Consider the following 72,089-nt stretch of genomic DNA (forward strand, 5'->3'; position numbering starts at 1 on the left):
TATGCTCATCAATTGCAAAAGTACACATAGTCATAAAACATAGAAAAAAGTAAAAGGAAATACCAAACAAAAGCTGAACAAATTCCAAATCGTCGGCAGTCGGTTAAATAGTAGTTGCATCATGTTGTGAGGTTGAGGATGATGGCGGTTTGGTCGTTGATCGTACTGCAATTGCAATATTGTGGAGGGTGGAAGAAAGGGTGCATTTTTCGGTAACAACGAATGGTGGATGGGGCGTGGTTTATGTTCTAACAAGAAAATGATACTTCCTTTCTTAGCTTGGACGTTTGTCAGCTACCCTAAAGACAAAACTGAAACATATGCATTTTTATTCTTTTAGTTACTTTTCTTTCCTTACGTGTTTGAGATTAAGAGAGATATATGTTGTTGAAAGTGTAAGGTTTATGAACAGTGACTTTGTGAATATGGAGAAATATGTGTTTCGCATGGTAGTGAAATTAATGGGTGATTTGAAGATGTAATGGAGGTTTGCAGTATGGTGTTTGTGTATGAGAGAAAAGAGAGGGTAGTATTTTTACATGTACTAGTTATGTCGTGGTATTAAGTTATTGTATGCATGAAGAAGAATGGATGAAAAGTGTGTTTTTTGGTGAGATCTCAATAGATTCAACTATGAGCCCTTCTAGTTTAATATAAGGATTATGTCTAAGAATATTTGAAATTCTTTTGCCAGCCAATTAGTCTTTGCATTCCTGTTATGTGAAGTTTTGTGGCATGTATGATCGTCAACAAAGCTGACTATTTGCCAATATTGTTGCCTATAACACCCTAAACCCGAAACTTATAAATAAAGGATTACTCGATAGTTTAATGTGTCACCCAGGACAATCCTTCAATAACCCATAAACATTTTTAAAACACGCATTGGAAATATAAGCAACATAGAACACCTGTCATCGCATGCTCACCTTCACTTAGGGTATCATCGCAGTGGAATCATATAAACCACAGTAATAATACATTTAACTTCAATTTTTGTCTTGTAAAGACTCAACTTTCACAAAATAACTCAAAAAGGAAATTCAATATCTAACTTTCGACAACTTCAAACACATATCAACATAACATTTGTTAAACATCGAAAAAATAAGCACATCAACATCAAACATAATAAATGAAAACATCATTCTCCCCCTAGTGTTACAGAATCAGAGCATGGCAACTAATAATAAAAGTGATAACTAATGAAAATAACTCCAAGAGCTATTTCCCACTCATAACAACAATTATACTTCTGAGTATCTGCAAGATGTCCATGGTGGACAATATCAAAGCAAAGAGGGTGAGAATTCACATCCATAAATTACCGGTATAAACTACAAAGTAGAATTCAAACATCTTCTCATACAACAATAATCACACAACATCATTCTCACACCCAATCCATCAACATACATAAGCAATCACATATTCATCATTTAAATTACGCAATGAGACTTATAACCTCAATTGGACTCATATGCATGTGGTACCATATCATTATCAATTGGTTCACTCAAGAACTAGGTTCACCCTACTTGAACCTCGAATCCACCCTGCTCGGATTCGGGACAAGTCACCAATCCACCCTGCTCGGATTACAACTTGCCTCTTTCATCAACAACAACGATATAATGAATGCATGTCACAACACGTCCATGCAATAACGACATAATGTTTAAAATCCTCTCCCGACAATAAACAAAACATGCATTAAACAAACGATAATAATTCCCCTCTTGAACTATCATCCACAATAACAAACTCACAATTTAACAACATAATTCATGCTCATACAATAGCATATCATCATCACAATTTACTGTATTCATCACAACATCATCATCATGTATACACATCTTCATCATTCATCAATTGATTCACAAATTTGATTAAATTCAAGTTTCACCGCTAAGTCATACCAACAATCATTTAAAACAACAACTAACATAATATAATATTGCCTAAAATATCTACATAATTCAAAAAATCAAAATTTGCATTTTTATATCAATAACACAAGTATTTGTGCCTACTGCAGACGCATGACGAGTTACTAGTCACAGTAGTGACACAAGTCACCGACCCCAAACATCCAGACTGTCACTCAAGTGGCGACCGACTTGAAAACATAAGCTTGGGCAGCATGATAGGTTACCCATCACGGTGGTCATCTCACTCATACGAATTCAACCCAAAACAGCATATACATGTTATATAATCATCAATCACACCCAATTTCATCAAACCAATACATTTAGTTCATGTTTTCATAAATTCATGATGTTCCCAAACCTTCAAAAACACAATAATGATGGACTTTCATCCACAACTCAAAACAAAAATTCATATATAACACCACGCACGAATTTAATGTCAATAACAACATAAACATCAATTCAATCATCACAAAATCATAATTTTATTCAAAACTCAATAATGGAGGTTAAGGATTCTGCCATTGTACCCCTCAAGCATATACCCATTACTGAATCAATTCTTCCCCTTACCTGGTTTCCCTAGCAGCAATAGCAAAATTATGGTCTTTGATTATTCTTCCCCTCTCTCCAAAGCTCTAACCTTATATCTCCCTTGTGCCTCTAATCATGTTTTCACATACTGATAGAAAATCCCCTAAACCTAGGTTACCTCTTAACCTTATATAATTAGGGTAATCTAGTCATAATTATAATTCTCTCCCTTACTAACATTTACTATTACTCATTCCTCCCCTTTATTTCTCTTAATTTACAAATTGAACCCAAACTCTTTAAATTCTTATTTTTAATTAATTAAACCCACTAAAATAGTATTATTTTAATTATTAAAAAATTCCAATTACTCTAAAATAAATTTCAATAACATCTACCTCAAGGACACACACCTCCATCTTCCAAATTAATTCAATTATCTCATATAATAATTAAATTAAAATACAAATAAATCAATTAAAATAATAACTCAAAAATTGGGGTGTTACATTGCACATTCCTTTTACTAAGCTTCACATAGAACTTACAACCAGTCATACATTGAATCATCATCCTTTTGGAACTATTCTTCTTAATGAACACATTTTTTTCATTCCATAATCCTTGATAACATACTTTATCATCTCCTTGTTGGTAAACATCATCCCTAAATGAAAATTCACTCCATCACTATAAGTTGGAAAGTTAACTACCTCTTCATCAACATTACTCCTAATATGGGTGTATATATGATCAGAATCTTCATATGCTTCATGTTCCATATCAACTTGTACTTGTTCTTTGTTGCCACTAGAAACCTCGCGTAAAGTCTCATGAGGTAGTACTTTGGTCTAGTCAATATCCTCAAATTCTTCACTAAAGGGAAGCTCAATATCCTAAAAAATATCCTCACTTGCAACATAATCCTCATCAACATTACCATTATCACACATTTCTTCAACATTTTCATCATTAACTTCAATATTATGATCATCAACAACATTACCATCACCATTCATTTCTTCAACATTTTCATCATTAACTTCAACATTATGATCCTCGTCAACATTACCATCACCACTCATTTCTTCAACATGTTCATCGTCATCAATTTTAGTACCTAACTCACTAGCATCCATAATCTCAGGATTATCTATAATGTGATCCACATATACATCTATTACCTCAAATCCAATGACATCTTTGGCAAACTGCATAACATCATTATCATTATTCAAGGGTCTAAGACCACAAGAAAAGCTAAACTTAGGGTTCCATACCACATACACCTTATGTCTTCATAACTCTCACTTTTACTCAAACTCTTCAAATTCATGTATGACATGTAATCCATATCCCACTTTCAATTCATCTCATATACATTTCCATCAACAAACCACTTAAGAGGTTCAATAACTAATCCCACCTATGGTGTATTCTTAACTTAACCTTATGACTCTTAGTTGACCTAAGAATTAATCGAAAAATAATCGAATAAATTAACATACAATGGGACCACAATTTAACATTAAATAAACATGGTGTACCACAACATCCGAATAAAACAAGAAAATAGTTGGAACCACAAGTTAACATAGAAAAATCATGGTGGACCACAAATTAACATACAAATGACACAACAAAAAAGTGGGACGTGGTGACACTCCAAAGGGGACAAGAAAACATAACTTAATCATAACTTGACTTCTTAATTGCCATCGAAACATCCCTTGCTCATCTTCGCGGACTTCAATTCTCATAAAACAAATGTTGCAAATACATGCTTGAGAGATTGTGCTTGAGCAACAGCATTGAATAATGGTGAACTTAGATTCAAATGAGCAACAATGGTGCTTGAGAGATTGTGCTTTAGCAACAATAATGAACAATGGTGAATTTAGATTCAAATTAGCAACAATGGTGTTTGAGCAATAACAGCGAACAATGACAAACTTAAATTCAAATGACCATCAATGATGCTTGAGAGATTATACTTGAACAACAATGGTGAACTAAAGAGAAATGGATTGAGGTTATGAGAGATTAGGAAAATGATGTTATTTTGCAAATTAAAATTACTATAATATTTTATTAAATTAGAATACGAAGCGTTATACTAATTTACAAAATAAAATTTTTTAGAGAGAGACAACTAAATTTCAAGGTAAAGTTAAAGAACTAATTTTTAAATATATAAATATATATATATATATATATATATATATATATATATATATATATATATATATATATATATATATATATATATATATATATAAGTGAAGAGATTCGTACTAGTAAATTCCGCATTTTTTCTGTTGGATCTATCTCTCATACATAGAGATTAAACTTCGCGTAGATATTTAAATAAAATATAACTTCATTTAAGCATTGGAATTGTCTTTGACTATTGATTTTTTTATTTTTTTGTTCTCAATTGGTTTTTAAGAGCATCAAGCCATCAAGAATTGTGGTTCTTTTTACTTAAGTGCCTAAATAAATCTCACTGTTATACATCTTTCACTCAAAAAAATTTAATATCTTGATAGATACTCACTAACCTAAAACTTCGACAAAAAAAAACTAAATAGATTTTACAAAAAAAACTTTATATTATTACATTTAATAAAATTCCTTTATTTTATACTAATTTATTAAGTGTAACCCATAAAAAAAAAGAGAAGGAGCATCTTCATGTATCCCCCTCTTAATAGTCCCCATAATTTTTCTTCTCTAAATATGTACTAGTAAATAGTGTTCCTAAATAGATAAAAAAGAACTGTCTCAATAAAAGATGAAGATCTAACATTTTTTTATTATTTGTACTCTCGTACCTTAATATATATTAATATATTTAAGATGTTACCAAAAAAATAAACTACTAGTTCATATCATGATTTGGAAAATATATTAATTTATTTACATTATTTAGCTAATTTAAAGTGGTTGGTTACAAAGATATTACTACTACATTTTCTTTCCTAAAAACGAAAGTGAAAATTATTCTCGAGCTGTGAACAGCTCCACAATGTAATGCAAATCTGAATATTTTTCCCCTTTTTCCTACAAATTCCTTTCTTCTTCTTCTCCCACACAATCTCACTCTTCAACGCTGCACTTTGCTCCTTTTTTTTCTCTATCCATTTTTCCTGGTACTGTATATCTTCAATTCTTTTCTATTCAATATTCATTGCCGACAACAATGCCTTTCACTTTGTGATTCACGTCTTGTTCGCGTAATCCACCTGTTTCAGATCTTGGATTTCACGTTCAATTTTAAGTAAATTGATATTCATTTGCAATTTGCAATGATATAATCGATTTTTTTTGTTAGATTTTCTGTTTTCATCCGAAAATGGAGATTTCCAGTGGAGGTTGTTCTCCTAGGCTTAGGTCAGATCATTTGAAAAGAGAAGGATCAGATGAAACACGTTTACGTCAAGCTTTTGAATTGCAACTCTCTGATGATCACAGTTTTGGAATCAAATCAATGAACGCTTTGGATATTCTCAGAGAGACTATAAGGATTCTTAGGTTTAATTCATGGGGTTTCATGATAATCACTGTTTTGCTTATTTGTCCTGTTTCTGCTGTGCTTTTGTCTAATGTGTTAGTGGATGAATCCATTGTTAAGAATCTTACTATTAGGCTTATGTTGGTTGCTGAGACTAGTGGTCTTCCTTTGAGACCTATGATTAAACAATCTTGTCAGAGATTCGGCGAGACTGTTATCTCGTCTGCGATGTGTTTTCCTTTGTATGCCACTTTGTTGTTGATGTCGAAAACTGCGGTGGTGTATTCTGTTGATTGTAGTAATTCCAAAAAGAAGTTTGATTCTTCTAAGTTTTGTGTGATTGTTGCTAAGTTTTGGAGGAAGATACTTTCGACTTATATGTGGGCTTGTACAATTATAGTTGGTTGTGTCACTATGTTCTGTGTTTTCCTTGTTGCGTTCTGCAGTGCGTTGGCTGTTCTTGGGTTTTCTTCTAATGTTGTTGTGTATGCTGCGTTGATGGTTGGGCTAGTTTTCTCTGTTCTCTTTGCCAATGCCATAATCATTTGCAACATTGCGTTGGTGATCTCGGTGCTTGATGATGTTTCGGGGGCGCAGGCGATGCTGCGGTCTAGTATTTTAATCAAGGGTCAGACTCAGGTGGGTCTGCTAATATATCTTGGATCAACAATAGGGATGGCCTTTGTGGAGGGGCTTTTTGAGCATAGAGTAAAGACACTGAGTTATGGGGATGGATCTTCAAGAATGTGGGAAGGGCCGCTCTTGGTGATAATGTATTCGTTTGTGGTGCTTGTAGATTCTATGATGACTGCAGTTTTCTATTTCAGTTGTAGATCTTCTAGCATGGAGAACTCAAACGGTGAAGGTGTCTCAATTTTAGAAACTATGGCCATTTCTGCTGAAACAATAGGCATGCAATGATAATTCCCAGTGTGATATTGAGTATATCAATTGAATTAATAAGAAGAAGCAGAAGTGGTATGGATTGTTCCCAGCAAATTGTGTTGCCATTGAGGAACCTTGGATCAATACTTCTTTAGAACATTGGATATGATAGCTATATAGAGTGGACGACTTTAAATAGCTTTCACCTTGATGAGATAGCTCTCAGCACATGGATAAGGCTTCATTTAGTTACTTTACAAACACAGAGAAACCTAAAATCAGGGTAATTGATGTTTTTAGTTTCTTGTTATGTCAGTGGCCAAGGTAATACTTTTGTAAACAAACGGAAGGAATTAATTCGAATCAAAGCATACATTTTTTTTTCTAGGTGAGATATATTACAGTTACTTCCAGTGTTTTTGAATCTTCTATCATAATGTTGTGTTGGGGAACCAGTGGAGATTATTGATTGTTAATTTCAAACATTAATGAGCTTCTGTTAAATTTTTAGACTAACACATTCATTACTAATACTGGACTAATTGAGAGAGGTGTTAGAGGTTAGTATATTAACTTCCTAACAGAACTCGTTTTGTTTTTTTATCATAGGTTCGGGTATACATTAGGAGCAAACTTGAATGAGTGCATATCAAAGTCTATTGCCTATTTACAAGACTGAAAATTTGTGACATTGTTGATTTTTTTAACAGTATGTTTAACAAAAGTTGCTTTACCCAACTCTTTTTTTTCCAAAACTGAAGACCAGAGTGTAGGTTGGACTAGCAACCTTTTGTATTTCAGGAGTGTTTGGAACTGCACATTTGGACTTTTATAAAATAAAAATTGTGTAATTATTAGGAAGAGTTCCTAAAAATAGTTTATGAATTGCTTATAAGTTTTTTTTGACGTATTTTCATACGCTCTTTAGGATAGCTTGTACAAAAAACTTAGCAGAATTTACCCATATCCCTTCTTCGATTGTTAACTCAGTTTATAAAAGTTCTTACATGATAAAAGTGTATAAGATAAATATTTAATGAAATTGTATATCCAAATGTCTCCATGATGAACTTTGATTCAGATTGGACTTGTTCATCAGCAATTGAATTGTTTGCTCCTATACCCTACTGGTTGAGTAATAAAATCGGGTAGAAAACTGTTGTACTGTAACTGGAATGGATCACCCTTCAAGCCTTGCCCGTTAGGCTCGGAGGAGGTAAGGCTATGTACCTTCTGTGGGTAATTATTAGAATTATTATATTATTAATTAAGAGTGTTTAGGTTTAGAATAAATAGGGGAAGGCATTGAGGGAGTTGATCATCTTGGAATTGGATAGGAAAAGGGGCCATTTTGGCATTGGGAGGTGCAGGCCCTCGAAGTTCTGCAGTACTATTGCGTAATTCAAAGGGATTTTCCCTATATTCTTTTATATATCAGTTGGTTTCATCTATCAAATTGGTCTAAATATTTGATGGTATTGGGCATATATTATATGCACTTAGACTTTGTTCTGTGGCAGTAGAAGACCCACTATCTTATATTTTTCTCACTTTTTACTCATAGAGATGCTTATTTTTCAGGGAGTTCATATAGAATAGAACATTTTGTTTTCACTTTTCTTCAGGCAAAATACTAGTCAAGATTCTTGTGATTGATATGGAATTTTGAGTTATTTCCAAATATTACAGAAAAGTAACATCTAGAGGGAAGGGTTTAAGAATTTATAGGATAGAAAGCTAATGTTCATGTATATGTAGAGATACCATATTAGCTTTATATATATTGAAATTTCAGAATATGGGATAACATGCAATCCTTAATTTATAAAGAATAACCTATGCTATTTCAATTTTGTTTTCTGACTTCGCAGAATAAATATCATGAATAGAGCTCCAAATGAGAATAAATATCATGAATAGAGCTCCAAATGAATGGACGCTGACACCCCAATTAGTATGTCTAAACCTTTCCATTTATATACTATTGTGCTTCTTCATTTTATTCCTATTCTGTGGTATTGTTACTCTGGTAATTGCCAGTTCATTGTCCCCATCCTCAAAAACATTATATTTCATTTCCATTTTCTTCTCCAACTTGTAGTCTCAAACACTCAGACACCCCAATTAAGGTGTAAAGGCAAGCTGAGAATTTACGTTCATACTTCATTCTAAAAGTCTCTCTAAGTAACAGTGAATCATCCACATCAAATTTCTCGTCTGCCATTGGCCCCACCATCTCCTCTGCTATCTCAAATGGAGAAGAGTAAGGGTGGCTTAATGATCCAACAGTATCCAGAAACTGGAAGTCAATGACGCCAGCATCAGAGTCTTCCAATTCTTCATTACACCCCACAATCTGGTTGTTTCCACCATCATCAACACTGTTAGCATAATGATACCCCGATCTGAAATCCTCTTGGCCACCCTCTTGGTTAAAATCTTCTTCACTAGTCCCACTGCCACAGTCGATAGTAGTTATGTCAGAAGAACCATAACAAGCACCATTGTAACTTTCTAGAAAGTTTTCTTCTATTTGGTGAAAAAAACGTGGTTCAGGTGCTGCGTTGGTTTCTTGCTCATCATAGTGGTTAGTAGGAAAAAAAGTAGTATTACTCGTAGGAACACAAGAAGAGGCAATGTTTCTGGCTTTGAGCCTAAGAAGCAGGAGTTTGACAATCTTTGGGGGAAGAGCAGGAACATAATGAGAAGATTGACAAAGAAAGAAATTTGTGCGGGTGTTTGCACCACGAAGCAAACGCGCAGCCTCATCATAAGCTCTGGCAGCTTCTTCACCAGTATTGTAAGTCCCCAACCATAATCTTATGTTCTGTATGGTGTCTTTGATCTCAGCCACCCATCTTCCTGAAGGTCTTTGCCTCACCCCAATGAAACGGTTTCTCGCTCTTCGAACTCTTAGGAGAGCAGCGGCTACTGATGCTGCCTCCTCTCTTATCTGTATCGATTCAGTATTTTCTTCTTCAATGTTCTCTTCCCTTCCTTCACACTCTCTTACTTTTCTCTTGTTCACCATTTTTCAGTTCATAATGTGTGATTTTTTGCTTTTGGTATAGTGCATTGCATAATGGGAGAGCTTATACATTTATATGATTGCAGAATGCTCTGTAGTTCTGAGAGTGAGATCTTAAGGGGCATCTAATGCTTGTATTGTAGCTACCCTTTTCTTCTGCGTTGGATTCGGGTTTCCTCTGTTTTATTTTTTTCCTGATAAACAACTTCAGAACTGTCCAGAACTTCCTTTTCATTATAGTGGAGAAATCGAGGTGGAAACGTCTTTTATTATGTTGTATTGCTCTTGCATTACTGGTGCACTGCAAGTCATTGATTTCATTCAACGGTTAAGATTATCGTCGCAGTGATGCACCACTAAAATACAGGTACATGGTAAGTGTTCCCTTATGTTTGTACAAGCATTATAGATGGGCATAGATTGCCTGAGGTTGCGATCCTCTATGGTCATGCAGTCAGGTGAATCACTATCATTTTTACAATACTGGAAGACCCAATAATGCGATCCTCTGCGGCCACGCAGTCAGGTCAATCTACAGTTACTTTTTGACGGCACATAATCCATTTCTGATCGAAGATCTTGTCCACTTTCTCCACTCATTCTTCCCATAATATCTGCCAATAATTTGGAGTTTTGTTCTTGTAGCATAGTTTTGTTTTGACTGGATTTGGATAGTAAATAAATTTAGATTAATGTCCGGCAAATGAAAACCATTTGTCAAAGTGTCACAAACCTTGTAGAAATCACCCTTATCAGTATTCTTTTACCGTTATGCTTTTATAATAAGAACCACTGAACTCTGGTGAGAGCATTGTTTATGTACAACCAAATATTTCTACATATCTTAACCTTGGTTGTTATATGTTGAGTTTTTCTTTTCTTATCCTTTAAATTCTGTCAGAAATTTTAGAAATTGAGTAAAAATGTTCTATAGATTCTTGAATATGGAGAGTGTTTATGAGGCACCCGGATTCTAGAATGTAAAATTAATAAATCGGTGAACGAAAACGTAATGAATCAAAATACTCCATTAAATCATATGAAATTTCACATGTTGTATGTCAAACACCAACAATAAGTTAAGTTGCAGATAATTAAAAACATCTATTAAATACAAACAAAATCATAGATCAGACAAACTAGTTATTCTTCGTCGACTCAACTATGCATATTGTGATCTCATCAAAAGTCTTGGGACATATAAGACTTGAACAAATCATATAAACAAATATAAATAAAATAGCATCTAAATCAATCGGTTCTTGATATGACTAAGGTGACATCTAACTCAATTGATTTTGAATCTACATGTTCCTCTTTCTTGAGTTTTGTATCATCCTTGAAGGTAATACTCCTTTTGTTTTTGGAGAGCTCTAAAAGAATGATCGGTGAAATTGTTGCATGTGTGCAGAGCGTCAAAAGCGTGATTGGTGAAACTGTTACGTGCGTCTTCACGTCTGAAGCTCATAAACACATCATATTTCCATGTCATCCTAGGTGAATTGATACTTGGGATGTTATTATACTAAGGGGTCCTCCTTGGTGCCTCTGTTGTCTCCCACGATGGCTCCATCGACAGACACTTTTCCTAGGTCCAACTCCAACCGAGGAACCACAATACCCAGACAAAATAGCTCCACCCGATAAGCCGCATCCTCAAAAGAACTGGAGTCAACCTTAAGACCTCCATTCATAGCTTCATTGACTTTCTTCTGCACCGCCGTCAACTTTTCAGTATAAGTCTTTCGCTCCTTTGCATAAGAGTTATTCTTCTTCTTCAAGGCGTCTTCAACTACGGTCAGTTGGGAGGTCAAGGTCTCCAAAGAAGCCTTCGCCTCCTCTAGGGCCTTGTCTTTGGCCTTTAGCGATGACCATAACTCAGATAACCGAGCAACCAAAATAAAGGGTGAGTTGTGGGTATCCACCTCTTTTTAAAGGTCAGAGAACATAATCATCTCTTCATAGAGGCCAAACAATTTTCTTGGAGACGCAATCGGTCATGGGTAGCCACGTCATATTTCCTCTTCTAGATATATTGCTCCTTAGAGGGATTACATGGGGTGAGGACACCCCATCGACCCACAATCGCCATGGACATCAAAGAGGTGCTACATAACATATGAAAGGCGACCTCCAAAATCAGCTCCATCTTCTCTGCATCAAGAAGATTCTAGAGGAAAGCATGGTCCTGCTTGGGCAGACAAGCCCGCGCCTCATGCAAATTGCAGGGTATTGGAGATTGGAGGACATCAGGAAACTTGAAGAGAGTGGACAAAGTCCCAGAGACACGAATAGTGAGTCCCGTGGGAGAAGAACTTGATAGCTTGAGCCTCTTACTCAAACTTTCCCCCTAGGAAACATCTGAATCTCAACCTCTTTTAACATCATCAGCAGGAGCCAAAGCTCGATCGACTGACCCCTTATCCAGCCTAACAGAGGAAGTTTGGCCCTGAACAAAAAGAGTCGGAGAAGATTGAGTCTCAGACGTGACCCTCAGCATTGCCTAAAAGTTTTTACGATCCTTCACCCATATGAGTAGTAGCAAAAGAAACTGAAGGAGAGGAAGCAATCATCTTGTCCTTCTGCAGAGCTTTCTGCCTATCTAAAAGATTTTTCACTACAACCATACCTATTGAAGCCATTGTATATGCAAAAAGGAATCTAAGAGATTAGTACTTATCAAACATACAGAAGGCAAGTAGTGCATTAAATTGGTTTTCACTCCTCACCGAAATTATTTCTCCTTTCTAGAGTGTCAACAACATTTATTATGGTCTGCGTATCAATAAACAACTTCTTCTGCATTAAGGGCCCTACTTCTTTCTCGTAGCCTAGGCTCTCTAAGAAAGTCTCTAAAGTTTTCTATCATTAACATCTCATATGGGGTGAGAGATTCTAGAGGAACGACGTAGGTATGGGAGCCTCGGTCAAATTGGGACCAAGCCTAGATTTTTTGAATTTGGTCGCCTCAAGTAACTTTCCCCGTCCAAGAGAAATCGGGCATCACAGACTCATCACTGAGGACCTTACGGAAGATGGGGTGAGCCTATAGAGTCTCAGAAAGGCACAAAAAAGAACTGATTCTTGAAATCCTTCCAATTCTCGGAAAGGTCTCTAAAAAGCTTTACCTTTTGCTGCAACGAAACCAATCCCTAAATTTGAAGCTTATCTAGGAAAGTGCGTTCCATGACCAAAAGGTGGAAGAAAAGGTTCAAGGATGGTTTCTTGCCTGTTACTCACACCAAAACTCGAACACCTTCACAAAAGCCCAAGATTTAGGATGCAATAGGGAAGGTGCGATCTTCAAATGCTTCAACACTCTCGCTTCAATTTTGCTAAAGGGTAACATGAAGTTCAATTGAGTGAATAGGCACTCATAAAAGGGGTTGGAACACTTGTCAAAACTACTACAATTCCTCTTATCAAGATCCACGGGGACGACCTCCCAGTCAAGCGACGAACCTACTTCTACAAGGCCATTCTCCACTTTAGCCACACTATAGAAAATAGACACAATTCTAAGCAATCCGCAATCCACCCAGTGATATCTATTCACACAAGTTGGCTATCGAACTGAATGAGCGATAAGAGCCTCAGTTAGCAGACAACGTTAACCAATCGTGCTCGACGCTTTGAAAAACTCCATGTGACGCCTAATCTCGACCTCACTAGGATCACAACCTTGTGTAATTCTATGTATATTTATAAAGCGTTGAAGTATTTACTTATTCATACAATATTCTCAATAGAAGGTAGATAACCAACAGATGGGACGAAATTACCGGTAACCCCTAGGGGAGTAGAAGTAACAATATCTAATAAAAAATTATCAGCATAGTTCCCAACACTTTAATCGAAAAAAGGGCTAGAACATTCATCAAAATACCTCTCCAAAAATAATTCTAATGGAAACACCATTCAATTCAGAACTATCAGAAATAATCATTATGTCAAAATTAAGGCAAACATGGGCCAAAGGGGAATTATTTGGGTCATTTGGGATGTCTGACCCCATTGATGATGATAAATCGCGATCGAAGGAGTTACTTCTCGAGTTACCAAATGGGTCATTCACATTCGCTATAGAAAAAATAAAGGAGTGAAATTACCCAATAAAGGGGACACTATAACCAGATGTTGCAAAAATGAAAAAAGGAACATATAGTTTTTCAAAAGACAAATTATAATTTAATTAGCAGTAAGAGCAAAAAAACCATTAAGAAGCCATGTGACCCTTATATAGGGAAAAACGATTCAAGTAAGAAACAACTTAGATTAAAAGGAAATTAGGTGACAAAAAGCAACAACCAAATCTCGCCTAGGAAATACCGTAACACTCAAGTGTGTTCAAGCACCCTAAGGGAGAGTGTCACACCTTAACTTTCCAGCCTATGGGCACATGTTTAAAAGTTCGAACAAAGCGCCTCAATGATAGAAAATGTATTTAATGCATTTGTTCGCCACTCTCATCAATCTGACATATCAAGTATCGCTTACTGATAACTTGTCAACATTTGGCCGACACGGATCCTTGAAGACTTATCGTTCAACACTTCACGACAAGTCTTGGTGGAAATTGTTCTGACTTGGTCAAAAGCCCAGTAAAGAGATACCCATTTATTACTCTGAAAAGGCCCAACAAATACTAGGTCTAAATGGTATAAATATTTCTATATTTGTTAGACCTAAGGTAGGCATATACTTTTCACACTTCACCCTATCCATTTTTAGACTCATTAGTTGACTTCGACATTGAAGTGCTAACCTTGTAGGTCCATCAACATGATCCACCGTATCAGAGACTTGTAGCACCAAATCAGGAGTCCAACATCATAATTCAAGTATAAATCTAATTCTGATATGAAACAATTAACTACAAAATAAATTGTTTGATGAAAAATATGTAAAGATATATGTAAATGATTTTTAAACTTTGAGAATGTATGACTCTGATGAGTTCTCAAAAGTTAATTTATTAATGTAACCAAAATAAAATAAAATACATTGCTTAAAAGTTTAGGGTGGAGGGGAGAATTAAATATTTTAAGAAGGAAAGGACTTTGAAGAATTTTTCACACATCAAAATTTTTAATAGTATGTGAATTTCAAATCATTATTAATACTTCGCCTATATATTAAAAAAAATCAATTTAAATTTGACTTGACTTCAATTTAATATTTCTTTTATAATTATTAATATTTCAAATAATTATTAATATTTTGTTTATAAATTAAAAAAATATAAACATCATTACAATGTCAAATTTTAAAACATAAAACAAATCTCACAAAGTACTAACACAACTTGTTTTTGAAGTAACAAAAACTCTAAATTAATTGGGAATTTTGGATACCATAATTCAACACCCTTCGTGTTTGGAGTCACTTATCCAACAAGTGGTATCAAAGCCTAAATCCTATTAAAGACTAATCGTCCTGGGAGCCACACACACACACACACACACACACACACACACAAATGCACATGCACACACATACATAAACACACATGCACACACACACACACACACACACACAAACACACACACATTCACACATTTTAGTAAATTGGAGCAACATGAGATGGAGTTAAAGAGACTTGCTGATGATGAAGACAATGAAAAGAAGAAGAGGAAAACTATAGAACTAAAGGTTACTAACATCAAAGATATGGAATCAGAAGATGAAGACCGTCAAAGTAAGATTAACAAATACATGAAACCCGTGTTTCAAAAACTCAAGGAGTTCCTAAGACACGAAAAAAAAATTATAGTTTCTAAGAGCAAAATAAAGAAAGATACTCCTTCATTTCCACATGTCACCAATTCGGAAAGGAATGATACATGCGATCAAACTTCCCTCAAAATCAGAGAAGATCCAAGAAACCGTGAAAATATGTTAAGAGAGCCTACATATCTTGGGATGACAATCATGTGGAATCCTCTGACGAGGAAGAAGAAACCATGTGTCTCATGGAAAATCATGAAGAAGATGATGCAAGCTCTTAGCTTTTATTATAAAAACTTGTCTCACATATGTGAAAAGCTAACTAAAGAAACAAGTAAATTAGAACAAACCATCTCTACCTCCAAAGATATTATTTCTTCCCTCGAATTGAAAAATAAAAACTTATTGGAAGAAATAGAAAGACTTAAACAAAGATAAGACGATCTAATTCAAAACTCCTCATATTCTCACAAAGTCTTCGACGAATCTATCAAGTGTGATCAATGTAACATTTTGAAAAATAAAATTTATGATCTTCTAAACACACTTGATAAATTCACTAAAGCAATAGATAACTTGAATTTTTTTTTAAGTAACTAAATGGCGTCTTAAAATAAGGCTGGTCTTGGTTATTAACCTAAGAACAATAGCAAAAGCTTTAGAAATATTTGGAATGCCCGATCAACATCTTAATGCAAAAACCTAAAGTGCAATTACTGTAATAAAGACAAAGAATCATGAATGCAAACAAAGATATCCTCCCTTGAATTTTTATAAAGAGCATTGTGAACATAAAAAAAAGAAAGATGTATGCTCATAATATGTATTCTACTATCATAAAAGGATCCTCTAAAGAATATTGTTATATCAAAGATGGCTGACTAAACTCATGTGAAAGTAGGAAAGTAACTACTAAGATACTAAGGCAACACACACAGACATGCACACACACACACACGTACACCACACACACACACACACACACACACACACACAACACACAAAACACACACACATGCACGCACACACGCATACACACACGCACACACAAAGACACACACACACACACCCAGATAGATAGAGAGAGAGAGAGAGAGAGAGAGATTTAAGGCCCCTATTTACTCAATTAAATCACCTAAAAATATTCTCAAGGTCTGGCCAATTTATTAGGGGTCTGTCTGTTTGATTAGGACGATTTTTTCAAGTATCTAATCGATTAGATTCTGAACTTAATTGATTGGATGATGCTTAATTGAGTCTATAATCAATTATGATAGTATCTTAATGATTGGTAATGACTCTCTATCCAAACCTTCTACATTGAGCAAAAATAATCGATTATTTGAAGTACCTAATTGATTATACTTAGGACCTAATCAATTAGGTGAGTTAATTGGCCCATGGATCGTTTCCTTTTTTAGCCAAATTTTATCCTATATAAAGGATGCGCCTCCTCACTTCATTTTACACCAGAATTTAGGATTTCTCTAATTATTTGCAATTTATCTCTCTCTCTCTCTCTCTCTCTCACACACACACACACACACACACATACACACACACACACATACACACACACACACATAAATATTTTCTTTTCACCAAAGTTGCTTTAGTGCCTTGTGAGTGAAAATTGCTTGTGAGGAAAGAGTTGTACTAGTGTTTTGCCATAATTTTTATTTTCAAGAAGGGGATACTCTTAAAGAATTGAATTTGTTTCATGAGATTAACTAGCCTTAAAATCTTTGTTTGGTTCTAAAACTTTGCCTGGAAAAGTTTTGTTTGGTTATTGAGATTAGCCTGTAAAACCTCTAATTAGTGCATTAGATTGTAAAAACTTTCTTATGGTTAGGGATAAGTCAATGTAAAATCTCTAGTTTTGCTTGTATTAAAGGTTCATAATCATTACCTGTAAAAGCTCAATATTATAGTCAAATATCAAGAAGAAATTTTGGGGACAAAAGTAGGCCAACGTTCGGTTGAACCTAGATAATTATCTAGTGTCATCTCTCTAACTTTTATCTTTTATTTTTTTCTATTTACTTTACTGTTTTTACTTTACGCTGTTTTTTTATTTCGATTTTAAAAAATGCTAACACAACATGTTTTAAAGTAACAAAAACTCTAAATTAATTGCGAATTTTGAATACCATAATTCAACCTCCTTTAATGCACGGATTCACTTGTCTAACAAGATGGGGTTCCCATCCCAGCCCTCGGGTTTTCATCCAGGTTCGAGGTGGACATCTCCTGGGTTCCACCGCCTATGCTCTCAGAGTTGCTAGCTCCTTAGAGAGGGTGTGCCAATTGCATCTTATCGTGCTTTGTCTCGTAGGACCCTGTTTCACAAAGAGAATATATGACACATCATCAAGAAGTTTAATATTGCATTGGAGGTATTATTTTAGACAAGAGATTCATGTATTCGATTTCGAAGAATCTCAAAAAATATTTATCTTGCGTTTTGTTAGGATCCGTACGCGCCCCCTTATTAGTCGGCTTGGCATTTGATATGGGCCATGATAGTGAACTTTAGGAGCATGGTTTCAGGGCCACCTGAATAGTAGTTTTCACTTCTTTAGGGATTGCTTACTTCTCCATGAATCCAGGGGTTTTGACTTGTAAAGGCCCTTGTGCTCGGTATTTTTCCAAAATAGAGATCTTATAATTTCTTTCTAGATTTCGCTCTTCCCAACCACCAGGGTGGATCACCTAAACTATTTTCTGACTGCTCCCAATATACCTTTGGTTGTAGGCATGTCTCGACTTTGTTATCAAGTTGATGTATGTTTTAATGGTTCGACTTGACAGTTACCTACTTTATTGTCCGCCTCCAAACATTATTTCCCTGGGAGGTCTAAGGACGTCTCCCTCATTATCTACAATAGAAACAAATCCAACTGGTATGGCCTCTTTCATAGAATGTTGGAGAATATGTTGGATGCATGAAGTTTTCTATTATCACCTATTTTGGTCGGTGCACTCGAAACATACCTCTACATTCATTTCGAGTTGCATTTTAATCATTCAAGTTCTCACTGCAATTTGAGTTACCTAAAGTATCGCGATATGCTACGATGATAGGGATGTATTTCAAATTTTACGTCAGAGGTTCCCTTTCTCTATAGCGATAACACCTGCTCATAAATTCTTTCGGTTTATATTTTCGATAGGGTGAGATCTGACAGTAGAAGATTGCTAGTGTTGTAGTGTTTCCTCCCCGACCTCCTTAATTCTAGTAATCAGAATCAATGTTGGATCGGAAGGTGTTAAGTAGTTCCTTGGAGCGAGTTTGAGGGTGAAGTCCTCTTTCCTATTGGGATTCCATCGTGATTTAGATATGAATCAAATGAGATTTGATTGTGGAATCTCGTGGGACTCAAAGGTTGATTCCCATAGACGTCTCCATTGTTCCGTACCAGAACCAAAATTGTGATTGATTTATGATGATAGACTCTTGTTTCGGTGGTGTAGAATTTCAATGCGGTTGCACAGGGGTGGACTTGCAAGGTTAACACTCTAATGCTCAAGTCAGTTAAGAGTCGAAAGTGAGTAAAGGTGTCAATCTGAGATGAGAGAATGTACCTTATGTCTGACGTGTGTCAAATACATATGACGTATAATTTTAATGGGCCATGTGTCGTTGGGCTTAAAACTTGGGTCTGTATTAGGCCTTTGGCTAGCTCATAACACAAATCCTCTAGCAACCCCTCTAATACCCAACCAAGTGGGGCCAAACTCTCTAATTACAACAGTTTCCACTTACGAGTTTCTTTCTTCTAATGGCTATACAGCTAGGTTTATAACTTCTTAGTTTATTACTTCCGCAATGGTTGAAAGTCAAGGAAAATAAAAAAAACCACAACCAATTATCAGGATACGCCTTCAATCTTCTAGCAATACTAAAGTGCATTCAAGTGTCTTAAGTGCATCATTCCCTTACCCTAGGCATATGAGGACCTATGGTGTCCTTGCCCAAAACAACACTACAATGACACAATGAACATTAAATGCATGTATTACCAAAACTACCTACTTCCCTCAAAATCACGATAAAGTCTCATCCTTTTCCTTGAGTGATCCTCTCTACGGGCTTATCTCCTCAACGAAACTCATGTTCGGACGAGTCTTATAAATTTTAGCATCAACATTTTTCACTATATTATTGATAGTAGAGACTTATGGAAACTATTATGGACTGGTCAAAGAACCAATTATGCGGTCCAATTCAAATAAATTATTATTATGGGTGACCGATAAATTTACCTTCATTAGAGCACTACATTAAAGCTCGGCATTGCTTTCATCTTTAACGTTGATATGCATCCAACAATCTCCCACGATCCATGTCAGATTACTCAATAATGGTTATAACTATTCACCTTAAACAAGTGTGACTTATAATCACGCCTAAATAATACTCTCATTTCCACACTTATATAGTTTCACCTCCTCAAACCCTGAATAAAATATTAAACTACTAATCTTATAGATACCTCCATCTCTGATCACCAAAATCTTCTACCACTGTATTAGAAACTCTTATACTTTAACCTACCATCCATTTTTTGTTCTATAACATTCATAAAATAAAACAAGATAACTTATATACATTCTTTTACATTTTAAATTTGCACAATATTATAAATTCACTAAAATGTACCATTTTCTTGTTTCTTTCTTCCTATTTTTTAGAAATAAAAATCAAATCATCTAAAACTATTTTAATGTTTTTAAAAAAATTACAAAATTAAATCAAACATTTCCTTAAATTTTAGATTATATATATATATATATATATATATATATATATATATATATATATATATATATATATATATATATATATATAATATATATATATATATATATATATATATATATATATATATATATATATATATATATATATATATATATATTTTAATATAGAAGTATGTTTGAAAAGTTCAACTTGAAGGAAAAGAAAATCACCAGTAAACAGATTGGTATAGAAGAATCTCCTAGATCATTACAGAAGCCACGTATCGTCCATAGGAAAACCAAACTTGTCCTATTTAGCCAGCTTAACATTACACGTGGCAAAACTATATTGGTGGGTCAAAGAACATTTTTGTCATTGAGTCGGCACAACCTATATATAAAGGGACTCCTCCCAATCGAATCCTTCATTCACTTTTCATAGTTTCGCTACACGATAAAATTCTCAACACTTTTCTTCTTCGAAAAATCTTCTACGATTCAAGGTATGTTACTGTTTTCTATCTGTTCCTCTTCAAATTAAGAGTTGCTAATTGAACATGCTTAGGTTTTCGATTGTATTAATACCTGTGCGACTCAATATTTTGATCAATTCGGTTTATCACATGGTCGTGTTTCGGATTTGCGATCTGTCACATATGTGAAGCTCTTCCCCTAATTTCTAAATTAATTTTCTGTTTTCTGTAGTACTAATTTGTACTATAATTGATTGATTAGGGTTGTGTTGTGATTTGTTCTAATTTCGGTTGATGAGGGTCTGTGTTGTGATTTGTTTTAATTTCTCGGTTGATTAGGGTTTGTGTTTGTTGTTTATGATGTTTACTATGTCAACTTGTACAGATGCAAATCTTTGTGAAAACATTGACCGGAAAAACTATCACCCTTGAGGTGGAGAGTTCTGATACCATAGACAACGTGAAAGCTAAGATTCAAGATAAGGAAGGGATTCCACCTGATCAGCAAAGGCTTATCTTTGCAGGGAAACAATTGGAAGATGGTCGCACCCTTGCTGATTACAACATCCAGAAGGAATCTACTCTTCACCTTGTGCTTCGATTGAGAGGTGGAATGCAGATCTTTGTTAAGACTTTGACAGGGAAGACCATCACCCTTGAGGTTGAATCGTCGGATACAATTGATAATGTCAAGGCTAAGATTCAGGATAAGGAAGGTATCCCTCCTGATCAGCAGAGGCTTATCTTTGCAGGGAAACAACTTGAGGATGGAAGAACACTAGCTGATTACAACATACAGAAGGAATCTACCCTTCATTTGGTGCTTAGATTGAGAGGTGGAATGCAAATATTTGTCAAGACTTTGACAGGAAAAACTATTACTTTGGAGGTTGAGAGTTCAGATACTATTGATAATGTGAAAACTAAGATCCAGGATAAGGAGGGTATCCCACCAGATCAACAAAGGCTTATATTTGCAGGGAAACAACTTGAAGATGGAAGGACCCTTGCTGATTATAACATCCAGAAGGAATCTACTCTCCATTTGGTTTTGAGACTTCGTGGGGGTATGCAAATATTTGTTAAGACACTCACTGGAAAGACCATAACTTTGGAGGTTGAAAGTTCGGATACAATTGATAATGTGAAGACCAAAATTCAGGACAAAGAGGGAATTCCTCCAGACCAACAGAGGCTAATTTTTGCTGGTAAGCAATTGGAGGATGGTCGTACTTTGGCTGATTATAATATCCAGAAGGAATCTACTCTACACTTGGTTTTGAGGCTTCGTGGTGGGATGCAAATATTTGTGAAGACACTTACTGGGAAGACTATTACCTTGGAGGTGGAAAGCTCTGACACTATTGATAATGTGAAAACAAAAATACAGGATAAGGAGGGTATTCCACCTGACCAGCAGAGGCTTATTTTTGCAGGCAAGCAGTTGGAGGATGGTCGTACCTTGGCAGATTACAATATTCAGAAAGAATCTACCCTGCACCTTGTTCTCCGTCTCCGTGGTGGATTCTAAGTGTGTCCTAGTATATTTGTTTGCGTTTGTGTTGTCCCTGTAGTATGTTTGTTTGCATTTGTGTTGTCCTGTAGTATGTTTGTTTGCGCTTCTGTGTCCCTTCTGTATCTATTGTGTTTAAAATTGGCGTATGTTCGAAACAATTCCGATGTATCAAGTCTTTTATTTTCTCATCAGTTTGATCATCATATATGAAAGTGCTTTTGCCATTTTAAAATAATTACAATTTTGCCATGGTAATCTGTTTTAGATTGTTTATGATATGACTAATTCGCCAATGATGGGAATGTTTAATCCTACTTTCATGTCATCTAAATATTCAATGGTTTAGGCCCCTGGATTTGAAATTTAAAGAATTAAAACGAAGTACTAATAAATAATAAAGAATAGGATGGAAAAATAAAAGAATACTTCACAAAATGATTTAATATTAAGTTGAGAAGAGATATGTCAGTTTTGAAAATATTTAGTTTGCTTTAGTTATATAGATTTTTTCTTCATATTTTCAAAAGGAATTTAAAAAAAAAAGTTTTGAAAAATTCTTTAAATTAAATTAGAGATAGATAGTGAGATGTAATTTTAAATTAAATTACTTGATTAGCAAGTTGATTAGTTTGTTATGATAGTTATTTGGATTTTTCATCAAATAACTGAAGAGGATTCCTAACTTTTAAAAGAAATTATGTATTTTAGATTAATTAGCTTGTGCTTAACAATTTGAATTATAAATATGTTATGATAATTCAAATTAGTTAATTACTTGATTAATAATCCAAATTAGTTAATTACTTGATTAATAAATTGATTAGTTTGTTATGCTAACTACTTATAAATAGTCTATTCTATAAGTAAATGTATAGTATAATTCAGTTTGACCAATCAATATAATTACTTTTCCCTCTATCTCTCCTTCCTTTCCTATCCAAAGTGTTTCTGCATTAAGAGTTTATATGTTGGTAATATTTCTATGTATTTCTTAGAATACAAGTTTGATTATTATAAAACATTTCAATATTTATTTCTTGGTTAACAAGAATTACAAAATAAAAAACAAATTAAAAAAAATGTTTTTTTAAGTCTGAGAAGTACAAAGAAAAGAAAAAAAGCTAAGCTCTCTTTTGAGCGATCCAAATGGCATCTGAAAACACCAAATGACTGATATATGAATATGACAATGACCAGAAACTAGAACAACCATGGGTATTGAGAAGCTCTAAATTAGAATTTGGCTTCTGCTTATTACTTTTGACATAAAATTATAGTCGGTAATTAGAAAATAAAAAAGTCAAATTAAATAGTTTTATATTTTATTGAATACATACATGCATATAACTATAGATTCATTTTCAATAACATACATTGTAGTAAACATGACCTCTGAATTCTAGTTACAATATCACACAATGAATAAAATCATTGTCTTGTCTGCTTTCCTATACCAAAATTGTTTGCCACTTTCAGTTTCTACCATTACAATTTACAAGCAATTTGTTGCATATTTTAACTAAACATGGCAATTAAGCCCTCTAATCTCTATGGCTACTATACTCTCACTCATCACACTCAAAATATACAGAAATATGAATCTTACATCACAAAGAATATTATGATCACTTGGTATTGAGCTTAAGATAAAAGTGGACTAACAAGACTATCACTACTTGATGAGTGTTGAATTGGAAACAAAGCAGGATCTTTATATACAGATAACAATTGCCTGTAAAATTCAGTCATTGCGCTATCGTTTTCGTCTTCCCTATCCTTCGTTATCAAACTCTACAAACACAAACAAGTCAAATCAGTGCTGAAGCAGATATTCAACAGCTTTAAGACAATCCTAGTTACTAGAGACTTTACCTCTGCTGAGTATGCAGTAAATATAGGCAAGAATCGTCTTCGGCAGTAATAATTAAAGGTAAGAGTGAGTACTGGTAGAGGAAGCGTCCAAGTCGAAGCTGGAGAAAGTTTTTTTAAAGCAAAACTTCCCACTGCAATGAGTTGCATAAGAACTAGAGAAAATATCATTGAATCGTGTACGATTGGCCAGAATCTCCCTCCCGTTTCATACTTTGCTGTATATACATTTATGAACTGCGTAGTACAAAAGCATCGCATCAGTGCAAGCCATCGATAAAATGACTCTGCGAGATAAGCATACAAAGAAATCTGACCTGGTTTCGGTAAATGATGTATGCAAGACAGAGATAGACCAGGAGGAACGGTAAAATTAGCGGGGCTAAGAAGAAATACGAAATGCCAAGAAGTCCAAAGAAAAGGATCCTTGGAAGATCTCTGTGGTAAGCCATAGACGGAGCTTCGAATTCACTTTCTTGTTTTGTGAAGGGTGTTTTTATCAAACTGACAATGAGAGGAATTATCTGAAATAGTTCCGATGAAACGCTTGTCCATCCTGTAGTCGCAACATAAGTAATGAAAAACGAAGCCTACAGTAAAATCAATATAAACTGCATTAAAAAGACATCGAAATAGAAGATTGTATCATAATTATTTGGTCATTTAGTATGCAGTTTTGGAATCGAATATCGTGTATACCTGTGCCGGGACTGCAACGGCTAGTTGTCCAGTAATTTCCTTCAGATCAAGGATGATATAGACCTGATGGAAAACCGAGCCAGAAAATACGGTTGCGAAAAAAACATTCCATACGGTGAACCATTGTACTTTTTTCGATGCGCTCATTTCTATATCGCTGTGAGAAATGTATCCTTGAATGGAGGAAAGAAACCCCATAACAGGAGGCACCAACTTCAAAGACATCTGAAGAATAAGACTCGGAAGGTATCCTGTAATCACTTGAGTAACAAATTTTCTGCAGAAAGATAGTTAGAAACATAGTATGAGTTTGACTAGACAGAGAAAATCACATAAGCAGATTAATTGATTCTACTGAAAGCGATTTTTACTTACACGGCTAGAATACTTTTCAGGAACGGAAACAAAACTTCGAGTTGTTTCAAGTTTGTAAGCCCTTGTACGATTACAACCGGTATAAGGAACAAGATTGTGAAAAGAATACACACAACTATAACCACCAACTTAGAAATCCATTGTTTCATGAAAGATTCCGAAAAGAACGGCCAGTAAACGTCATGAGGTTGTGGAGCTGGCTCAGTGATCCACTGAGTTGGATTGACTGATGGTTGCAAATGGAAAGCAGTTGCAGCAGCGTAACGCGACTTGAAGAACACAAACGCAGCTCGAGCCTCCTTCAACATTGAACAACAATCGACATTAACAAAACGTAACGCGTTTTATAGAATCTGTTCTTTTTGGTAAAAAATGTTGGAGAAATGAAAACATACTTCTGCTATCAATGACGCCTCTGCTTGCTTCAATCTCACATCCTCCTCAATGTCCTCCAACTTCTTTCCATAATGATCTATAAGACTATCTTTAGATTCAAAAAGTCCAAGGACACCACCACCATGCTTATACTTTTGTTGAGTACGATTTGCGCGTAATTGAGCAATCCTTTTATACAAATTCTTCGACTTACTCTAGATTTAAGAGAAAGAAGCGCGTATAAGTTTCATAATTATCAAAATAAAATAGAAATGTATCATAGCAAAGTACTTAAATTCTAGAGAATGCTTACCATAAGAGCTTGGATTTTGTTTGTACGGCGAATAACGACATGTGAGAGATACGTAGACGGGTATAACTCTTTAAAAAACCTCTCAACACTGTCACTGATACTGCAACTTAAGGAAGTAGGAATACTGTGAACTAAAACAGTGAACTGATGCGGCTGAGGTTTGGATGAATAAAAATACGAAATTCTTTTCGAAGCTATGTATTTATATTCCTGAGGATCCAAATAATTTCGAACGATGAGTATGCATCTAATGATCAACCATTGTATGGTAAATAAGCCAAATTAAGAAAAACCAAAGAGGAAATCCCATACAAAATTAATATCAGTATCTTAAAAGTTTGGTGTGTGATCTGTTTAACACCGACACCTCAGCAAAAAGGCATGTCAGTGTCTGTGTCCGTGTCAGACGATAATGACACTTGTGATTACGTTGAATTTATTCATTTATTTCAACTGGTGTCTATGCGTCAGTGTCTCAGTGTGTCCGTGTGATTACTTACATGATGAAGTTGAAAGCATGTGAATGCAGAAACAGCATATACAGCAAAAAAATGAACCCACAACCTGAAACAAAAATCATAATTCATAAAGAATAATATTCCAATTCCAAGAACAGCAGAATCGGAAGAAACAAAATACAGATAAAAAGTGAGAAATTATTCACCAGTTAGAACCACTGTTTACATTTGATATAGTAAACACATCTAAAGAGTTGCCAGGAAAATCAAGAATATCAATATCTTGTAACTGATTTCCCCAACAATTCACAGGAAGAAGCACAAAGATCCCAATAACCCCCGCAAAAGCAAATATTTTCAAACTGCATAACACAAGTCATCTTAAATAAGTGCTTAAGCTCATAATAAGCGCTTATAGTTTGTTAGAGTGAAAACAAAAAAACACCTGAACGTTATGAGACGCATGAAAACAAGAGCATCTAAACCTGATGATGAGAATAACTGTTCTTCGGTAAGGGACCAAGCTTTTGCAACCCAATCAGGGGAAGGTATAAGCAGTTTCAAATTGAAAGGTGTTGTTCTTGAAGCTCCTTCAGCTAACAATCTTGGTATATAAACTTTGTAATTACTAGGTTGTTTTCTCAATATAGAGTAAAGTGTGAAGAACAAAACACATAGAGCAGTGTTTATTCCAACGGATGTCAAAAGAGCAGAAACAATCATGTTTTGGAATCAAGAAAAAGAACATGAGCGGAAAATTTGAGATTCTTTGTTGAAGAGGTTTGAATTGATCGATAGATTGTTTACAAGTGTTGTGCAGAGACAAGAAAATTGACATGTTCGAAGATTGTTAACGTGTCGTTTAATGGTTGGTTCGGTTTGAAAGCATTAAAACATTGTTTAAACTTGAATTGATCGGGATCGTGCCGACGCGGGTTCCACGTGGTGGGAAAAGTCTACGATGAAGTATGTCTACTAGAGAAACATAAAATAAATTTAATGTTCACATTTTTATTTAAAGTATATAAATTGAATGTCATATATTCGAATTTGAATCAATGTAATGGGATATCTCTATGGAACTTTTCCTTCCCATTTTTATTATTAAGAAATATAATAATTATGATATAAAAAAAAAATTATAAAAGATTTTATAAAATTATCCTTCATTAATTGTATTGGAAAGATAAATTAACATAATTAAAATAAGAGAGAATAATAAATATTTAAAGATGTAATAGAAAAAATAACATTAATAATTCATTGATATTATAAAATGACTTATATCATATTACAAAATATTTTTCTAAAACGATTTATAATAACAAAAATAGAGATAGTATATGTTAAGCGTGTTTAACTAGTTTAATCTCTTACCGACGAACAACTTTTCTTTAAAGAAATTACAATTATATTTATATCATTCATTAAAATAATTTAAATCACTTTTTTAGAGATAAACTAATTTAATTTTGATATGAAAATATATGACAATTAATGGTTAGCAATAGAAGTCAAACTTATGGTACTAAAATATTCATTTTTTAATCATTTTCTTCTCTTCTTTAACCTTTTTTTTTATATTCTCTTCTAATTTCACACATTAAAATTCAACTTGTTATCTCCTCTAATTTAGATTAACATGTCACCTTTTCTTAATATTTTATCACTTCACTATTTGTTATATAATTTTTATAACTTTTCTTATATTTTTCTTCTATTTTTTTATTTCAATTATTGTATATTTAAACTAGTTAAAAATCCATGCAAAATACCAATAGATGATAGATAATTTTTTTTTGAATGGGAAGTTGACGATATATTGTGAGTATACATGAACGACATGATAGTCAATTCTAATTCTAATGAAGAGTAACGACATGGAAATCACTTGGCCGTTTTGTGTCCCATTATAGAACATGAGGCTCAACGCCGTTAAAGTCAAATTTGAAAACTTCGGGATTCTACCTCAATAAAAGAGGAATCAAAACTAATTAAGATGGAGATTCGACCGCAGATGAGAGGATAATTAAGATGAACAAAATGCTCACCATCCTCAACGGGTTCATCTGGAGATCTGTCCAACATGCATTTTCATTCTACAGACTTCTGAGGAAAGAAGTACAACTCAAGTATACATTAGAATGCGAGCAATTCTTTGCCCAATTAAATCTAACAATTTCTCAATCCCCAGTCATGTTGAGACTAATGGTCGAAGAAACACTATTAATTTATCTTGCAATCTCAAATGACAAACGAAGGAAGAGTTATCATGACAAGTGAAAGAAGGCACCGGAGTTTCAAGAGGGGGATCATGTGCTCTTGAGAGTAACTCTGGTGATAGGTGTTGGTCGTGTGCTGAAGTCTCGAAAGCTCACACCTCATTTTGTTGGCCTGTATCAGATCCTTCAGAGAGTAAGAGAAGTAGCCTACAGAGTTGCTTTACCACAGTCTCTTATGAATCTTCATGATATTTTTCATGTGTCTCAACTTCTGAAGTGTATTCCTAATTTGTCTCATGTGATCCATTCTGATGATGTTCAAATGAGAGATAACTTGAATGTTGAGGCATCATCCTTGCGGGTCGAGGATCCAGAAGTGAAACATCTGAAGGGTAAAAAGATCGATTTGGTGAAGGTAGTGTGACATAGGAGCTTGAGGGTCGGATGAAGGGATCTAATCCAGAGTTATTTTCTTCACGTAATTTTCGAGGGTGAAAATTCTTTTAAGTGGGGGAGAGTCGTAACACCTCAACTTTAATTTTAATATTATTACTATTATTTTAATATTTTTAATATTATTTTTTATATAATTATTTGAGTGTTGATATGCTTTTATTAATTAAATAAATATTATGATTTATTTATTTGATTATTGGATGATGGAGTTTTATTGAGAATTAGTTAATATTTAAATTAATAGAAATGGTGAGAATGGTTAGTTTGGGGAGAAATATAAAATTTAATTAAAATTAAGAAAATAGAGTAAAAAGGTGAAGTTAGTAAGGAGGGGGTGTGGTGAGATAATGAGATTAGAGTTATTTTTATTTATAAAGAGAAATTAGAAGGAAATTGTGTAGTATGTGAAAAATTAGGAAAGAGGTAGAAAGAACATAGAGGAAATTTCAAGAAGATGAAGTTTCATCGCTCTACATTTTCGAGGTAACGGGAATATATATATATATATATATATATATATATATATATATATATATATATATATATATATATATATATATATATATATATATATATATATATATATATATATATATATATATATATATATATATATATATATATATATATATATATATATATATAGTGAGGGTTTCTTATCTCCCGTCTTCTCTCTTTCCCTATAATCTGTGATTTGATGTTTGTGACCAAAAGAGGGTTTGTGTAAAACCATCTGAGGTGATCAATTGATAATATTTTTTTTAGTAATATGATATTTATTCTCATTTGACATGTCTTGTTGTCTTGTTTATGCCTTATGATAAGGCAGGAGTTGAATTGATAAATTATGTGACGCCTTACGATAAGGCGAGAGTATATTATGTTGATGCCTTATGTTAAGGCGATATATGGTTGGTAAAATATGTTGTTGATAATCCTAATATTTGTGCTCTTTCAATGGTGTTGCTTATCTGTGTATTTTTTTAGGGCGGTTAGAACTCAAATAGGAAAAATAAGCGAGTTTTGAATTTATTCAATAGGGAGAAAAAAATCAGAAAATCATAGGTAGATATAGAAAGGGATTGACCGCCTTGTTTCATGCGTAACTTGAGTTTCGTAAGCCTGTTTGAGGGGTCGTCAGTTGCGTTAAAAAGGTAATGCAATAATATTTATTTTGAAGTGGGGAAATTGAGTCTAGGAGCGTTATAACAATAACAATTTCTCTGATTTTTATACCAGAGGCGTAATCAAATTTCATAATTTTATACTTAAGAGTTTCATAATTTTGTCATAAGTCTATAATTTTTGGTTCTATTTTGAATTTAGCCATTATGTGTTAGAGTTGATTTAAATCAAGAGAGTTGAGTTTGATATTTTTAGATTTGAGACTGAAATGTTAGAGATGAGTTTAGAGTCCCTTTGACAATGTTAGAGTTGAAGGTAAATAATAATGTGTTGTATTGAGTTGTCTGACAGGTTATGAGTTTTCCCCGTTGAACGTGGGGGTTGTAGAATATTACCTTGTTGGTGAACTTACATGAGTAATAATATGAGTTATAGAATATTATTGTTACCCTGTTGGTGATCATATTTATTGAGTAATAATATGTTTACCTATTGATGAGTAACTACAGTGGTGGCCTGATATTGGCATAGTTGTCTATTCAGATGAGCAATCATTCTTGAGTAGTATGTTGATGTTGTTTGTTACATTTTCATGCATCATGAGCATTAGTGGTCTCATATTCGTTGGTGGAATTATTGGTTCAGATGAGGAACCAGAGAGGAACCTCATATTGGAGGGACCAAAGGCATGCCTCAGATTCATTGGTGGAATCGTTGGATCATATAAGGAACTAGAGGCGTGGATCAATTAGTAACATAACTCTGAAATCCAAAAACTTGACACGACATGCATATTGAGTTAGGAGTAATTAGTCGCATTGCATTACTTAAAGTTGAATTTGTGATTGTTCTGTGTCTGTGAACTATTTTATGTGATTGTTGAATATTTTTGTTAAACTATCCTAACTGTTTAAACATTGTTAATATTATGAACGTATTTCTCACCCTTTTTTGTTTGTCTGTGTGAATTTTTGTACCAATGGTACATATACCCAGGTAGAGGAGCATTAATTATTGTTGTGTTAAAGGATTGGCGTAAATGCATACTTTATTTTTATTTATCATTTTTAGTTTACTTAGTATTTTTGGATTGTGCTCTGATGGTGTAACATCGGGTCAAGTTATCATTTTGTTGATATTTTCTTGAGATTTGTTGGATTTATTTTCTTATGTTGAAACTAAGATGTTTTGTACAAATATGAGATATTTATGCTGAGATGATGATGTTTTAGTTTCGATGCTTAATTTGATGTTGAGGAGAAGGTTTTATAAAGAATGTGTAACACCCTATGTTGATTTTAAAATAAATAAATTGCATGACCTTTTTAAATTATGTGTTTTAGGGTTCGGGTGTTACACTAGTAGAAAATGATTTTGTTGATAAAACTTTGGGAATTCATCTACACATGGTGTAGGAGAGTAGGAGTCTGGGGTGGGGAGGGAGAGTACCCCGGTGAGTAGTCACTGCAGTAAATGAATCTCGTTGGAATCTTGTAAAGGCTCTCATGAGTTGTGTGATTAAGAGATGCAGTAACAAACAAGGTAATGCCTATCCTTGAAATCGTTGAAGATGTCAATGTAGACATCAAAAATCTTCCTCCTTTGTTTAAAGGAGATCACTCATGGGCCTTTTAGAATCAAAATAGGTCCTCATGATAGGTAAGAGATGGGGGGAAATTTCAACGTATGAACAATGTCCTTGTATTTACACTACTATTGAAAGACTGATGTTTGCCTAGATCACTGGGTACAACTGTGAAAGGGAAATCCTTAAGTGATTCATGATTCCGACTTCAAATAAATTAAATTTGAGGGTGAATCGCATCTAAGAGAACATGCGTTCATGTACCGAAAACCCACACTTATTGTACCATCTATATAATCCCTTGATGATTCTAAGATGAAACAAGTCAATTTTAAGACAAACCCATATTATGGTAGGCCTTTTCCATTATGCGCTCTTTGATATACACTTATGTCATCCCCGAGAATTCATCATCCACCAAAAGTATTGTGCAATATCTTTAGGGAATTCTAGATTCTATCTCTCCTGTCTCACCATATTTACTTTACTGTCAACATTAAAAAAATGGTGGCCTTAAGTATGAAACCTTGATTTTTCCTTTAACCACCACCTAATTTCCCTATCAATGGGTTCACCGTCGAATGAACTTATGTATAATCTAACATTCATTTGAGCATTTCGCTCTTCCTTGGGATTCCTCACAGTTTTCTAGACATATATGTGGACTCCACCAAAGATGAACCCAACGCCAACCTCCCTCATATCTATTATAGTAGGAGCGAACTCCCTATTTTTTTTTGTCTACCACCTCTAGTTCACCATCTCTAGTTCTATCACCTATTGGTTCACCATATCTGGTTCTTGTAACACCCTAATTCCCGACTCGACATTTAATCAAATAATTTAAATTAAAAATCCATAATTAGAGTGTCACTCGTACTTCACCATAACATAAAAGCCTCAAATACCCAATAGTCATGTAAAAGTAAGCAGTGGAAAATAAAAGAGTTCGACATAAAGTCTCAACAATAAACTCCAATGTAAAAAGACATAACACAGATAACAGAAGACATCGCATCCCTTGTGCTACATATCAAGGCAATTCCTCTGACCCAATAATAAACGCTAAAGGGGGCATCAATGTCATCCTCTAACTCAACGGCTACTATCATATTTGATTGCATGTACTCCTGAGGAGCACAAACGCCACAACAACAAACATGGGGTGAGAATACATCTAACAAATGTTAACGGCGAAATTCAGCAATACAGGATAGTAATAACAAATTATATGGTATTATCAATCACGCTCATAACACAATTAAAATAGATAATAATGCAAATGCAATGTAATGCTACCAACTCATTCTCAAAATGCATGTGGTACCAAAATCATTGGGATCAGAGGTATGTTATTGATATTCCCATGTCTCAGGTTCCTCTCTGAACCATGTCTTTCTCTTGACGTGAGACCTTCATAATTCCTCTGCGAACTAGGTCATCACTGGACCGAAGTCCTACCTATCTCCGATATACATTAATGCATGATTATGAATAGCACAAACATGTAACATCAACAACATCATAAAATCACAAAAAAACACAAATTTCAAAACATTCTAAAAAATGTTCAACTATTGAACCGATAAGTTGCCAATCACATGCCTTACTGTAATCCCTATCTGGATTACTAAACTCAAAACACCAATCAAGGCCATCACTGTAATTCCTCTATGAATTACTATACTCAAAACGCCAATCAAGGTCATCATTGTAATCCGTCTCTGGATTACTATACTCAGAAATACGTTTTTAAAACAATTTGAATTATTTCTTCTCAAAAGGTAAAGTTATGTTATTATCAAAAATTCTCAACTCATCAAAATGCTCAAAGAACTCATAAAGTCTCGAAGACTCATAATTTCTCAAAAACTCATATTTTCTCAAACACTCATACTTTCTCAAAAACTCTCAAAGACTCGTACTTCTTAAAAACTCTAAAAAACTCATATTTCTCAAAAACTCATATTTTCTTAAAAACTCATACTTTCTCAAAAACTCTCAAAGACTCATATTTCTTAAAAACTCTAAAAAAACTCATATTTCTCAAAACCTTAAAAAGGATTAAAAGTTCATAAGTGATAGTTATACTATATCAATTTCCTCAATTACTCAAATTACCCCGAGAGCTCAAAATGTCTCAAAATTTTATAATTCTCAAAATTCTCACAAACTCATCAAACAACCCCAAAATCATGCTTCATACTAGTCACACATCATATTCAAATAACTATTTAAAATATCAAACAAAGTTGGAATCAAGAAAATGAATATGTTCCAGAAATCTCAGAGAGTCTATTTTGAGAATATGATATTTATTTTAGGACTAAATACATTTATTAGTTCAATTTAATGCAACAACAAGAATAGACACTCGTATCACGCAGAATATTTCTCCAGACTTCAAAATGGCGCAAAAAATTGTATACTTATGAGAAAATTATGAATTTTCCAGTTGAAAATAATATTAAACCCTATTTCTAACGCAATTGACGACAACCCAAAAGGATTTACGAAACTCAGGTTATGTCTGACACATGATGACCAACACATGACTGAAACTGACTACACCTCTGTTATAAAAACCAGTGATCTGCTATTATTGTATCGCCCCTATGCCTAATTTCTCCACTTCAAAAGAAAAATTATCACGTTAACTTTCCAACACTTCAAACTGTGCCTCAATCCGAATTCCGAAACTCAAGATATGCTTGAAATAAGACGAACAATCCCCTTTTAAGTCTATATGCGATCTTTCTGCGCTTTTCTCCCTATTGAACATATTTTTGACTTTTCTTAAAGTTCATATTTTTCAAAAGTTCCAAATTTTATGTATCTTTTAAAAACCTATTTTCTATAAAATAGATTGAAATTTAGAGTTTTCTGTAATTTGAAAAAAAAATCCAAAATTAACCGATTCATAAACAATTTTAGGGAAACAGGGGTCTCAAAATACGCATTTGGAAAATCAAAAGACCTTAACAGAGTCGTTCAAATTTTCAAAGGGTAAAATTACAACTCAACAAAAATCAAACCAACAAAGAAAACAATTATACGATCACAACAAAATCAACACATGGTTATAACCCTATAAACAATATCACTTATCCACTTTGGGGTCTTAGGGAAAAAATATACAAAACATATCAACAAATAAAGCATCACTTATATAAGGTTATAATCGCACAAAATCAAGCAACTAATAACTTATAGAGACTTTAGGGTATTTATACAAAATCCCCTATTAGGGTCGCAGAGCAAACACGTATCAAACACATAAATCAACAAAATTCACAATACTCAAGAAAATACGTAGCTCATTCATCACATAAAGGGAAACTAAGGGAAACTCATAACAATCCCTAAGGCGCTGATAGGAGGATAAGGAACCCTCACTATCCTGAAATCACCCAAGTGTAGATCATTTCCCCCTTGCAACACAGTTGGTGATTCTAGTAACTTTTTGGATTCCTGCTCTTAGACTCGCTCCTCTTCCCAAAATCCCCTATGTTCCTTCTGCCTCCTTTTTACGTATGCCAATAAATTCTAAAACCTAGTTTCTCTCCACACTTTAGAATTTATATGGTCTTATTTCTCAAAATTACTCCTTTTGCCCAATTTAATCTAAACCTCTCTCCTCTCACCTCATACTCTTCTCTATTCACAAAAATGACCCATTCTCCGATTTATTCAACTAAATTATTAATTAAATAAAATAAATATTTAAATTAAATAAATATTCAACTTAAATAATTATTTAATCAGGATTATATACTTTCTATTATTTTATTTTATTACCAAATAATTAATGTGCCTAATTTTCTGCAATAATCCAAATAATATTATTTTAATTATCTACTCACAAATCTCATAACCCCGATAATTAATAAATTTCCAAAATACCCTCATACTCCGAAAAACATCCAAATCAGATATAGTGAATAAATCACACCAATAAAATAAAATGTGAAATTAAAAGTTGTGGTGTTATAACTCTCCCCCACTTACAAAAGTTTTCGCTCTCAAAAATTACCTGGCGAAAACAAATTTGGATAGGATTCCCTCATTCGACTCTCCATCTCCCAAGTCAGACTCCTTCCAGCAGATCCTCCCCATACCACTTTCACTAAAGCAGTCTCCTTCCCTCTAAGTTGCTTCACTTCTCGATTCTCGATCCTTATGGGCAATGCTTCCTTAGTCATATTCTCTCTCACTTGCATATCATTCATCGATATACTATCCCACTTCCATTCAGGAATCTCCAATGGCTGCATCAGTCCAGACTGCTTCTGGTGCTCAATCTTTGACTTTTGACAAGTCAAACATGAATATATAAATTGTGCAATGTCTCTTTTCATTCCTGGCCACCAAAATATTCTCTTGAGGTCTTTGTACATTTTGGTAGCTCCGGGATAAATACTAAAACCACTTCGACGACTCTCCACAAAAATACTCTTCTTAAGTTCCAGCACATCAGGTACATAAACTATATCCCGAACTTAAGGATCTCATTCTCAACGACTCCAAATTATTTGTCTTCATTAGCTGATGACAAACGATCAACCAAGGCCACATCCAACTTCTGACTCTCTCTAATCTCATCAAGGAAACCATTAGTCAGCTTCAACATTCCCAAATTCACAATATCTGCAGTCACCTCGTAAACTAAACTCAAGTCTCTGAATTGTTCTATTAAGTCCAACTCTCTAACCATCATGGTCGACATTTGCAAGGACTTCCAACTAAAAATATCTGCTACAACATTGGCCTTACCGGGATGGTAGTTCAAACCAAAGTCGTAATCCTTCAAAAATTCAAACCATATTCTCTGCCTCATATTCATCTCCTTCTGATCAAATAGATACTTCAAACTCTTGTGATCGCTGAATACCTCAAATCAAGAACCATACAAATAATGTCTCCATAACTTCAACATGAATACTGTAGCTTCCAACTTTATATTATGAGTAGGATAGTTCCTCTCATAAACTTTCATCTATCGCGAAGCATAAGCTAAACCTGCCCATTCTGCATAAGCACAATGCCCAATCCCATCTAAGATGTATCACATTATACTACAAAAGGTTCCTTCGGATCTGAAAATATCAACATAGGCGCCATTGTCAACCTTTTTTTTAACTCTCAGAAATTCTCCTCACACAACATATCCCACACAAAGGCTTGACCATTTCGAGTTAACTGAGTCAAAGGTAGGGATAACTTGGAAAATCCTTCGATAAATCTTCTATAATAATCAACCAATCCTTAGAAACTTATGATCTCTGTAACTAATTTTATAGCCTCACACTATAGCACTACATCTACTTTAGAAGGGTCCACCGATATACCGCCACTGGAAACCACATGACCGAGAAAAATCACTTATTGCAACCAGAACTCACATTTATATAACTTGGCATACACCTTTTTCTCTTTCAAAACCTGCATTACAATACGAAGATGTCTAGTATGATCTTTATCTGATTTAAAGTGTACCAGAATATCATCAATAAACACCACTACGAACTGCTCTAAATAGGGATAGAAGATCTATTCATATACTCCACAAATACACCAAGAGCAGTAGATATACCAAACAACATCACCAAGTTTCATAGTGATCGTATCGTTCCCTGAATGCAGTCTTAGGAATATCTTCATCCTTCATTCGAATCTCTTCACTAATAACACCGGAGTTCCCCAAGGTGTCACACTTGGTCTGACGAATTTCTTATAAAGTAGATCTTCTAGTTGACTCTTCAGCTCACTCAATTCTGATGGAGACATTCTGTAAGGTGCCATCGACATAGGTCTAGTACCAGGTACTAAATCTACGGAGAACTCAACTTCTCGCTCCTACAACAAGTAACAAATATCCTCAGGAAACACATTAGGAATCCCACACATCACCGGCATATCACTTAGCCACCACATCCCATTCCACTCTTAAGGAAGCAAACATCACGTGCACCTGATAGTTCTCCATTGACAACATATCAACTTGACATGTAGTTTGAAACTCAAATTCGTACTCTTTTCGGGTTCAAGAAACAATATAGCCTCAACAATACCTGCACTCTCGCAAACATCATCTTGTTAAACCAATCCTCCACACTAGGAGAATCTCAGATAAGGAGAAGCTTCTCTCCCACTTGTTTCAATCCTGTTCTTGCTGGCAAGCGGTAAGAAAAAAAACGAGCATCGACAGTGTTTCACACACATGTCGCGTACTAGGAAACAAATAAAGTCATAAAACCTAGCAAGACGGACCAACCTGGTTTGATACCAAGTGTGTCACCTTTTCTTAAAGTTCTGATTTTTCAAAAGTTCTGAATTTTAAGTCTCTGTCAAAAACCTGATTTTTCATAAAAAATAGATTAAAATTTAGAGTTTTCTGTAATTTGGGAAAAATTCCAAAATTAACCGATTCATAATCAATTTTAGGGAAACAAAACAGGGGTCTCAAAATACGCATATGAGAAATCAAACGACCAAAACGGAGTTGTTCAAATCCCCAGAGGGTAAAATTCCAACTCAATAGAAATCAAACCAACAAAGAAAACAATTATACGATCACAACAAAATCAACTCAGGGTTATAACCCTACAAACTATAACACTTCTCCCATTTGAGGTCTCAGGGAAAAAATATACAAAACATATCAACAATCAAATCATCACTTATACAAGGTTATAATAATACAAAATCAAGAAACTAATAGCTTATAAAGACCTTAGGGGATTTATCTCAAATCCCCTATTAGGGTCTCAAGGCAAACACGTATCAAACACACAAATCAGCATAATTCACAATAATCAAGAAAACATGTAGCCCATTCATCACATAAAGGTAAAATAAGAAAAACTCATAACAATCCTTAAGGCGTTGATAAGAGAGTAATAAACCATTACTATCCTGCAAGCCTGAAATCACCCAAGTGTAGACATTTTCCCCATTCACCTTAAATTTTCAGCACGGTTGGTGATTCCAGTAACTTTTTGGGTTCCTACTATCATACTCTGCTCCTCTTCCCAAAACCCCTTTTGTTCCTTCTGCCTCCTTTTTATGTATGTCAAAAAATTCTAAAACCCAGCTTCTCTCCACACTTTAGGATTTATATGGTTTATTTTCTCGAAATTACTTTTTTGCCCAATTTAATCTAAACCTCTCTCCCCTCACCCCATACTTTTCTCTATTCAAAAAAATGGTTGATTCTCCCATTTATTCAATTAATATATTAATTAATTAAATAAATATTTGAATTAAATAAATATTCAATTTAGATAATTATTTAATTAAGATTATATATTTTCTATTATTTTATCTTATTACCATATAATTAATATGTCTAATTTTCTGCAATAATCCAAATAATATTATTTTAATCATCTGCTTTCAAATCTCATAACTCTGATAATTAGTAAATTATTAAAATACCCTCATACTCCGAAAAACATCCAGATTAGATATAGTGAATTAATCACACCAATAAAATAAAATGCTCAAATTCCCAAGGCATTTTCTCAACATATTTACTTCCTTACAATAACACCTACTTGGACCTGTCTCAAAACATTTATGTTAACATTCCTCGAGTTATTATTGATAACAAGAGCTTGAGGGATAAGTGTTTCGGGCTAGCCAAATGCCCGATAAGAATGGCCCAATCCAACCAACGTGCCTCGCTAGTTGACGAACATGTGTACCTCCACTTGGGTGTATCGTATAAGAGATCAACTCACATCCTTATCTCCATATTTAATCTACATCCAATAGTCTCCTGCAATCCAGATCGAGCCAACCAAGAGTAGTTCTAACCGTCTCCTCTATATAAGTGTGACCTTGAGTCACACCCAAGTATTCAATCATTCACACTTGCATAGTTTCACCTATCTCATTTACTGAATTTCACGTTGATGTGATAAAATTGCAGGTACCTCTACTTATCACTAGAGAATATAAACACCACACCGGAAGTTTTCAATGATGGTCTTCCTCATCACCTAATCTATTTTCTATTTCAGTACGAAATAAAACTCAAGTTGAACCGTTGTCGAGCTAGATTTGACACATATTAGGTTCATATTTGTAAATGTCTGAGCTACTAGCATTCCCACATACTCAAGAATATGGACATATGAATTAGGCAGTGTTGAGGTGAACCACCGATGTTGTTAGGGTCCATGAGTCATAAAAGGAGATGAAGGGAACTGAAGAACTCAATTTAACACAGAAATCTTAATCACAACACACTATTATAAAAGTATATTGATATTCCATCCGAGAATAATTATAGAAAATCTCATGATATATTCAACATCGGGACACCAAATTTTTAATAGTTAAACTGTGGCTAAATATGAGTTTGTAATCAATTTACACAATTGAACGTTGAGTAAATAAAGCCCTTACTTATTTTGTCATAGTTGAATTGTGATTAACCTATACACAACCTACAAAAACATAAGATAAACATGTTTTAAAAGATGATTACTTCAAATTTAAGTTAGTATTTGGAAGTGGTGCAAAAACGAAGAAACAATTTAATGAATACACTACTATAAATTATACATTTCGTAACAGATTCTTACAACGATCATTTATTCCACCTAAGTAATATTTATTCATTAGACGCCTTTTTTATTTGTAAAACACTTTTCTCCACGGTCAAAACTAACAGATGTGGTGAAAGGTGATGAAGTGACACGTTTCGAATCCTAGCACCAACAATTTTGTATTTTTTCGTTAAAAACTGGGCTTGTTCCCTTAACTTCTATTTTTAAATTAAAAGTAAACAACTTTTCACCATATTCCAAACTAACAACCATGGTGAAGGGTGAGTGAATGATACACTTCGAGTCTCTGCACCATCAATTTTGTATTTTTTTTGTTACAGAAAGGGCGTGTTCCCTTAATTTCTATTTTTAAATTAAAGGTAAAAAACTTTTCACCATGGTCTAGAATAACAATCGTGGTAAAATGTATGGACATTTCAACACGGATCCTTCTTTCAACTATTGTGAATTTTTTTACCTATATAAGTGATACTTATTTCCCTTCCGAACAGAATTGTGTCATAGTTCCATAAGCAAAATCCTAACCTCTCATGCCTTATCTCAATCTCAATAAATGTTTGCACACTATTTCTTCACAAAACTCCAACATATCTTATGCAACTCGTATTAATCAAGGAAATGTGACACGAAAATTGCAAGACAGAAACACAAAACTCATTTCTTTGTCTTCCTTTTCACATATTCGCTACGTGAAATATTTCCATCATTCATGTTATGAGTTATGTTGTTGTTCTTGTTGTTCAAACTATTTGTCCTTTAGGATTTGTTATTTTTATTGTTGTTGAGACACTAAACCCTATAGGTTGTATGTTATTGTTGTTTTTTAGTTACTTTGTTGTATTTGTTTAGCTAATAAATTTTTTAGAGTTATTGTTGTTGTTGTTGTTGTTAAGATGAGATTAAATGTATGTTTTTGTTTTTGTTGAGATAAGTAAAAGGTTTGTGTTATTGTTGTGATTTTTGTTGAGTTATGTTGTTGTTTTTGTTGATACAAGTAAAAAGTTTGTGTTTTTGTTGATTTATGTTGTTATTTTTGGTTGAGATAAGTAAAATAAATTGTGCTATTGTTGTAATTTTTGTTAGTTATGTTGTTGTTTTTGTTGATACAAGTAAAATGTTTGTGTTAATATTAATGTTTTTGTTGAGTTATATTTTTGCTTTTGTTGATAAAAGTAAAAGGTTTGTGTTAATATTGATATTTTTGTTAGTTATGTTGTTATTTTTGTTGTTGTTGATATAAGTAAAAGATTTGTGTTAATGTTGATGTTTTTGTTTAGTTATGTTGTTGTTTTTGTTGAGATAAATAAAAAAAAAATTTAATGTTGATGTTTTTGTTGAGTTATGTTGTTGTTTTTGTTGAGTTGTGTTGTTGTTTTTTGTTGATATATACCTAAAATGTTGTGTTATTATTTTTTTTTCTTGCCCTGTGTTGTTGTTGATAATGTTATTCCTTGTGCAACTTTCATTTCGTTCATCACAACATGTTTAGAGCACATAATAAAAAAAGAGACAATTGTAGGGTGGACTCACTCCTAAAGTGGGACCCACCATTTATTTAGAGAGAAAAAAATATTTTATTAGATTTTTATCTTCTAAAATGGGATCTATTTGAAATAAACAAGTGTAGGATGGGCCCACTCCTAAAGTGGGACCCATTTGACATCTATTTAAAGGTATTTTTTAATCCCTAAAGCAACACAACAAATAAGTAACTTACAAGGGGTTTTAGAGAAGAGCACAGGGATGTCTGAGAAGAGGAAAATGCACAAGTGATAGAAAGGTGTGTAACAAATCTTATCCGTTTGAACTACAAATTTGGTGTGTTGTTCCTTTCACTTAGCTGATTTTATTGATATTCTTGTTGGATAGTTTTACCTTCTCTTGGAGTTATTTTGGTATATCCACAATTTGTGGAGGTGTTGTTTAGAGTGAATTTTCCCACTTTTATTGTTTATTGGTAAAGATTGTTATTCCCTAGTGTTACTAGGAAGACTTTTGTATTCCCATTATTGATATAGTTGAAGGTTTTACTAGACTATGTCCCATGGTTTTTATTCTCTCACTTTGAGAGAAGTTTTCCACTTTAAAAAATTGGTGTTCTTTCTACTTTATTTTTCTATTATTATTATTGTGCTCTAAAGTTGATTATGTCGATTATTTGTTTAAATTGCATACGTTTGGAAAATTATTCCGCTTGAAAAATATTTCGATTATTTGATAATTTTCAAACAACAATTAAGTTTATTATACTATATGTGGATTGTGTGTTTTATCAACCCCTCACTAAATATATAATATATCAAATTGAATTATAAAATATTAATATAAAAAATTGAGTTATATTTATCAAACAAAATTAGTGTAAGTTGTTTCACTGAGTATCAAACTCATGACAATTCCTTCCACCTTTCACTACAACTAAAATTTACAACCGAGGTGAAATCTTGATTGCTACACTAAAAAAAAGATTAGTAGTTATACAATATTACATTAGACATGTATGTTTAATAGTATATATTGACATGTTTAAATGCAAATCATATATTTACTGTATTTTCTTTTTCTTTTGATATGTTTAAATGTAAATTATATATAATTCTTTTTATTTTATATTCTTCTTTCTACTTTCTTCCGTTTAATTTTTTTTCCATATCTATCTTCCATAAATCAAACGATGTCAAACCTTAAAGTGATAAAAACTGTATATAAATGATAGAAATGTATCTTTTATTTAATGTTATTATATATACATAATTAAATGATATTTTAATATACTTGATTTTAAAAATAGGTGATAATTCTTGGCCCACCATATCCTCTAAATATCATTAGGCCCTCCTACTAAAACTAAAGCCATTCATCCAATAAAGCAACATATTTTAGACATGCATAATACTGTTTTTTAGTAAACAAGTTGTAACATGGAAGAAATTAACGAGTGGCAACAAATAGAACAACACACACCTCTCGAATCCTCTGGAGTTTACGATGGTGGTGACCGATCATCTTCTTCTTCTTCCACTCCTACCCATCACGAAGAAGATGGAAGTTCCCTTAGTGATAGGGAGGCTTCCACGCCGGTAGATTGGGCCAATGAAGGGAAGAAGCTGCTGAAGCTGCGGTTCGAGGCTATGAGAGTGAAGATTGTGAGGGTTGCTTCCAAGGTTCGTAATTGTGCAACGTGTGCGGGGGCGTTTTGGTCAGTTACGTGTGTGGCCGGAGCTGCCGCAGCGGCGGCGGTGTTGGTATGGTTGGTTTATTTCGGGATTCAAAGGCGTCGCCGGAAGGTGGATGGTTTGAATGATCTTCTTAGACAGAAAGATGAGGTGAGTATATGCTATCCGTAAACATCTTTTATTAACATGAAAATAACATATCTTAAAAAGGAATTAAAATTTGAAAGGAAAATGATTATTTCTTTAAAAGAATTGTTATTCTGACACATATTTGAACAACTACTTTAATGGCAAATAACTTAAAAGGATTAATAAAATATATTTATACACTTCAGTTTGTTTTATATCTGTAATTATAAAACTACATCAAAGATAATAATACTATATTTAAGACTAATAAGGCCACATTAGAATATTCTTGTGAATTGTGTATCTCTTTATAACTCTTTAGTTTTCCTTTTTAGTTTGTTATTTTGTTGAAAGAAATTATTTTGGTAGATCTTAGAGACTCATTTGGAGAAAGAGATGATAAAGAAGACGTTACAATCATTGAGATTGATAAGTTAAGATGGATCCTTACCATAGTAAGGAATTCACAAGCCATAAATAAGATTCAAGTTAATTTTAATTCAAGAACTTAAAGAAGGACTTATGGTAAGGACTTCCATAAACATATATGAATTACATCATATTTTTCTAAAATAAGTGCAACAAAGTAAATATCAACTAATTTTAAATTAAAACTATTACAATCCCAAAATTAAAACTAAATCAAATTACTACAAAATAAATTAAAATAAAATATTTAGTTTTCTTTCTCATCTCATTGTTGATGTAAAACCTAAAGGTTAATAGTTTTAGAGATTAAAGGTAGTGCACTGTCAGTGTAAATTTTCTTTACACCATCATCCAATAGAATTATAACGTTCTGTCATGTCATACCAGTATTTTAAAATTAAACATGTGATTTGGCGGGATGCACGTCTCTGATTGGTTGACAGTGTAAAAATATTTTACACTGTCGGTGCATAGTCTTTTTTCTCATAGTTTTATTAGAATTTGTTACTTGTATCAAATTGTCATTTTGTTGTTATGTTTTTTTTAAGTAAAAAATTCTCTAGAATAGTTATTATGTTTGATAAAGCATTAAATGTGATTTAATCGTGAGATTTCATTAAACATGAGTATATCATTCTTAAAATACTTTAAGCTTTAGTATAAAGTGGGGTAATATTAAAACATTGAGACTATTATGTGGATTGACATGATGATCACATGTCACTAATCATGGATAAAAAATTATCAAATATCCACATAAGTATACATATACAGAATAATATTTATATATGATTGACCCACCATAATAATACTACATAAAATATCTTACAAGTTATTATCAATGTGATAATGGTGTATATTATCACCCGACCTAAAGCCATTAAAGGATCCTAGATGTGGAGTTGGGTCATTTGTTGTCATTCAAATATTGTTTGTAACAAGATGGCTATAAAGATGGTTGATGGAAGGTTTTGGAGGGAAGGTAAATTTTTTGATGTTGGGTAATGTTTTCTTTATTACCCACACTACATGGGCTTCTTTGTAATTTGCTATCATGAACCCCTTTATACATAGTAATAATATGTTGAATAGTAGCCTCCACCAATGTTATGGGGCATTTAATTGATGTGGCTTTCAGAGCATCTTTAATGGAGGTTGTTTAATGCACACTAGGATTTTTAAGTTCTAGAACTTAGCATTTTTACTATTAGAGTATATACATGTGGCATTCTCGTTGCTTAAAATTTTTTGTAAGTTGCTTCATGAAGCAATCCAAAAAATGTATTGCTTATCATTAAATAATATTAATCTTAATAATTGATGGGGAAAATATAAATTGATTAGACCACATATAGATTACTTATTGAAATCACCATTGAAGTAAATTTGGTTTAGATTGCTTAGATGTTGCTTAAATGTAATGTAGAAATTTGGTCCCACACAAATAACTCAAGCAATCAAAATAAGTTCTCCATATTAAAGATGTTTTCATTGTCTTGAAATTCTCTAGCAATTTATCATTGCAAAATAATGAGGCATTAATTGCTATTAAAATTTGTTCCCTCGTCTGTTAATAGATTATCCTCTTTCCACTATGATTAATCTCCTCTGGCCATCACCATCAACATCTATCTCAACCTTATCCATAATATCGAGTGTTGGGAAGTTTTCATCTTCTTCCTTTGTCTTATCATTGATTATGATCTGCAAAGGTCCATATTGATCTTCAACGGGAATTATTCTGAAATCACAATCGTCTATTATGATAGTCATCACCCTGTCAATTATTGTGTTACACTAAAATTTAATCAAGATTCTTGTGACTTCCAAGGTATTTTATTCATGGTGTTTTCATCCATACAGATGTATGTTGTAAAACTTGTAGTCAACGTTGAGTTTTTTTGGAGTTCCATACATGTGTTGTTATGCCAAAGGCCCAAAGCATTATCAATTTCCTTATAACTCCATGATCTAATCTCTTTAGACCATTGTCTGAGTCAATCCTTTAGATCAGTGGCTAATGCATTTAATTCACCGCTTCGTGTTCCTGTAGTTATGTTAAGTTTGCTCCCATTGGTGTTACTTTGACTAAGAAATATCAATGTGTATAAAAGACTTCTTGAAGGTTGTATTTCATTCCACGTTGTTCCTCTCCCCATATAAGCCTTTTTTATCTATTGAAGTTTTTCTTCTTTAGTCTGAACAAAGGTCTGATTTGAATGGATTTGTGGGTAAATAAAGTTTTCTACTTTTCTTCACTGCATTTTGAACCTTTTGTGCATATGTCTCATTTTCTTGTTGATTGTGTCTTCTTCCTACCTCATAGTGATCACCTTGTATCATATTAGTCACATTCTCTACTTTCCTATTATATGTCTCCATATGGTGTTGTCTATTGTGCTCCTTCCCAATAAGTATTTCTTCAGTTTCCTTAATAAATATGATAAAACCTTAATATTTGAGCTTAACTTTAGCACCAAAGTTGTGAGGTATTTCAGCAAAGACATATGATGTTGAATACATGTAGTGGTTTTTTCTGATATAAATGAGAGAGAGAGAGAGTTGTGGTGACTTTGGTAATTGAAAGTCACCCAAATCTTACCCATACAGCTTGTGACTTCTTTCTAAGTTTTTGTTCCTACGACTTCTAACTCCTCTCGATTCCATCCTTTCTCGAATGTTCTAGTAATGTAACACGACATCGAAGCCCATAAATCAAATATTGATTCTCAACCCTATTTAGAAAGTTGACATCAATTTCTAGGTAACTAATAGTACTAGTATCGACGACTTATGAGTGAATAGAAGATCAACAAATGACACATGTATTCTAAGATGTTATTAAAACTTAAGATAAGAACTACTACAAAAAAACACATGTAACATCGAATGGAAGTTGATTTAACCTCAGTTAAAGAGGCGAGGTAGTGAAAGGCGTCATGAAAATCTGTCACTTTACCCCTCGGTTTAAAAATAACTGAGGGGTTAGTTTAAATGGTCATGGGTTCGATCTCCGTCAATAGCTTTTTTCTATTTTTCAAACTAGCATCATATACCTCTCGATTTAATAACAAAGTCAAGGGGATATATATATATATATATATATATATATATATATATATATATATATATATATATATATATATATATATATATATATATATATATATATATATATATATATATATATATATATATATATATATATATATATATATATATATATATATATATATATATATATATATATATATATACACACACACACACACACACATATATATATATATATATATATATATATATATATATATATATATATATATATATATATATATATATATATATATATATATATATATATATATATATTAGAGTAAAAATATTGTATCCGATTCATCATCATCGTTGTCGATAAAGAATAAATATTGGATATCTTGGAAAGAGCAAATGTTAGGGATCCTCGTTTCAATGATCTTGAAGAAGATCAAATGTTTGATATAAAACAAAACTAAAAAGTTAGATAAACAAAATAAATATTTAGTTATATGATTATTTAAGAACACAAACCTTGAACCCAAATGATTTTCTACTCTTGCAATCCATCATTGAGAACTTTTCCCAACAAAATAATAAGAACTCATCAAGTTTCAAAATTTTCATGTCAAATGTTTTATAATTGGGGTTTAGGTTTCACGAGGATCACTAATGACAATGTCTTGAGCGTTAATACTCATTAAATGGACGGTAAAATATGTTTCTTTTAAAATAAAATAAAAATAATAAAATATGTTTTAACTTAAATGCCTCGTACCTCTCGGTTTCTATTAAAAACCGATGGGAAAAGACTTTTTTTTTATATTTACATTGTTTATACGAAATATTAAAATAAATTGTTTAAACAAATCAAGAATTTGACCGTGGATTTTTGGAGAACAACCTATCTTTTCAAATTTCTAATAAATTATCTGTTTCAACTACGAGAATTTTTTTTTTGTACTTGTAATACATCTTAGAGAGCTTTTATTATCTTGAACAAATGTTTTTATAGAAAATGCTTTCACATGAAAGAGAAATTGATGATTGTGCTTAAGAATAAATTTCTCAATATTGTCAACCGAGGAAAGCACTAAATTTCTCAATATTTTCTTTGATTGATAGCATAGGAAAATTATTACAAAAATACAACAACAACATCAACATTATTATGTGAGATAGATTGCAAGAGCAGAAAAATGTTGTTCAATATTGAAGAACATTGAATATTTTTCCGGTCTTATAATTCATCCCAAAGAATGATGTGTAAGACTTTGGAGCGGCTACATATAAGTTAGATTTAGGGTAAAATCTGATTAACGAATGTTTTTATAATAAAATATGATAATCTAATTCCATCAGTTATTAAATATAACTGAAGGAATAGATTATTAATTTAAAAATTAAAAATAAAACAAAAAGAAATACACCACTTTTAAAGAAATAAAAAACATAAAATCTTGATGTTGAGATTTGAAGCATGTCCTAAATTAATTTTTCTCTCGGTTATATTTAAAAATTGAGGGAATATGTGATATTTATTGAAAAAATAAAATAAAATATGGCGTACCTTGACATTTTACCTCGGTTTTTGGTTTAGTAGGGTGAAAGATTTATCATGAAATATATTATTTGTAGTAGTGAAGACTTCTACATTTAAGAGACAGATGCACTCATAATTATATTATGATAATTTTATTTATAATTGAATAATAATTATAATTCCAATAATCAAATGTGGTGTCTTTTTGCTTGAATATCATCCGTTTAGACCATTATTTTATTTAACACATTTTGTTGGTGCAGAAAATTAGTCAACTCTTACTTCATATTGCTCACCTGGATGAATCCCTATCATCACGTCGTAGGGTTCATGTGTATCGAATTGCTGGCTAATGAAATTGGAGAGTTAATCTATGTCATGAGATTTGCGATGGATTCATCTTAAATTTTTGTGAATATATATATATATATATATATATATATATATATATATATATATATATATATATATATATATATATATATATATAGTAATGTGTATATGAGTTTGGTACTTCATACTTTCATATTATAAGTGTAAATAATTTTTATATTATTTGTCAACCACAATAGGATAGTGAACGATATTTGAATTTTACCGTAACTCTTTTATTAAGGAATTAGAAAGTTGTGGTGAAATGATAAAATAGACGTTTGGTGCGGCGAAACAAGTTTTCGATACGGTGATAGGGGGTATAATCAGTATAAAGTCATTAATTGAGTGAAAAGTAGCATGAAAGTGAGAAAGAATTGAATATCTGAAATGGCAGTCTTTATATAACATGGGAGGTTAAAATCATTCGTGTGATTCAACATCTTGTACGGGTTGTCATTCGATTAGATATGTTGGTGAGGAATGTGATGAAGGGCGTTATGGTATGTCCTCGACAGGGATGAGGTTCACTTGTTATGCATGTCTTCCTCGTTAACACTTGTTATTTGGCCTTTGTCATGGGCCTTACATACGACCAATAACAGTTGTCCCTCAAGTCATTATTTCTAGGTCGTAGAACGAAGGCTTTGTCAGATTCATCTTCAGTTTGACCTCTCATAGAAGAAAAAGTAGCCTTAATGGGACGTTTGATGTCTTTTGGAAAGTTCATTAAATGTTTTCCTCGTGATCAATAATACTTCACGAGTATATCTCGACATGTGTCCCTACGTTTGACGGTAACAAATCCTTTTAGTACTAGGGCATTTGAGTGTTCTTGAACATCATGTGATGAGATCTTGATTGATGGTGGTGTGGTTCACGCTTCCTAATGTTAAGGATAACATGGATCATATTCCATAGAGGGTTATATATGGATTTATGTGGTTACCATGTTTCCCTTTTCGCCATTTGTCAATTTTTGATAACTCTTCTCCCAAGTCTATAACCTCTTGTAACTTTGCCAATCTCTTCTCATTAGTCGCTAACTCTGACGTACTTGCACTACCTCTTACAGTATGGTGTACAGTGTATAGGTCATTGAGCTCATGTTTTCAAGGTAATGCATGAGTTTGAACTTTATTTTCTTTTCATACTTGCATATCTTATTAGGGTTTTTAGAGAAGAGAGTTGTGGGTGTTTAGCCCCTTTCTATCTAGTACTTTGGTGGATCATCTTGTTATAGATGACTTTGGTAGGACGCCAAGTTTACCTTTGTGTTGACCATGTGCTTTACTTATAACCCTTTCTATCATAGGTTGATATCATCTTTTGACATGGATAACTCTCAACTCACAGTTTGAAAGGCGACGTGAGGCAATCCTACAATATGGGTGGATCAAGAGACATTGGACATTGTTTCTACCTTCGCATGTGAAGGTGGCCTATACCATGATTTTATTGAAGTGAGTTCCCTCTTAGATTGAGGAGTGTTTCCTCCCTGAGTGGATAAGAGGATTTGTAGAAAGTATGAAGGATGTGTTGTCTGTTTTCTATCTCCCCTTCAATGATGTTGAAATGAACATTCTAACCTATTTAGTAATTACCCTTTCACAATTGCATCTAGTGAGCTAGGCTTATATCAAAGTCTTACACTACTAGTGTGAGTACAAGAAAGGTGTGTCTCTTTGGTATTCTTCTTCCACCTCTTTAAAGCTCAATGGAGTTTTGTTGATTCATCTCGAGGTCAAGGTCTAATCTCCCTTAAGCATAGTACCAAGATGTTTGAGGTTTATTTAACGAGGGAAATGAACTTCAAGGACCGATACTACCTGGTTAACGAGGTGGATCTTGCTAACTTCTACACAAGAAGGTAGAAGGTACTTAAATCCAAGGAGTTAAACTATTAGCCAGATATATCCCACCTTAAAAGAAGCCATATTACAACCTGTGAAAGTCCTCAAAAGCGTGTTTTCAAATAGAAAGTGACAAATTTTTAGTAATCTTGAAAATGCATATGTTTGATATCAATTCTATGTAAATGAGTGTTTACCATATTATTTCAATAAGAGTGAACAATGATATTAAGAGAAGGTTGAGTATATAGAAAGTTGAAGAAAAACTTTTTTAACTACACTTGATTGAAGCAAGGAACAAAAGTGATAACTCGACAATATTTGGTATTTATCATTGGTTTTATAAGAACAAAATTATGATGAAGATCACAGTTATGAATGATTTTCTTGTGGGCGAGCAACATTGTAAGTTTGGGGTTGTGATGACACTTTATCATTATGTAATTTTTACAAGCACTTGCAATTGTTTTTACTAGTTTTCAGTTAATTATGTTTAAGTTTTATGAAGAAATGGGAAGAAAATGAAGAAGTGAATAAAGAAAGCAAAAAGATGAAAAAGTGGAGAAATTGTGAAGAAAATATCAATTTCGGCACAATTTACATCATGACGTCTGTCTAGTAATTTGATCATATTTATAGTTTCATAACTCTGATTGAGGTGATAATTTTGAAAAAGAAAGCTAACAAAAATCTCTAGACATGGGAAAATGGTGTTCATGATAGGTTTCATCGCGTTCATGATAAAAAGTATCGCATGCATAAAGCTAACCATTCAAACAATTTGCGTGCGCGATCAACAGGATCGTGTGCGTATTAGCCTGAGGCTTTCGACTCAACGTGTTTTACAAGAGTGTAGGTAAGATAAATATACATGATAAGTACATATAAAAATTGACACCAAAATCACAAAGCTCGATTGGGAGGATTCTCGATAGAGGTAGTTGGAAGACATGAAGTTGTTTTCGATAACAATAGCAGTTTTGCAGCAGTTTAAGAATTGAAGACACGTAGAAGCAAAGTTGAGGACAAAAGTCCATGTAATATTGTATGTCTCAAATTCTGGAGAGTTTACCATTATCGACGGTTATTGATGTACTTGTGTATAATTCGATTTGATCTTTGTAACAAGGGTTTGCTTTTTAAATTTTTCTCTCTATAGAATTCAAATATCCAAGTTACAACGATAAAAGGATTTGTGAGAAAGTTAGGAATCTATGTCCCACTTTTAATCTAAGAAATTTTACTTAATTTCTTTTATTATTTTCTTCATTTACTTTACCCTTTCAAGCAATTCTGCATTTTACTTCTTGGGATTTTTATCCAATTGTTCTATATTCGAACATTAAGTTATCAAGCACAAATACATTTTCTTAAACACTTTTTGTATATTATGTCCTTAGGATTTTTTTCGAGTTTAATCCTTTAAGTGAACTAAAAATTGTGATTTGGTTACTAAAAATAACACTAAACTAATTGTCACACCCGGTGGGACCCTTTTGTGCAAGAAATTTCTAAACTTTTACAGAAAAGTGTTTATGCTTTTATTGTCTGTGTTGTTCTTCATACATGAAATGTTTCTAATGTCTAAGTGTTTATGTGTCTTAGTAGTAGTAAAATTCTTAATATGGCTCTTCAATCAGCTAAAAATCCCTCCCTTCCCTGGAATGACGCTCAAAATATGGAAGAAAAGCTAATCGAATTAACGTTTGGTGGTGTATGAACTTCAACGTCTGTTGGAGTAACCGCTCCTTTTGTAAGTCAAATGTCAATTTTGACGACATTACCAGAAGTGGTGGTTCCCCCACCATAATCAACCAATTTTCCAACTATTCCCAGGGTTACACAAACTACTATAGGAGATCGTATTCCTTATTTCTCCCAAGTTTTACGCTACCCCTGGTAGTAGAGAATATCCATATGGCGTGCCAACTGTGATGATGGTAGGCCTAAAAACTAGTGGATCTAGATATGCAGATGATGAAATGACTATTGTGTCTCCTCTTAATCAATATTTAGCATCAGAATCTGCTATCAGCAATCCTAGTTGAATGACACAACTCCAAGGAGGATTAGGATATATCCATCAAGTTATGCCACTCATAACTACGAGTTCCATCTTGGCTATGAGGCAACAAATGGATGATAGTAACCAAGATATGGTCAATATGCTTACCCCAAAAAATTGGTATTGTGTTTAATCTTATAATCCAAAACACAAACCATATTTATCAATAATCAGCGCATCAGATGGGTCAAATTATTGGTTTCTTTGGTGCTCCCTAAGCGCCTATTCAACTAGTGCCTCAAATCTAAGCAGTTAGGGCAATTCAAAATCCAGGAGTTGTAAAAAATGAATGTTCTCCTAGTAATCAAGTGTAACAAAGGGTTATTCCCCCAACCGGTCGAATAACCGATACCCATGGTAGGTGAAGGAAACTTAGGTCGAAATAGCCCGGAGGTAGTATCGGTCAATAAGAACGAAAAATGTTGACCACGTACTTAGGAGAGTCCAACAAAACAATTTTGGGGAAAAAAAATAACATAGCCAATGTGGTTGACAAAATCCTATCCTAAAATGGTCTTAATGTTGGTCTTCACATACTGAACTTTGTTTTCGTCTTGTCTGAGTATGTGTGTAACACCTCAAAATTTACCCTCCTCTCTTGGGACTAGCATTAACATATTTGCATATCATTTTAGGTCATTAGGCATTTCATATTGCATATCGTGTGGTTACATTGTGCAAGCCATCTTCCCAAGTCTTAATCAGGAGATAGGAAGTCAGAAGGTGCAAGCCAGGGTTTTACTGACTGATCATGGCCATCTGAGGATTGGGCTGAGATTAGGGTTGCATGATTCCCAAGGGTATTGGTCTTCATGTTGATTGAATTGATACATCATCATCATCATAGTGGGATGTCATCAGAAGATTGGAGAAGATTCCTTGAGATTAGGGTTTTGACCACTAGTCAGCCCTAATCAGTTGTGTTGGGCCAATCATGGCTGGATCAGGAGAGGGGGTTTGAGATGGATATGAGGATCATAATGTGATTATATTGAGCTCATGGATGCTAGGGTTTCATGGTTGAGCCATTTCATCAGGAGTTTGGGGCTCAAGTTGATCAGTGCGTAGCCAAATTCATCTATCTGTCAGAAAAGTCAATTGTGGTCAACTGTGCCTGGATTGATGGATTTGGAGGAGGGAGAGGGCAAGAGATACTCCATTCATGTTCAAACAAGTCTCATTTGACATTTCAAATACTCACATTGAAGGATTTGAGGTCATAGCAAAGGTTTCCAAAAGGAAAAATGACCTATGGTTTCAAGTTTCCAAAAGGATGGCAAGTTTTTGGAACGACTTCAACCCAATTTTCCCCCATCAAAAAAGCTTCAAATGGAATTTTGTTGAACATGAAAGTTGTAGATCTTTCTCTCCCATTTTCAAAAAGTCCAAGATCGTGAGAATCGGATGAACGGTTGAGGAGATATGGTCAAATTACCACCGGGCGTGCATGGCAAAATTTTCCATGTATCGATGCATACGAATTTCGTATCGATGCGTGCAAGGCAAAAAAGGGCCATGTATCGATGCACACGAGTTATGTGTCGATGCACACTGTTAAAAAGTGCCTTGTATCGATGCAAACAAGTTATGTGTCGATGCACACTGTTAAAAAGTGCCTTGTATTGATACAAACAAGTTATGTATCGATGCATACTGTTAAAAAGTGTTATGTATCAATACATAACTCTATTTTGAGCTCTCATACAGCACTGTTCATGTCCATATTACTTCATGCACCATCTTCATGCACAAGAGTGAAAATCTCATTTGAGCCAACACACTCCACATATCAATTGAGAATGTATGAGCTGTCAATGAGCTGTCACAGGGCTTGAGTGAAAAGGCCATTTTGCCCTTGCTTAAGTTAAACCATATTATGCTAATTACATTTGGTTTGGTTAATTAAGGTGATTAAGTGTGGATTAAGTTGAAGTATATATTCATAATCATCATCTAATCATAACAGAATTCACAAACACCAAGAAACCAGATCTGAAACTTCCACATTCTCTCAATTTGCATCAAGAACACAAAACCCTCAAATCCTTCAATCTTCCTCAATTCTCAACCAAACTTCGAAATTTTTCTTGCATTCATCTTCTCCAATCATCTACATCAACTGTTTTTGCAAATTGGAAGGAAAAGCTTGGCCAAACGCGACTGTTGAAGAACTCACCATCAATGGTAAATCGAAAATTCGCATGACTGGAGCAGAATCAAGCTAGGGCAAGGCTTTCATTCATCTTCTATATCCTTCTAGTGCGACTGTTTTCAAGAATTAGAGCTCAAAGCCGCGCGCATTACACTGCAATTTCCAGGTTTGAGTGAAATTCGACTTTAACCATTTGCTTGATAATGATATGCGTTTTAAAGTGCGTAGCATGTAGATCGTCATGATAGCTTTAGTTTTGCAAATGCTTGCCTGTAGTGTGAGAAATCTGGAAAAGAAAGTATGAATGCAAACCCTAAGTGAGTCGATTCGAGAGTTTTAGGAACTTTTAGGATTGATTGAATGGATATTTGGAATGTGCTTGAGAAGACGAGTTCAATGACTATATGCTCGTCCATTTCTGTAAACTTTTGATGTTCATCATTTTTTCAATTTTCTGGAAATTCCTGCTTGAGAACGATGACTGTTTGTGTGTTTGATCCATTTGTTGGTTTGAATTTTCAAAACTTGTGTTTCCCGCTCCCGCCAGAAATAATTACAGTTATGCCACTGTGCAGTTTTAATTAATTCATTTAATTCTAAAAAATATTTTAACACCTTAAAAAATTCAGAAAAAATAGCAAAAAATTCCTAAAATTATGGAAATTTTTTCTATGGTTTTGTTGACTTGTGTAGGATTTTTTTGACCTATTGGTCAAAGTTGTGCTTGGCAAATATTTTATTTGGCATAGGCTTTTCTAATGTATGTCACATTTTGATACATTTTGGCAATTTGATCATGAAATACTCATATCATAAAATAAATGGCTGAAAATTTTTGTGGTGGTTCTTGACTCATTGAGGATTATTTATATGTAAATTTCATGAATTTTTGATACCTGGTCAGAGAGCAGCAAATTCTGGAACTTAAGTGTGACAATTTGTGTCACACCTCTTGATGTCAACTTGTTGAATTTAATTGGATAACCTATGCATGTTAGAATTGAATGAAATTTGGCATGGTGAATTGTTGATATGTTAGGATGTTGTATGAATTTTTGTAGAATTTTTCACTGCCTTTTCTAATTGATCATGATTTTTCATTTCTGGTGATTGAAATTGCAAGCTCATGTGATACATGTTGGTAGATTGATGGGGAAATCCTCATGTTGTACTGTATGGTCATGAAATTTGATATGCATGAACTAGACACATTGTGTGACCTCCCTGTTTTGGTCTCATCCATTTCTTTGTTTTTTTCAATGAGATATGAATTTTTGAAGAGGATGTATGCATTGATGGTGTGATTTGAAACATGAAATTGTGACTGTTTTTGTTGATTTTCATTGACATGGTTTCATTTGCCCAATTAAGCTCAAATTTGACATGGTAGACCTTGATTGACCCCTGTTTAGGTGTAATTAATTTGAGAATTTTTGGATGTGTTTTGGTATGGATTTGAATGCAATAATTCTGTTTGCATGTTTGATGTTTCTTTTGACCTCATTTTGTGTTGTTTGTGCATGAATTGAACTTGATGGATGATATAAACATGAGACCAATGATGTTTGCTTGTGTTTGATGATAATTTGATGTTGGATGGTGGATACCTTGCTGTTTTAAGTTTTTCTTGCTTTTGGACCCTAGGCTTGGCCTAGTGGTCTAGTTGCTAGTGTTTGCTTGGTTTTTCAGGATCAAAAGCATAATGTACATGGAGAATGATACAAGTTGATTTTAATTGATGTTGTGGATGTTTGTACACTAACATAACATTGTTTTGTAGGTGTTGGAGCTTGGGCTTAAGCCTTGGGCTTGTTTTGTGTTGTATTGTTTAAGCTGTTTAACTGTTTGCTTTACAGTTTGTCTGACTGAGTACTGACTGAGTTTGATTGTTTCCAGGTACTTTAGTTGCTCAGTTCCTTGTGAACTATTGCTTTGCTTTGCTTAAGCAACTTGCATAGAGGTATAATCTTCTTACTTCATGTAGTCTGGAGACCCGGCTGTTACCGGGCCGGGCAAATTGTCTGAAGTCCTCCTTAAGAGGCAATGCTTGTGTATGTTTATTTTAAGCCCAAGCAGGAAAAGTCCTTCAAAGAAGGCAATTGGTGGAAGGTAGGGACAAGCAACCTGTCCCCCACTATTCAGTTGAGTCTTCTCCTTGCTCCCATTACATGGTTGTAGCATTGAGATCCAAGCCCAAGATCTGTTGTGTCAGAGTCTTCGAGTATAGAAGGGTTCCCCTATTCTGGACCCATGCTCATTTGTCAGCTCTCCCTGGTTAGGGATAAGAGCTGTGAGGTCTGATCCTCACTTCATCCTTTCATCTGCTTCACCTTAGCCTCGTAATGGCAAGGTTAAGAGCAAAACCAGCCTGTACAGACGACTCGCTTCGGCGGTCAAACCCCATTGATTGAGCCCCTTGTGTGGTTATAGTGCGTGCTATATGGATATCTGATTGACGTGCTTGTTTGAGATGCCTGTTCTCATTTGATGTATGATATGATTGTATGCTTGTGTGCTAGCTTCTTTCCTGGTTAGGATAGGCTTGTTTATGCAAGTAGGATAGAAAACTGAACTTAGGGTTAACGATGCATGACAACATTAGGCTCGAGTCTCAGCTCCCTAGTCGTGTATCTTTCCCCGGTTTCTGGTTAGCAATTCAGTCCCTTTCAGGGGAACTACATCGCCCTGATCCTTGTTCCAGACAAGGTATGTAGGCAGGTGGTCGTGCGAGACCACTCCGGGCAACCTTTTTCTTTTTTGCGTGTGTTTGTTTGTTATCTGATTGTATGTTTGGGTTCGGATGCCGACGTAAGCCCAGTGATTGGCTGTCGGGCTCCAAGTTTGCCCTTTTGAGTGTGTTTTGGTTCGGATGCCGACGTAATTCCATCCAGTGGTTGTCGGGCTCCATGTTTGCCACCCTTGCTTGTTTGTATGTTTTGTGTTGTTTGGCGTGCGTAAGCCGAACTACAGTGGCTCTGATTCTTGTTCCAGACAAGATATGTAGGCATAAGGTGCGATACCTTATCGAGCCCGTTTCTCCTAACCCCACCTGCGTTCCCCGTGTGTGTGTGTGATGTTTAGCAACCTTTTCTTTATTCTAGGACGTGGATCCCGTCGAGTACGACGGACGTGAGGGGTGCTAATACCTTCCCCTTGCGTAACCGACTCCCTTACCCTTTCTCTCTGGTCGCGAGACCATGTCTTTCCAGGTTTCTCTGAGTGTTTCCTTTCCCTATCTTGGGATAAATAACGTTTAGTGGCGGCTCTGTGTGTGTTTTATTTTTAGGCTCGCCGGTTGTTTTTTCGCAGGATGCGACAGCTGGCGACTCTGCTGGGGACCCTGCTGATGTAGACCTATGCTGGTCCATCGTCCCTAAGCGAGTCTCTCCTAGCGTTCTAGGATTGGTTTGGGTTGCTTATTGTGTGTTGTTTATTTATTGCATTTATTAGTCTAACCCTTGTTTATATATTTGCGTTAAATACTTGCATGCATCATTACTGTCATGTTGCCATCTTCCTCTGCAGGTGGTTCTGTTATTTGGGGTGGGTGTTCTGAGTGGGGCTAAAACCCAGGCCCGAGTATACACCTAGGACTAGTGTGGTCTCACGTTGCCTCTTTCATGTTAGATCAACATGTGCCTGGCGGCGTGATGTGCCACAAGCCGGACGAGGCTCACTTGATAGTGCTCATCTCTGTGGATATTCCGCTTTGTTTGAGTCACTCCATCTGAGTTGTTGACTCTGGTGACCGATCATTTCCCGGATCTTTGGTTTAGACGATTTTAAGAGAGCTACAATGGCACACCCGAAAGGGCAAACCCATTGAGTATCTCCGCCCGATTGTCGAGACTATTATCCGCCTTAGGGTGACTTGATTAGAACTTACCTGTGAGGGGAGGGTTGTTCTGTCAGATGTTTGTTCAGATAGCCTTCAGATGGTGACTTTTGATCTGTGGATCAGAGACATATTTATAAGTCGGATTTATGGTCATTTATTGCCGTGACGCCGGAGTGCTGTCCGTGATTTATTAGTGGGGATCCGTTTATTTCGGATTCCCTGGGCCGAGATATTTATCAGTGGGGATCCGTTTATTTCGGATTCCCTGGGCCGATTCAGATGGTGATGGTATGTCTGCTCAGAGACCAGTGATGATGGTGATGTATCTGTCTTCCGTTTATTTCGGAACCCGTGGGTCAGAATTGTGATTGTTTGTTCCTCAGATGGTTATGATCAGTTCGAAACCCAGATTCAGTGCAGATGATCAGATGGTTTGGAGCATGGCAGCGCATTGCATTCATTCATCAGCATCATTACATTTTGCATTAATTGCATCTAACACATGTTTACCCATATGCAGGGACACTTTTGATCGATATCCTGGTTGAGAGATTTCTGTTCAGAGATGAGGACCGGTTTGAAGCCCGATGTTGTATACAGTTTCTTTGATCCTGAGATTGGTGTGCTGAAGGATATGGTAGCATTGATTACTCCTGACCATGTGGGAATGTTTAGAGAGTCATACGGCGGTATTCTGAAGACGGTTTTTAGGCTCACTGACTGTGATAGGAGCGCCATCCACACTCTTCTTCAGTTCTATGACCCTGGGTTGAGGTGTTTCGTTTTTCCAGACTATCTGTTGGGGCCTTTGATGGAGGATTATGTCAGCATCTTGGGTATTCAGATCCGAGATCAGATTCCTTTCCATGTTACGAGGGTAGATTCAGATGTCCTTGGGATTTCACGTGCTCTTTATTTGAGTCCGGAAATGGTCAAGGAGGGTTTGAAGGAGAAGGGAAAGCTACCTGGGTTTCATTTGAGTTTCTTGGAGGCCAATGCCAAGGAACATGCTGCAATGGGTAACTGGAAGACGGTTTGTGCTCTGATTGCTGTGAGCATTTATGGGATCGTTCTGTTTCCTAATCAGAAGAATTTTGTGGACCATAATGCTATCAGGTTGTTTATGCAGAGAAACCCTATTCCTACCCTGATTGGAGATGTGTACTACTCAGTGCATAACAGGAATGAGAAGAGGCGGGGTGGTCTGGTCAGATGCTGCTCTCAGTTGCTCTTTAAGTGGTTCATGGGATATTTGCCTTCCCGAGGTGCCTTTGCTCAGATTGATCCTAGTGTGAAGTGGTCCTTTCGATTGATGGGTCTGCGGGCTGATGACATTGCTTGGACTCATAATGGTTTAGCTGGTCGGGACTTCATCTGCAGTTGCGGGAGTTTACCTAATGTGCCTTTAGTGGGAGTTCAGGGTTGCATTAATTACAACCCGATGCTTCTCCGGAGACAGATGGGGTTCGCTATGGAGGTTCCTCCTCTCGGGCGAGAGATTCAGGAATCCTTTTACTTTCCGATTGATGGCAACCAGGCCAAGCTGAGGCAAGTGTTAGATGAGTGGCGAGATATCCAAAGGAAGGGTAAGGTTCCGTTTGGTAAAGTCAACTGTCAGTATTTTCCACTATTTAAGGATTGGTTGCGGAAGAGGATTGAGTCTACATTTCTACCGTTTCCTGGAGGTGACTCTGTGTGTCATATGATTGAGGGTCCGAGTGCTTCTGTCAGCATGGAGGAGTTCCTTGAGATGAAGAGAGCCAGAGATCAGTTACTTGCAGAGAAAGCTGAATTGGAGAGAAGTGTTGCTCGTTTTCAGGCGTCCAACCAAGAGATCAAGATGAAGATGGAAGATCAAGACAAGCGACATGCCCTAGCAGCCAAACGCTTTGAGATGGATACAGCCTACTATGGGAAGATCAGCCAGGCTTTAGCATCGTCTAACCGGGAGCACGACATCACTAAAGATAAGCTGTTCAGAGCATCAAAGGTGATTGAAGATGAGAAGAGAAGGCAAATCATAGTGAAGGATCAGAGAGATGACAGAGTCAGGGGTCTCATTGCTGAGTGGGAGGCAAAGCTGCAAGTCAAGGAGTCCGAGAAGCTAAAGATCATTGCAGAGAGAGATCACTATATGGCTGAGAGAGACCACTACTTCAGGCAGATGAAGATTCATCAGAAGGAAGTTGGGAGACTACAGCAGGAGAATACCGAGCTCAGGTTCGCCGCAGAGTTCGCGAGGATGGAAGATGAGATAGGGCCATCTGTGGGACCCTCATCTAGCTAGATCTTTCATTTGTGTTGGATTACCGTCAGGCTTGTTGACGGAATTCACTTGTCTGTATTTCTTTCCAATTTTGGAGGATTGTATTTGACTTTGTCTGGTTGATGTATGACTATGGCACTGTTTGTGCACTTTTTGGTTATGTAATGATGGTTTCTATTCAGTGATTGGTTGTCAAGCTTTATTTGCTTTACCGTATGCACTTACACAGGCACACACATGGTTGGGGGTATCATGCTAAATCACATATCTCCGATCTGCACAATGAAATCAGATGTTAATCAGAATATTAATGCCGGCTTATTATTTGTCTCGATGATGCCAGGGTCGAGAGACAAAGTGTCCTTCATATGGATAGACACTGCATACATGCATTAATCATGATAACTTGTGTTTTATTTTGCAGGTGACTATTACTAATGTGCTTGTTTGTAAACAGGAACCATTGCTCGCGCTCGAAGGACAGTACCTTTGCACACTACTCGCCCTCACAGATATTACACCAGAAGAAATACGCCCAGACTCATGGAGCTTCCCAGTGCTGATATGCTGGAATTGAAAGATAAAATGACCGAACTGATCAATATAATGCAAGGTTTTGCCATTGGTCAGAAGGCTCTCGCAGATAAAGTTGAGAAACTCGAGCGGGTTTCTGCTCAGAACAGTGGGGTCAACCTGGATGGAGTCTCCAACCAGGGGCAAGGATCTCGTGATGGTGGGAAGAGAACAACGGTTGGGTTGGTGAACAATGCTGGTGGTCAACCTGGACCAAGTCAGAACCTGAAGGACAACTTTGTGCCTCCGTTTTATGGTTTTGATGATGATCAGGAAGAGGATAGAGAGGCGGATCAATTTTCCATACAGAACGAGCCTTTCGCGCCTTACAATATTCCTCCGCAGAATAAGGAAATTCAGTTGCTGGCTGAAAAGATCAAAGTGCTAGAGAGTTATGCCACTCCTGGGGTGGTAAATATGTCAAACATGGGATTGGTGGAGGGGATTGTGATCCCTCAAAAGTTCAAAGCACCGGCGTTCGATAAATATAACGGTAGTTCCTGCCCGGAAACTCACCTCCAAGCTTTCGTCCGCAAGATCTCTGCATACACGACTGATCAGAAGCTATGGATGTACTTCTTCCAGGACAGCCTGTCCGGAGGTTCCTTGGAGTGGTACACTAAGTTGAGATCGTCCGATATTAAGAGCTGGCAGGATTTGGGAGATGCTTTCTTTAAGCAATACCAATTTAATGCAGACATGGCCCCGAGTCGTACCCAGCTGCAGGGTATGTCTCAGAAACATAATGAGGGCTTCAAGGAGTATGCTCAGCGATGGAGAGAACTGGCTGCGAGGGTGCAACCTCCTCTGGTGGACAGGGAGATGTCGGATTTGTTTATGGGGACCCTGCAGGGGCCGTTTGCAAAACGAATGGTGGGGTGTCCTGTTACCAACTTCTCTGATATCGTGGTAGCTGGAGAAAGAATAGAGAGTTGGTTAAAGCTGGGCAAAATTCAGGGTGCGTCTTCTTCTTCTTCAGGGTCGAAAAAGCCATTCGGTAGTAATGGTGGGCAGAGGAAGAAGGAAGGAGACACCAGTGCAGTCTATACACAACGTGGACCCAGTAGGGAACGTTACTTCCAGCACACCGCTGCGGTAACAATTCCTGCTGAGTCTCATTCAGCACAACCGCAACAGCAACAGCAACAGAGACAACAACCCTTTCAGCAGAGACAACAAAGGGCTGGTTATCAGATCCGAGGCAGAGCGCAGGATCGTCAATTTGATAGGCCACCAGTGAGTTATGCTTTCTTGTTTAAGAAGCTACAGGATTTGGGCCTTGTGCAAACCAGAACTCTGGCACCTTTGAGACCTGATCAGAGGCCAGCCAGTTTTGATGAAAACGTCAAATGTGAATTCCATTCGGGTGCTCCCGGGCACAGTGTAGAGAACTGCAAAGCTTTTAAGCACGTAGTCCAAGACCTGGTGGATTCAAAAGCAATCAACTTTGCTCCATCTCCCAACGTTAATGCCAATCCCATGCCGGCACATGGTCAGGCAATGGTGAGTGCAATCGCTGAAGATTCAGATCACGCCTATACAGTGGGTAAAGAAACTGACAGTGACTGCAAGTTCAATAGTTGGATAAAGCCGTGCGTACCAGGAAGCTGGAAGGCTTAAGAGATCAGCACTGCCGCTCATCCGGAAGAGTAATGATTTCTGTTTTGATTTTATTTGCATGAAAGCCATACGTGTTGCCCGACACGTAATGGTTCATTGTAAGGGCCACCTCATGTCATAATTTGCAAAATTTTGCATCATTAATAAAAGGATGTTTTTCAGTCAAAAGCGGTGTTCCCTGTTTTTCATTTATTTTTGCAGTTTAAAAATAAAAACAAATAAAAATGGCAATGTTTTCATTTTTCTTTTTGTTTTTTCACACCGGTTCTAAAGCAATGCATGAATCAACATTCATGCAGATGCGATTCCTCTCCGGATCTCATTGATAACAATCCTGTTACACCTCTATATGACTTCGACAATCCGATCTATCTTGCTGAAGAAGAAGACGAAGAAGATTGTGAACTGCCAGGGGAATTAGCCAGGTTGTTAGAACAAGAGGAGAAGGTGATTCAGCCGCACGAGGAACAGATTGAGGTTGTGAACTTGGGTACCGACGAGGCTAAGAAAGAAGTGAAAATCGGGGCTGCTTTGGAGGAAAGTGTCAAGAGCAGATTGGTGGCATTGTTGAAAGAGTATGTCGATATCTTTGCCTGGTCTTATCAAGATATGCCAGGGTTGGATACCGATATTGTTGTGCATAAGCTACCGTTGAGAACAGATTGTCCTCCAGTGAAGCAGAAGTTGCGCAGAACTCGGCCGGATATGGCAATGAAGATTAAGGAAGAAGTGCAAAAGCAGTGGGATGCTGGTTTCCTTGCTGTCACTAATTATCCGCCATGGGTTGCGAACATTGTGCCAGTCCCGAAGAAAGATGGGAAGGTGAGAATGTGTGTGGATTACCGAGATCTGAATAGAGCTAGTCCGAAAGATGATTTTCCATTACCTCACATTGACGTGTTGGTAGATAATACAGCTCAATTCTCGGTGTTTTCCTTCATGGATGGCTTTTCTGGCTATAATCAAATCAAGATGTCGCCAGATGATATGGAGAAAACAACGTTCATTACACCGTGGGGTACTTTTTGTTACAAGGTGATGCCATTCGGTCTCAAGAACGCCGGTGCTACTTATCAGAGGGCCATGGTGACTTTGTTTCATGATATGATTCATCATGAAATTGAATGCTATGTTGATGACATGATAGCAAAGTCCCAAACAGAAGAGGGGCATTTGGTTGATTTGGCTAAGTTGTTTGACCGGCTGAGACAATTCAGACTGAGGTTGAATCCGAATAAGTGCACGTTCGGAGTGCGGTCCGGTAAACTGCTGGGGTTCATTGTAAGTGAGAAAGGAATCGAGGTTGATCCTGCAAAAGTAAAAGCGATAAAAGAAATGCCTGAACCGAGAACAGAGAAGGAAGTTCGTGGTTTCTTAGGTAGATTGAACTACATTTCACGGTTCATATCTCATCTAACAGCCACGTGCGAACCGATTTTCAAATTGTTAAGAAAAGATCAGACGGTCAGGTGGAATGATGATTGCCAAGCGGCATTTGAAAAAATAAAAGAATATTTGCAGGAGCCTCCGATTCTGATGCCTCCTGTGGAGGGAAGACCTTTAATTTTGTACCTGACAGTCCTCGAGGGGTCTATGGGGTGTGTATTGGGGCAGCATGACGAGTCTGGTCGAAAAGAGCATGCCATATACTACCTTAGCAAAAAGTTTACCGACCGTGAAACAAGATATTCACTGCTCGAGAAAACTTGTTGTGCTTTGGTCTGGGCCGCTCGGCGACTAAGGCAGTACATGCTGGTTCATACCACTTTATTGATTTCCAAGATGGATCCAATCAAGTACATTTTTGATAAGCCAGCATTAACCGGAAGGGTTGCGAGGTGGCAAATGATTTTGACTGAATATGATATACAGTATACCTCTCAGAAGGCGATTAAGGGGAGTGTATTGTCTGATTACCTCGCCCAGCAACCCATTGATGATTATCAACCGATGAAGTTTGAATTCCCTGATGAGGACATCATGTTTCTCAAATCGAAAGATTGCGAGGAACCGATCCCGGAGGAGGGGCCTGACCCTGAATCCGAATGGATTCTGATGTTTGATGGGGCCGTTAACGTGAATGGAAGCGGTGTTGGTGCTGTTTTGGTTACGCCGAAAGGATCTCACATTCCTTTTGCTGCCCGGCTAACATTTGAGTGCACCAACAACGTAGCTGAATATGAAGCTTGTATATTGGGGATTGAAGAGGCGATTGATTTGAGAATCAAGAACCTTGTCATATATGGAGATTCAGCTCTGGTGATAAATCAGGTTAACGGAAAATGGTATACGCATCAATCTCATTTGGTTCCGTATCGAGATTATACGAGGAGGTTGTTGACGTTTTTCACCAAGGTGAAGATGCATCATGTGCCTAGAGAGGAGAATCCTTTGGCAGATGCTTTGGCTACTCTGGCTGCCTTGATTAAAGTGCAGTGGTGGAATCGGTTCCCCAGTGTGGAAGTGGGTCGTCTGGATAGACCGGCTTATGTGTTTGCTGTTGATACAGCGCCTGATGATGAGAAGCCGTGGTATTATGATATCAAACGCTATCTTGAGACGCAAGAGTATCCTGAGGGAGCATCAAAGAAGGACCGAAAGACTCTGCGGAGGTTAGCCATGGTATTCTACCTGAATAAGGATGGGGTTTTGTACAAGAGGAATTTTGATTGGGTCTTGCTCAGATGTGTTGATGATACAGAAGCAAGCCAATTGATGAAAGAGGTTCATGAGGGGTCGTTCGGTACCCATGCCAGTGGGAATGCGATGGTGAAGAAGCTGCTGAGAGCAGGTTATTACTGGATGACAATGGAGGCCCAATGTTTTAATTTCGTGCGGAAGTGTCATAAATGCCAGATTTATGCAGACAAGGTGCACGTGCCTCCAAATCCGTTGAGCTTGATGTCGTCTCCATGGCCGTTTGCTATGTGGGGCATTGATATGATTGGAAAGATAGAGCCTACAGCTTCGAATGGGCATCGGTTCATATTAGTGGCTATTGATTACTTCACCAAGTGGGTTGAAGCAGCCTCTTATACGAATGTGACGAAGCAGGTTGTGGCCAGATTTCTCAAGAGAGACATCATTTGCCGATATGGGGTTCCCGAGAGAATCATTACCGATAATGGTTCTAACTTGAATAATAAGATGATGGCAGAGTTGTGCCGGGAATTCAAGATCGAGCATCACAATTCTTCTCCCTATCGTCCAAAGATGAATGGGGCGGTTGAGGCAGCCAACAAGAATATAAAGAAGATTGTGCAGAAAATGGTGGTGACCTACAAAGATTGGCATGAGATGCTACCGTTTGCATTGCATGGGTATCGAACGTCGGTACGCACATCTACTGGGGCAACTCCATTCTCATTGGTATATGGGATGGAGGCTGTATTACCTGTTGAGGTTCAGATTCCCTCTTTGAGAGTCCTGATGGACGTGAAATTGCAAGAGGCTGAATGGGTAAGGACCCGGTATGAAGAGTTGAGCCTGATAGAAGAAAAGAGGCTAGCAGCCATCTGTCATGGGCAGTTGTATCAGCAGAGAATGAAGCGTGCTTTTGACAAGAAGGTGCGACCTCGGGTGTATCACGTAGGTGATATGGTGCTGAAAAGGATCCTTCCTCCTCAAAACGATCGAAGGGGCAAATGGACGCCGAATTATGAAGGTCCGTTCGTGGTTAAGAAGGTTTTCTCTGGCGGAGCCTTGTTGTTGACGACCATGGATGGTGAGGATTTTCCATCCCCTGTGAATGCGGACGCAGTTAGAAAATACTTCGTATGAATAGACCCGCTGGACGAAAAGAATAAAATAGTCCAGGCAAAAATGGGCACCCCGGCGAACCAAAAACAGAAGAAAGGTTCGGGCAAAAATTAGGGATAAAGATGGAAAAATTGTGCACCCGGCAAGTCGAAAACCTGAAAAGGCGACTTAGGCAAAAATGGGTATCCCGGTGGACTGAAAACCCGAAAGGGCGGTTCAGGCAAAAGAGGGATTGAAACGAACAACTGCGTCTAGCATAATCGTTTGCGCTTTGGTTGAAGCATCATGGATAATACCCGGTAGGGATCAATCAGAATTGTCTTGTTCAGAAGGCAGAAAGCATGGAGAGTCTGAGGACATATGGGGTGTAACCGAGTTGGAACTCAATGAGATCATGGGTTTCACATTGCCATTAGGATAGATTTTTCCTTTTGCGCAATTACCTCTTTTCAGGAATTGCTTCCTTTTGTATTGCTCATTTGAGCCACACTTTTCCAATCAACAAAATGCACATTCAGTCAAATAATTTTGTTTTTGTTTTTCATTACCGTTTTGATTGCAAGAACATCCAATTATTTTTGATAAAGAATCTTTGCATTTTAACACATACAGGTCCCTTCCAATGCATGCCTATAAGATTGAAAGCTTGAAATCTTATTTGGAAGGCGGAGTGACCCAAGTGTTGAAATCTTGACACGCCTGGGGCACGGTTTTATCTGACGGTCTGTTTTGCAGGTACTGTTAGGTATTCGTCACTCACTTGCAGGTTGTGATATGGAAGCTTTGTAACAGATCCCCAGAGAGTTCGCTCAGGGACGAATGAATGAAAAGCGACGAAGTGACGTTGAGGCGTACGACGTTCCTTGATGATAATCAAGAAGACTCTTCAAAGTCGGAAGATTTGGAAGTCTGTAGAAATTCCCCGCAGAGTTTGACCAGAAACGAATGGAACGGTAAAAGAGACGTCGAGACGTCCGACGACCTTTGAAATTAATCGAGAAGACTCTTCAAAGTCGAAAGATTGAAATTTCTGTATACATCCCAGGAGTACGTTCCCGTCGAGCGCGGAGCGACTTGGAATACAAGATGATGGAGCAGAAAAGGTCCAGACGAGTCTGGGAACTCTCGAAAGTGGAAAGCTGATACGAGACTGGAAGGTAGATACTGTGGGTCGACGAGTCGACGGGTGTTCTATACCAACTGTTCTCATTTTCCAGCTAAGTCCCCGAGCAGAGTTAGAGGGTTGGCTCCCCAGCAGATCCAATGTCTGTGGACTTCCCCAGCCGAGTCAGTATGGTTATACCAGGCGGGTTCAAAACGATGTTTCCTCAGCAGCCAGGCCAGAAGGTTGTTATTCCCCGAGTGGAGCGGGTCTTTTTCAAAGAAATATATCTCCAACAGTGTTCATCCTACCAGTGGATTGAACAAGTTCCCGTAGCGGACAGATTTTGCATCCCCAGCTGAGATGATTCTACGTATGGATTGCATGGGTTGTCCCAGCGGAGTAGTATGCGGTTCCCTAGCAGGGTCAAGATGGTTATCCTCAGCAGGTGATGTATTGATGTTTCCCCAGTTGAGCCTGGAGGTTGCTATTCCCCTGGCAGAGTATCTGTGAGCATTTCCCCAGTGAAGTCGACAGATATCTGTGGGGGTTTTCCCGAAGTGGAGTTGGGACGTGTATCCCCAGCGAGTCAAAGAGATTGTGGTATCCCCACAGAGCGCGATGATGGTTCTTCTTCCCCAGCAGGTCCTCGAGAGGGTTGGGTGCAAAGGAGGTATTCCCCAGCAAGGGTGGCATTTTCCCAGCAGCAGTGCTATTCCCCAGCATGGTGGAAATCGGAGCGTTGACGAGTCCCTCAGCAGAGAGTCTCGTGTTCTCCAGAAGAATCCCTTGAAGGGGATGTTTTTGTTTTTATGCATTCATCATGAAAAAATAACATGGCATATTGCATAGAGAAAAATAAATAATCGCGTAGCATTTCCATAATTATGGAGCATTACGCAGAAAAAATCGATCATGCATCATTGCAAGCATAAGCTAGTCTCAAGCTGTGGTTACCGTTTGAGAAGTGGTTCTTGCCAGACAGTGAAGGTGTTGCTCCGAGGAGTTTAGCCTCATGATTGGATCAGAGTTATTTCCCCCCAGTAGTACGATACTGGAGGAGTTTGTTTCCGTCGTGCGAAGATGGAAGTATGACGCGATCAGTGCGACTCAAGCCGTGGTTACCGCTTGAAGTTTTGTGGCATCAGATGGTGAAGGTGTTACTCTGAGGAGGTTAGCATCATGACGTCAGAGCAGCAATGTTCCCCAGTAGTGCGATATTGGAGGAAATGTTTCCGTCGGACAGAGATGGAAATAAAGTCAAAGGACGTTTTGCGGTCAGCGCAATTTCGGGGTTCAAATGGAGAAAGGAAATGCTGAGGCATGTTCCGGGGTTCAAACGGAGAAAGGGAGATGTTGCGATATTTTCTGGAGAACGGGGTTCATTCTGGCGATCGAGAGTTATCGTCAGGCGACTGGGGTTCAAACTGGAGATGGGGTTCATTATTTTGGCAAAAAGGAGTGCTGAGGCATTTTCCGGGGTTCAAATGCAGAGATCTGAGGATCGTTTGCGCAGAGAAAATTTTCGGGATTCAAGAAAAGCAAAAGAAAAAGAAGAGTTGAGAATCCCGCGTGGATGTGTGGTGATCAGGCCATGGTTATCCCTGTGTTACCATTTATTTTGGTATCCAGGTCGACAGTTTTTGAGGTTTCTTCGCCGATGCTGACAGGCGTTGTTAATTATTATCCCATCAGAGTGCAAATTGTTCGTCTGTTCTTGGTATTCAATCACTCTTCATCCTGATCATCCGAAATCCGAGGCTATTTCGTATCGACAGGTTCACAGTGGATTGAATAGGGGCAGCTGTAACACCTCAAAATTTGCCCTCCTCTCTTGGGACTAGCATTAACATATTTGCATATCATTTTAGGTCATTAGGCATTTCATATTGCATATCATGTGGTTACATTGTGCAAGCCATCTTCCCAAGTCTTAATCAGGAGATAGGAAGTCAGAAGGTGCAAGCCAGGGTTTTACTGACTGATCATGGCCATCTGAGGATTGGGCTGAGATTAGGGTTGCATGATTCCCAAGGGTATTGGTCTTCATGTTGATTGAATTGATACATCATCATCATCATAGTGGGATGTCATCAGAAGATTGGAGAAGATTCCTTGAGATTAGGGTTTTGACCACTAGTCAGCCCTAATCAGTTGTGTTGGGCCAATCATGGCTGGATCAGGAGAGGGGGTTTGAGATGGATATGAGGATCATAATGTGATTATATTGAGCTCATGGATGCTAGGGTTTCATGGTTGAGCCATTTCATCAGGAGTTTGGGGCTCAAGTTAATCAGTGCGTAGCCAAATTCATCTATCTGTCAGAAAAGTCAATTGTGGTCAACTGTGCCTGGATTGATGGATTTGGAGGAGGGAGAGGGCAAGAGATACTCCATTCATGTTCAAACAAGTCTCATTTGACATTTCAAATACTCACATTGAAGGATTTGAGGTCATAGCAAAGGTTTCCAAAAGGAAAAATGACCTATGGTTTCAAGTTTCCAAAAGGATGGCAAGTTTTTGGAACGACTTCAACCCAATTTTCCCCCATCAAAAAAGCTTCAAATGGAATTTTGTTGAACATGAAAGTTGTAGATCTTTCTCTCCCATTTTCAAAAAGTCCAAGATCGTGAGAATCGGATGAACGGTTGAGGAGATATGGTCAAATTACCACCGGGCGTGCATGGCAAAATTTTCCATGTATCGATGCATACGAATTTCGTATCGATGCGTGCAAGGCAAAAAAGGGCCATGTATCGATGCACACGAGTTATGTGTCGATGCACACTGTTAAAAAGTGCCTTGTATCGATGCAAACAAGTTATGTGTCGATGCACACTGTTAAAAAGTGCCTTGTATTGATACAAACAAGTTATGTATCGATGCATACTGTTAAAAAGTGTTATGTATCAATACATAACTCTATTTTGAGCTCTCATACAGCACTGTTCATGTCCATATTACTTCATGCACCATCTTCATGCACAAGAGTGAAAATCTCATTTGAGCCAACACACTCCACATATCAATTGAGAATGTATGAGCTGTCAATGAGCTGTCACAGGGCTTGAGTGAAAAGGCCATTTTGCCCTTGCTTAAGTTAAACCATATTATGCTAATTACATTTGGTTTGGTTAATTAAGGTGATTAAGTGTGGATTAAGTTGAAGTATATATTCATAATCATCATCTAATCATAACAGAATTCACAAACACCAAGAAACCAGATCTGAAACTTCCACATTCTCTCAATTTGCATCAAGAACACAAAACCCTCAAATCCTTCAATCTTCCTCAATTCTCAACCAAACTTCGAAATTTTTCTTGCATTCATCTTCTCCAATCATCTACATCAACTGTTTTTGCAAATTGGAAGGAAAAGCTTGGCCAAACGCGACTGTTGAAGAACTCACCATCAATGGTAAATCGAAAATTCGCATGACTGGAGCAGAATCAAGCTAGGGCAAGGCTTTCATTCATCTTCTATATCCTTCTAGTGCGACTGTTTTCAAGAATTAGAGCTCAAAGCCGCGCGCATTACACTGCAATTTCCAGGTTTGAGTGAAATTCGACTTTAACCATTTGCTTGATAATGATATGCGTTTTAAAGTGCGTAGCATGTAGATCGTCATGATAGCTTTAGTTTTGCAAATGCTTGCCTGTAGTGTGAGAAATCTGGAAAAGAAAGTATGAATGCAAACCCTAAGTGAGTCGATTCGAGAGTTTTAGGAACTTTTAGGATTGATTGAATGGATATTTGGAATGTG

General features: G+C 36.0%; 5 protein-coding genes across 5 annotated transcripts; 3 read left to right on the forward strand and 2 right to left on the reverse strand.

Annotated features, from left to right (window-relative positions):
* Window positions 1-5,419: 5,419 nt before the first annotated feature.
* On the forward strand, window positions 5,420-7,257 carry LOC127106076 (uncharacterized). The gene has a single exon (XM_051043357.1). The coding sequence runs from the start codon at window positions 5,827-5,829 to the stop codon at window positions 6,904-6,906; it is 1,080 nt and encodes a 359-aa protein (XP_050899314.1). The 5' UTR covers window positions 5,420-5,826; the 3' UTR covers window positions 6,907-7,257.
* Window positions 7,258-8,935: 1,678 nt separating this feature from the next.
* Window positions 8,936-9,901, reverse strand: LOC127103131 (ethylene-responsive transcription factor ERN1-like). Its single transcript, XM_051040414.1, has one exon. The coding sequence runs from the start codon at window positions 9,899-9,901 to the stop codon at window positions 8,936-8,938; it is 966 nt and encodes a 321-aa protein (XP_050896371.1).
* A 10,810-nt stretch (window positions 9,902-20,711) lies between these two features.
* On the forward strand, window positions 20,712-22,592 carry LOC127106077 (polyubiquitin-like). Its single transcript, XM_051043358.1, has 2 exons — window positions 20,712-20,871; window positions 21,227-22,592. The coding sequence occupies exon 2, from the start codon at window positions 21,227-21,229 to the stop codon at window positions 22,370-22,372; it is 1,146 nt and encodes a 381-aa protein (XP_050899315.1). The 5' UTR covers window positions 20,712-20,871; the 3' UTR covers window positions 22,373-22,592.
* Window positions 22,593-23,695: 1,103 nt separating this feature from the next.
* On the reverse strand, window positions 23,696-27,312 carry LOC127106079 (CSC1-like protein At1g69450). Its single transcript, XM_051043359.1, has 10 exons — window positions 26,892-27,312; window positions 26,653-26,808; window positions 26,489-26,552; window positions 25,989-26,198; window positions 25,696-25,890; window positions 25,301-25,599; window positions 24,926-25,202; window positions 24,544-24,816; window positions 24,230-24,463; window positions 23,696-24,148 (listed from the first exon to the last, which is right to left on the reverse strand). The coding sequence occupies exons 1-10, from the start codon at window positions 27,167-27,169 to the stop codon at window positions 23,999-24,001; spliced, it is 2,136 nt and encodes a 711-aa protein (XP_050899316.1). The 5' UTR covers window positions 27,170-27,312; the 3' UTR covers window positions 23,696-23,998.
* Window positions 27,313-43,252: 15,940 nt separating this feature from the next.
* LOC127106080 (uncharacterized) lies at window positions 43,253-49,189 on the forward strand. The gene is made up of 2 exons (XM_051043360.1): window positions 43,253-43,736; window positions 48,987-49,189. The coding sequence occupies exons 1-2, from the start codon at window positions 43,332-43,334 to the stop codon at window positions 49,074-49,076; spliced, it is 495 nt and encodes a 164-aa protein (XP_050899317.1). The 5' UTR covers window positions 43,253-43,331; the 3' UTR covers window positions 49,077-49,189.
* The last annotated feature ends 22,900 nt before the right edge of the window (window positions 49,190-72,089 follow it).

The sequence above is a fragment of the Lathyrus oleraceus genome, chromosome 7, assembly GCF_024323335.1.
Source record: "Lathyrus oleraceus cultivar Zhongwan6 chromosome 7, CAAS_Psat_ZW6_1.0, whole genome shotgun sequence".
Classification (NCBI taxonomy): Eukaryota; Viridiplantae; Streptophyta; class Magnoliopsida; order Fabales; family Fabaceae; genus Lathyrus; species Lathyrus oleraceus.

Coding starts and splice junctions, on each gene's coding strand:
- LOC127106076 (XM_051043357.1), top strand. CDS start 5,827: ATGGAGATTTCCAGTGGAGGTTGTTCTCCTAGGCTTAGGTCAGATCAT.
- LOC127103131 (XM_051040414.1), bottom strand. CDS start 9,901: ATGGTGAACAAGAGAAAAGTAAGAGAGTGTGAAGGAAGGGAAGAGAAC.
- LOC127106077 (XM_051043358.1), top strand. CDS start 21,227: ATGCAAATCTTTGTGAAAACATTGACCGGAAAAACTATCACCCTTGAG.
- LOC127106079 (XM_051043359.1), bottom strand. CDS start 27,169: ATGATTGTTTCTGCTCTTTTGACATCCGTTGGAATAAACACTGCTCTA. Junction 26,809..26,891: donor ATGCGTCTCATAACGTTCAG/GTGTTTTTTTGT, acceptor TGTGTTATGCAG/TTTGAAAATATTTGCTTTTG. Junction 25,203..25,300: donor CTGAAAAGTATTCTAGCCGT/GTAAGTAAAAAT, acceptor ATCTTTCTGCAG/AAAATTTGTTACTCAAGTGA.
- LOC127106080 (XM_051043360.1), top strand. CDS start 43,332: ATGGAAGAAATTAACGAGTGGCAACAAATAGAACAACACACACCTCTC. Junction 43,737..48,986: donor TTCTTAGACAGAAAGATGAG/GTGAGTATATGC, acceptor TTGTTGGTGCAG/AAAATTAGTCAACTCTTACT.